The 72,089-nt window shown below is 44.5% G+C and overlaps 1 protein-coding gene across 2 annotated transcripts; it reads left to right on the top strand.

Moving 5' to 3' along the window:
* The first annotated feature begins 32,422 nt into the window (after nt 1–32,422).
* LOC145356529 (uncharacterized) lies at nt 32,423–58,200 on the top strand. 2 transcript variants are annotated; one of them, XR_013889163.1, is made up of 2 exons: nt 32,423–32,539; nt 57,857–58,200. XR_013889163.1 is itself a non-coding variant. In XM_080209273.1 (2 exons), the coding sequence occupies exons 1-2, from the start codon at nt 32,446–32,448 to the stop codon at nt 41,213–41,215; spliced, it is 384 nt and encodes a 127-aa protein (XP_080065399.1). In that variant the 5' UTR covers nt 32,423–32,445; the 3' UTR covers nt 41,216–45,264. The 2 variants fall into 2 exon arrangements, 1 of the variants encoding a protein (XP_080065399.1); XM_080209273.1 differs by lacking the exon at nt 57,857–58,200 and adding an exon at nt 40,926–45,264.
* Nucleotides 58,201–72,089: the final 13,889 nt, after the last annotated feature.

The raw sequence follows: 72,089 nt of genomic DNA, 5'->3' as shown, positions 1-72,089 counted from the left end.
AAGCCTATTCCTCCGCCCGCTCCACACTCCTCACGACTCACCCTCACCCTGCTCCACATCCTTCCGGCTGGATCTCCCTCTGTGCCATTGCCAGCACCGCCCCCCCCAGCTGTAAGCAGGTGGGCTGCCTGTGGAGGAACGGACAGCTCCAACGTATATTGCCAAGTCAAAATACCTTCCAAACATTGAGAGAAACGAGAATACCATCACGATCCACTCACAACTGATGTGAAAAGTCAACATGAGGCATTGAGTCTCAGGGATCGGTGGAAACTCACCAGCAGATCAAACCATCCTCATATAGTTTATTACAAAATTCAAGTGTAAACTTATGGTAATCAAATTATTATCTGAAATTTAATAGTCCCGTAGACTCTAAACCTAATAAACTTCAATAAAAAGTAATAAGAAACATTAATAAAACTTACAGGCAACAACAACTTGAATCAATTTAAATTCAATGGAATCCAGACTCAGCTGTGCTAGAACAAGGGAAGAAACATGTGGGAAATGGTTCCAGAACATCTAGAATGTGAAAGAAAATTCCAGAATGCGAAAGAACATTCCAGAATGTTAAAGAAGGTTCCAGAATGCGAAAGAACATTCCAGAAATTCTGGAAGGTTCCATTAACAAATAAAGACCCACTAGTCACGGTGCTGTCAGTTAAACGTTAATAAGATGCACGGCAGAGTGAGAATAAGAAATTGCAGAGGGAGATGAGACAGTGACTGAAGCTTCGTTCCCTCCCCTCCCACTGCACCACCCCCGTCCCCCATCCATACTGAGATGCGTGAGGTACTGTTAATTGGAACTGATTTATTCCTGGATGAGATTGGAGAGATTGGAGAGATGAGGATCGTTCTCCTCAGAGCAGAGAAGGTTAAGAGGGGGTTTAATTGAGGCATCCAAAATCATGGCGGGCTTTGACACTTGCAACAGGATCGGTAACCAGAGGGGCAGAGATTGAAGCGATGACAAAATACTGAGTGTGGGGGAGATGAGAAATGGGGGCCTCACAGCGCCAAGGACCCAGGTTCAATTCCAGCCTGACTGTCTGTGTGGAGTTTGCACATTCTCCCCGGGTCTGCGTGGGGTTTCCTCCAGGTGCTCTGGGTTCCTCCCACAGTCCAAAGATGTGCGGGTTAGGTTGATTGGCAATGGTAAATTGACCCTAGTGTTGGGGGATTAGCAGAGTAAAATGTGGGGTTACGGGGATGGAGCCTTGGTGGGATTGTGATTGGTGTAGACTCGATGGGCTGAATGGCCTCCTTCTGCACTGCAGAGATTCTATGAAATGTTTTTTAGACAGCGAGTTGTTGTGATGGGGAATGCGCTGCCTAAAAGTAGATTTAATAAATATCTTTCCAAAAAGACTGGATAAACACTGGAGAGGGAGAAAATGACGGGGTTATGGAGTGGGGCCAATTGGATAACTCTTTGAAGGAGCCGGCATTGGCACAATGGGCTGAATGGCCTCTTTCTGTGTCCTATCATTCCATAAGCCCATCTTTCAGAGTTGGCATTCTCCATAGTTGCTCCAGGGAATATCACTCTCTGGGATCTTACTGTGCACAAACCCTAGCCACTGCCATTGCAACCTTGCCCGCGCTCCAGCGAAGGCGACAAAGCATTTTGGGATGCCCCGAGCTCATGAAAGGTGCTATACAAATGCAGGCCCGTGATTTTTGCTGCTGTCTCACGTCACACTCCCTGTTGGTAATGTTTTACAGCGCACACGGGGCTCTCTGTTCTTTCAGACAGAAGCGTGATCTGCTCACAGACACTGCGTTATGGATGTTCCGGCAGCGAATAATGTCTCTGTAATTTACTCCGAGGGATCAGGTGACCGCCGTGAAAGCAGACAAAGGAGCCCGAGACGCTAATGGATATCCACAGACCCTGAGAATAAATTGCAGACTTGAACTCGCTCTGCAGCACCTATAATTTTTTTATAATACACTTACTACAGATTGAATAAAAAGCTCGTGAGAGTGGGAAGCAAACCTGAAATTATGTTGATTGAGACTCTGGGGGAATATTGTGAAATCTGAATCCTACTTCAGAAAAATACAGTCACATTAGTCAAAGCAAGTTAAAATAAGGGAATTATCATCAGTGAAAGAGAATTAAGGATGACCCTTTATTCATAAAGCATTCTGTGAAAGGAGACTCTGCGAGTTGGAGAGCTACAAACAGATTAAGCTTTCGCTATCTGAATTTTAAGAGTTGCCAACTATCCAGGCTGGCCGTGGAGTCACGACTGATCTCCTAAACACTGCTGCGGGCAACAAGTCAGACAAAAAAATTCACAGGGGCATTTCATAAAAACAAGTTCTGCTCTTTAATTCCATTTTATTTGAAGCCTTATTTAAATTGGTTAAATTGCCACAGACCCAGATGACCATAGGCTGACCCAGGGATGGCACAGTGGGTTAGCGCCGCTGCCTCACAGCGCCAGGGACCCAGGTTCGATCCCAGCCTCGGGTCACTGCCTGTGTGGAGTTTGCACCTTCTCCCCGTGTCTGCTCGGGTTTCCTCCGGGTGCTCCAGTTTCCTCCCACCGTCCAAAGATGTGCGGGTTAAGTTGATTGGCAATGCTAAATTGACCCTTAGTGTCAGGGGGATTAGTGAGATAAATACGTGGGGTTATGGGGATAGGACCTGGGTGGGACTGTGGTCAGTGCAGACTCAACGGGCCGAATGGCCTCCTTCTGCAAGAATTCTATCAATTTTATGGATTCTACGGACTGGTGGTGATTTAACCTGGAGTCGCCACATCTCAGGTGAGGGGCAAGGTTGAGAAGGCAGGGATGGAGTGTAACATAGCGAAATTTGCTGATGACATGAAACTAGCTGGGAAAGCAGACTGTGATGAGGAGATAAAAAGTTTACAAATGGATATTGACAGGCTAGGGGAATGGGCCAGAATCTGGCAGCTGGAGTTTAATGTGGATAAATGCAAGGTTATCCATTTTCACTGCAAAAATAAAAGGGCAAATTACTATTTAAATGGGAAACAGATTCAAAAGGCGTCTGTGCAGAGGGATCTGGGTGTCCTTGTGTATGAGTCTCAGAAAGTGGGAATGCAGGTGCAGAACGTTATAAGGCAGGCAAATGGAATCTTGGCACTTTTTGCAAAGGGACTGGATAAAAGTAGAGAAGTGTTACAATTGTATAAAGTATTGGTGAGATCACAATTGGAGTATTTTGTTCAGTTTTGGTCATCTTCCTTGAGGAAGGATGTGGTGGCACTGGAGGTGGTTCAGAAGAGGTTCACTAGATTGATTCCAGGTTTGAATGGGTTGTCGTATGGGGAGCGGCTGAGTAGCTTGGGCTTGTATTCGCTGGAGAACTGAAGAATGAAGGGGATTTGTTTGCGGTTTACAAAATACTCAATGGGATTGATGAAGGAAATGTTATTAAATGTTCTCCCTTCTAGAACAGTCCAGGACAAGAGTTCATAGTTGTTGAGTAAGAAGGGGGAGGTTCAAAACAGAGATAAGGAGAAGCTACTTCTCACAGAGGGTTGTGAATCTATGGAACTCACTGCCCCAGAGTGCAGTGGATGCAGAATCAATGGATTCAAGAAAGAGATAGATAAATATTTGATCAAAAGTGGGATAAAGGGCTGTGGGGAAAAGGCAGTGGAGTTAGGGCGAAATGGAGATCAATCACGATCATATAGAATGGCAGAAAGCCCTTTTGAAGGGCTGAATTGCCAACACTCGCTCCTAACTCCTCTGTTCCGATATTCCTATGAAAGTGGATGCATTATTGGGCTTTCTCAACGAAAGTAGCAGCATAACGCAACTAGGATGGGTTAAGAACTCTTGCTATATTTGCCCAATCTAGTAACAGTGTCTTTTGACCTTTTGTCAGAGCTAAGAGCAAAGAGAATCAGCAGAGATTTATATATTGAGGTGGAGGAGGTGAAATTGGACAATACTCCACTGACGAAGGGTCATAGAATTCCTACAGTGCAGAATGAGGCCATTCAGTCCATAGTGTCTACACTGGCCACAATCCCACCCAAGCCCTATCCCCATAACCCCATGCATTTACCCTAGCTAGTCCCGTTGGGGGTTAATTTAGCATGGCCAATTCACCGAACCAGCATCTCTTTTTGGACAGCGGGAGGAAACTGGAGCACCTACAGGAAACCCACGCAGACATGGGGAGAAAGTGCAAACTCTACATAGACAGTGACCCAAGCCGGGATTTGAACCCGGGTCCCTGGCACTGAGAGGCAGCAGTGCTAACCACTGGGCCACCATACTGCCCATCGGCCCAATATCTAGACTCGAAACATTGGCTCTATTCTCTCCCCACAGATATTTTCAGACCTGCTGAAATTTTCCAGAATTTTCTGTTTCAGATTCCAGCATCTGCTGTATTCTGCTTTTAGTGTAAATTAGAATGGTTGGTTCAATCTTAAATAATGTAATCAAGTTAGATGGCAAAATAAAGTCTGAGTTAAAAAGATGGGATTAAAAAAGAGAGATAAAAGTGGTAGAAAATATTTTAAAAGTATTGATTTTCAAACCACCAATCATTAAACCCTGCAGGAATGAAATTTTGTGCTTGTTACAGTATGTTTTCAGTGCCAGAGAGGTTGTTTTGCTATAATTAAGCTTTAACTCACCGTTACCTGGCTGTATCAGCACTAACTATTGTTGCTATCCAGTGGGTAACTTAGTGAGTCAGTACAGCAACTTCCTATTGTTTACCTGTTGGAATCCAGTCTCCAGGTGAGACACTGATCCAGCAATATCTCTGACGCTACTGGGTAAATCAGGGAGCAACTTTCTATTTTCACATTAAGCTGCAGGAGGTTTCTGCGCAATTTACTCCATTGCTGATTGCTAAACAGTCAGTTCTGCCATAAAACTGGGGCCATTAAGCTGGCAAAGAGCAGAAAAAGAATCAGAATTCTAAATGTTTGCACTGGGTTGGTGGGAAGGCTGATTAAACTTGTTAACAATTTGTTAGACAGCAGTGAAGAAATTCTTCAGATATTCAGAACTAGAGGAAGTAAAAAACCTGTGATAAGAAGCAGGAAACTGATTGGCCGGGGAGCTCTCACCCATAGCCTCACTCTGATTGGCTGGGGATCGCTGACCCATAGCCTCACTCTGATTGGCCGGGGAGCTCTGACCATAGCCTCACTCTGATTGGCCAGGGAGCTCTGACCATAGCCTCACTTTGATTGGCCGGGGAGCTCTGACCATAGCCTCACTCTGATTGGCCGGGGAGCTCTGACCATAGCCTCACTCTGATTGGCCGGGGAGCTCTGACCCATAGCCTCACTCTGATTGGCTGGGGATCGCTGACCCATAGCCTCATTCTGATTGGCTGGGGAATCTCTGACCCATAGCCTCACTCTGATTGGCTGGGGAAATCTCTGACCCATAGCCTCACTCTGGCTGGGTGTCTCTGACCCATAGCCTCACTCTGATTGGCTGGGTGGCTCTGACCCATAGTCTCACTCTGATTGGCCAGGGATCTCTGACCCATAGCCTCACTCTGATTGGCCGGGGATCTCTGACCCATAGCCTCACTCTGATTGGCCGGGGATCTCTGACCCGTAGCCTCACTCTGATTCTGTCTTGGTGGAGATCAAGGAGTGGGAGATCTGGAAGGACCAGGTGAATGAGCAGAGGAACTGGAGCCAGTACAAGCTCCACGTGGGAGTCAGGGTCAATTACAGTGAGTTCACACCAAGATCCAACATGTCTGTGATCAGGAGGTGCTCCAGCCTCCTCTCAATGCTATCACTTCTCCCGTACTTCCCAAGCCCAAAAACTGTCCCCATGGGTCACCACGTACATATTCCTCAATTCCTTCATCCCTGAGAGAGGACAATGAGTGGACACTGGGTGTGAGTGAACACAGGGTGGACACTGGGTGAGAGTGAACACAGGGTGAGAGTGGTCACTGGGTGGACACTGGGTGAGGGTGGACACTAGTAAGTGTGGACACAGGGTGGACACAAGGTGGGCACTGCGTGGACAATGGGTGAGATAGACACAGGGTGGACACTGCATGGACAATGGGTGAGATGGACACAAGGTGGACACTGGGTAAGAGTGGACATTGCGCAGATACTGGGTAAGAGTGGACACAGGGTGGACACAAGGTGGACACTGAGTGAGAGTGGACACTGGGTGGATATTGGGTGTGAATGGAGACTGGATAGAAAAGGGTGGGCACTTGATGGACATTAGGTGTGAGTCTCCCCGTCAGACTGATTTCTGACACACTGCTGTCTCTCTCACTCACACTGTTAGCTGACACACTGCTGTTCTCACATCCTCATTTCAGTAAGGCCTTTGACAAGGTCCCTCATGGCAGACTAGTGCAGAAGGTGAAGTCGGATCAGAAGAAGGTGAAGAACGGATCAGAGGTGAGCTGGCAAGATGGATACAGAACCAGCTCGGTCAGAGAAGACAGAGGGTAGCAGTGGAAGGGTGTGTTTCTGAATGGAGGGCTGTGACAAGTGGTGTTCCTCAGGGATTAGCGCTGGGACCTTTGCTGTTTGTAATATATATAAATGATTTGGAGGAAAATGTAACTGGTTTGATTTGTAAGTTTGTGGACGACACAAAGGTTGGTGGATTTGTGGAGAGTGATGAGGACCATCAGAGGATACAGCAGGATATAGATCAGTTGGAGACTTGGGCAGAGAGATGGCAGATGGAGTTTAATCCAGACAAATATGAGGTAATGCATTTTGGAAGATTTAATATAGGTGGGAAGTATACAGCAGAACCGTTTAGAGTATTGATAGGCAGAGGGATCTGGGTGTACAGGTACATAGATCACTGAAAGTGGCAACGGAGGTGGAGAAGGTAGTCCAAAAGGCACACGGCATGCTTGCCTTCATCGGCCAGGGCATCAGGTTTAAAAATTGGCAAGTCATGTTGCAGCTTTATAGAAGCTTAGTTAGGCCGCACTTGGAATATAGTGTTCAATTCTGGTCACCACACTACCAGAAGGATGTGGAAGCTTTGGAGAGGATACAGAAAAGATTTACCAGGATGTTGCCTGGTATGGAGGGCATTAGCTATGAGGAGAGGTTGGAGAAACTTGGTTTGTTCTCACTGGAACGATGGAAGTTAAGGGGCGACCTGATAGGAGTCTACAAGATTATAAGAGGCATGGACAGAGCGGATAGTCAGAAGCTTTTTCCCCAGGGTGGAAGAGTCAATTACTAGAGGACACAGGTTTAAGATGCGAGGGGCAAGGTTTAAAGGAGATGTACGAGGCAGATTTTTTACACAGAGAGTAACGGGTGCCTAAAACTCGCTGCCAGGGGAGGTAGGGGAAGCGGAATCGATAGTGACCTTTAAGGGGCATCTGGACAAATACGTGAATAGGATGGGAATAGAGGGATATGGTCCCTGGAAGTCGGGCAGCATGGTTGGTGCAGGCTTGGAGGGCCGAAGGGCCTGTCCCTGTGCTGTAATTTTCTTTGTTCTGTGTTCTTTGAGTAGACACTGGGTGAGAGTGGACACTGGGTATGAGTGGGCACTGAATGGAAACAGGGTGGACACTGGGTGTGAGTGGACATTGGGTGGACACTGGACATTGGCAATATCTTAGAAAACACATGTTGAAGACACAGCCATGTATGAGTGAAACAGAGCATGTTACTCTGGCTCCAAGCTGGGCCTGTATTTAAGCTGAACTGTCTGTTTAGAAACACAAACTCTATTTGTCCTTCAATCCCGCAGCCTGACTGGACTCCCGGATGAATTGTATTTGATTGGGATGTGTTGATTGGAACGTACCTGTCATGTTCAGATCCCAGCTCAGAAACACGCAGCCTGTACAGATCGATTTGCATCTGTGACAAGGTGTGAAATCGAGAGCCTGAGATTGGGGAAATGCTGAACGTTATTTTTTTTTGCTCTCTGATAGGTGTTAACTTTAATGGTTTTGAAATGGATTTTTATTTAAACAAAAAAAAAATCATTCCCAGCAATTCTTCTGAATATTCTAATCTGTGTCATTTCATAAAAAGCAATGTAAAGATTAACAATGCATGAAGATGTTATTTCTAATCATTTCCTTACTTCCACGACACCATGACTCACAATTTCTTTTACTCATAGCTCTTTTATATTCCAATCAGGATTTCTGCTACCTTATTTCACCCAAATAGAATGTTTTAAGGTCTGCCACTGTACAATGTGACCTGTCCTTTCCACGCCACATAAATACAATAATAAAAATTCATCGGATACTTTCAGACGAGTGCTCAGTGCTGACTGAAATAGCTCCCTGAACCGTATTAATATGTACATCCTATCACAACATCATCAATCACAGCTTCCACCTACAGCCCCTCTTCCACTGCATTTGCAAATATTGGGACATTATTGAATAAATCCTCTCACCTGGAGAAGGGAGCTTAGATATTTGTTAAATATTTATGGACAGGCTATCACTGATATTAAATTTCAAATTCATTTTTACCCATTCTGGAAGATGTTCTTTTAACGTGCAGCTCAACTTAATCTGTGTCCTTTGATCTTCCAACAGTACTCAGAGGGGTCAGAACAAATCACTGCAGGAATCTATTACCCGCTGCGGGAAAGGCGGATAAATATAGAGGGGGCAACAGAGAGAGAGAGTGAGGGACGGCCAAGGAAAGTGAGAAAAAAAATTAACAGATAGAAACACCATAAGAGAGAGAAGGAGTGAGAGAGAGGGAGAGAATAACAGACAGAATGTGAGGGAAAGACAGAGAGAGATAGAAATAAGAGAGAGAGAGAGTGAGAGAAAGAGAGAGATAAAGAGTAACTGACAGAGGGGAAGAGAGAGAGAACAAGAGATAGAATGTGCAAGATCGGCACGGTAGCACAGTGGTTAGCACAGCTGCCTCACAGCACCAGAGTCCCCGATTCAATTCCTGCCTCGGGTCACTCTCTGTGTGGAGTCTGCACATTCTCCCCATGTCTGCGTGGGTTTCCTCGCACAGTCCAAAGATACGCAGATTAGGTGGATTGGTCATGCTAAATGTGCAGGGTTATGGAGCTGATGGGGGAGGTGGGGGGTGATGTTGAGTAAGGTACTCTTCAGGAGAGTCCGTGCAGACTCGATGGGCCAAATGGCCACCTCCTGCCCTGGGGGAATTCTGTGAAGAGAGAAATCGAGAATGTGACAGACACGGTGAAGAAGACAGTGACGATCTTTATCGTTAATAAATAAGAGAAAGCCCAGGAATATGGAACTCTCTGGAGTTTATGGAGACCCTTCAGCCTCCCACTGCCAAGGTCAGGAGTTCAAAGCCAAATAGGGCTAAATGGTTGATAATGTTTGAAGGTTCCTTGGCCTGTTCGGGCAGGAAGCTAGCCCCTCTCTCTGCAGAAACCCCAGACAGGGTCAGCTGACCCTCTGAGATAGAAGGTAATGCTCAATATCCCCAAGCTGCCTTTTCAAAGTAAAGTGTCCACCTTCTGAATGAGGTTAGCAGGTATACGGCACATGACCATGACCATGGGGCCTAGTTACCGCACTGTCCTTGTCTTCTGATACACAATCGAAGGAGTGGGGCAATGTTGTTAACAATTTCACAACACGACTGAACTCCATTGCAAAAGGGCAACAGTTCGAACACACCCAGATACTCGCACCCACACCCAGATATCCGCACCCACACCCACACCCAGATATCCGCACCCAGGCCCAGTTTGGAGGGATGCAGGATTTCAAGTTCTGTGAACCCGACCTTTAAAAATAGTTACCCGCGGGTCAGCTTTTTATTTAAGGGGGTGGGGAAGAGGGGAGGGGGAGAAATGAGGTGGGTGCTGGATTGGGAGTCGAGCCTGCCATCCCTAGAATTATTACAGAGGCTGCCAGGTACAGAGGAGGACTGGACAGAAGGCCTGCTTATTTGCTCTGACATTGTACTGAAATAAATTAGAAAAGAATAAAACAAAAACAAAGTTCCAGCCCCTCACGCCCCAAATCACTCCGCGTACGTGCCAACCGCAACCAACTTAGATTCCCCTACAACTGCCCATGGTCCTCATACATTGTGTGCCAACCCATGCCCTATGGTCCTCACCCTTTGCACTGACCCACTCCATGCCAACTCACCTAGTATCCATTGACAGTTCCTTGACAGCTCCAATGAGTTTATATACTTTTTACGCACAATCATGTTTACTTTTAACACTCACAGTGGGTTAATTACCTTTCCCAAAAGGGGATGCTGTCTGTCCAAGCGAATCCACCAAGTTGAGCCCGGACCTTCCCTGCTCTGAGGTGCACTCTCTGGGATTCACACTCCTGGCCGGCCAAAATCCCACTTTGCTGGAGACAGCTGGTGATTTAAATGGCCAGAAACCTCCATGAACCCTGGCCCCGCCCCATGAGAACAGAACACGCATGGTTGGGGCAGGACTTTGAATGTTCTCCCATGTTCATCCAAAGGTAGATTGGAGAAGTTAGGACTGTTTTCCTTGGAGAAGGGAAGACTAAGAGGTGATCTCTTAATCTTCATGGTGGCACAGTGGTTAGAACTGCTGCCTCACAGTGCCAGGGTGTCGGATCACTGACTGTGCGGAGTCTGCATGTTCTCCCCATGTCTGCGTGGGTTTCCTCCGGGTGCTCCGGTTTCCTCCCACAGTCCAAATATAAGTTTGGTTGATTGGCCATTCTAAATTGCCCCTTATTGTCAGGGGGATTAGTGGTGCAGTTGTTGTGATCGGACCTGGGGAGGGGTATTAATGTTGGTGCAGGCTTGATGGGCTGAATGACCCCTTTGTGCACTGGAGGGATTCTATGATTTCTGGAGGTTTTGCCATGATGGAGAGTCTCTGTATTGTGGTGAAACCTCAGGCTGGCTGGGATTTGAAAGTTGGACCATGTGAATATTCAAAAGTTCATATCAGCTCCATGATTAATATTTTTGAATTGATTAACATTGCTGAAAACACACTTATATTTACAGCAGAGAAACACCTCATCTAGCCCACAGCACTGATCTTTCTGTTCCATACAAGCCTCCTCCCACCCCCTCTTCATCTCACACAATCAGTATATCCCTATATCCAACTTCCCCTCAGATATGGAATCCATACAATCCCCACCTTGCAGAAGGAGGCTATTTGGCCCATTGAGTCTGCTCAGACTTTCCAATGAGCATCTTATCCTGGCGCAACACTTGCCCTATCCCATTCATTTACCTTGGCCAATCCCCCTAACCTACATGTCTTTGGACACTAAGGGGGCAACTTAGCACAGCCAATCCAACTAACCTGCACATCTTTGGAGTGTGGGAGGAAAGCGGAGCACTCGGAAGAAACCCATACAGACGGGATAAATGTGCAAACCCCACACAGAGAGTGATCCAAGCCGGGAATCGAACCCGGGTCCTTGGCGCCGTGAGGCAGCAGTGCTGACCACTGTGCCACCAATGCTATTGGCCCCAGTCACCTCTCCATGTAGTGAATTGCACCTTCTCACTATCTGATTAAAGGAGTTTCTCCTGAATTCTCTATTAGGTTTGTTGGTGACTATCAGATATTTATGACCCTGAATTTTGATCTCCCTCCCCAACAAGTGTAGATACTTTTTTTCCTAAGATTATACTTACTTAACATTAGCAACTGTTTGTCCTCATTTTCTTGTTAAATCACCCACCTTATACTTCAAGAGTTATTAAAGCTCATCTATGCACTGAATTATTCCAATGGGTTGTGACCTTATCCTAGAATAACGGACACAGTCACAATGATTTGGAGGTGGAGCAGTGAGAAGTTGTTCACACAGATGGAGAAAGAGAATCTGGTGAACTGGTGCGGCAACAATAATCTCTCCCTCAATGTCAACAAAACGAAGGAGATTGTCATCGACTTCAGGAAGCATAGAGGAGAACATGCCCCTGTCAACAGGGGCAAAATAGAAAGGGTTGGGAGCTTCAAGATTTTAGGTGTCCGGATCACCAACAACCTGTCCTGGTCCCCCCATGCCAACACTATACTTAAGAAAGCCCACCAACGCCTCTACTTTCTCAAAAGATTAAGGAAATTTGGCATGTCAGCAACGACTCACCAACTTTTTCAGATGCACCATAGAAAGCCCAGTTTGTATCACAGTTTGGTATGTCCCCTGCTCTGCCCAAGACTGCAAGGAACTACAAAAGATTGTGAACGTAGCCCAGTCCATCACACAAATCAGTCTCCCATCCATTGGCTCTATCTACACTTCCTACTGTTTCGGCAAAGCAGCCAGCATTATTAAGGACCCCACACACCCCTGGACATTCTCTGTTCCACCTTCTTCCGTTGAGAAAAAGATACAAAAGTCTGAGGTCACGTACCAATCGACTCAAGAACAGCTTCTTCCCTGCTGCCATCAGACTTTTGAATGGACCTACCTCGCATTAAGTTGATCTTTCTCTGCACCCTAGCTATGATTGTAACACTACATTCTGCAGTCTGTCCTTCTCTATGAACGGTATGTTTTGTCTATATAGCACCTAAGTAACAATACTTTCCACTGTATCTTAATATATGTGACAATAATAAATCTAATCAAATCAAATCAAAAAATGCCTCAGCAACACACTGGACAGCGTCTACTGCCCACTGAGCCACCCAGGAAACTGAGGCCTTTCGACAGAACCACAGTAAGTGTAGCCTTGAAAATACCGTGTGGTTTTAATCTTTCTTTTGGTGATGCAGTGTGACGTTTGCCCATACTCATTTTTCTGTCACTTATTACTGAACAATAATCATACCTCTGACAGACTGAGGCAGCTTCCCCACTGCCACAGCAGGCAAACCTCATCTGTGCACACTCTGCGAACACGCGGTAATATCCTGAAGCTCATTCGATTGAATAATTGATAGCTAGGAGCCCGCTACATGGGTGATAATTCACTTGATAGATGTCTGTAAACCCCCTTCCTCACGCTCTGGATTAAATTACACACCGTAAATCACTCCCAGGACGCTATCTGTTATTTTACAGTAAGTTGTGGTTGTTTGAAAGGGGGTTTGGATTCTGTGAGGGTCACTGGATACAGCAGTTTGAAATGTTTGATAAGGAGTTTACTGCACAGGATTCTCCCCCATCAAGTATCCCCGTCTGGAATGGGATTCACTACCTCCTAGTGAGTCCCATTCCCCTCCATCCCATTGTGCTTACAGACCTGCGCTGGCTCCTGATCCAGCAATGATTGATGTTAAAATTCTCATCATCCTTTTTAAATCCCCCAGTGGCTCCACCTTCCTCTAATCCCCTCGTCCCTGCAACAATCAGATTTCTAATTCTGAATCCTTACACGCCCCCAATTTTAATTGCTCACCAACATTGGTTGTGTTTTCATTTGCCTTGGCCCCTAAGTTGTAGAATTCTCTCCATTTATCCCTCACTTTCTTTCCTTTAAGACATTCCTTAAAAACCAACTCCTTTGACCAGGAGTGTGGTTACCCGACCAAATGGGCGGAATTCTCCCAAAACAGTTGTAAGTGTCGAATTAGCGGGAAAACTGGAGTAATCACATTGTTTTTTTTCTCAGTGGGTGTTCACACTCGAATCTCCCACACTCTGTGCACTGCAGAGACCACAGTGTGAATATCATTAGATTTCGAGGGGGGAGGGAGTAATTCCCACTGGAGAGGGTGAAACCAGCGTCCCTCTGCACAGTGGCCCTGAACTTCCAGCCTCCTGTTTGCTGGCCAGCTCAATCACAGGCCAGCCTCAAAGCCTTCCCCTCCCAACCTGCTCTGATCTCCAGCACCACCGCCCCCCCCAACCCCCGCCTCAGCAGTGACGGTCACTCCCACAGGTGGACACCACTCCCCCTGCCCTGAGGGCTGAAATCTCTCTTTATATCATAGAATCAGAGAATTCCTACAGTGCAGAAGGAGGCCATTCAGCCCATCAGGTTTCCGACAGTGCATCCTACCAAGGTCCATCCCTGGCTTTATCCCTGTAACCGTACACATTTATTCCTCTAATCCCCCTAGCCGACACAGGCAGCATGGCGGCACGGTGGTTAGCACTGCTGCCTCACGTCGCCAGGGATCCTGGTTCAATTCCAGCCTCGGGTCACTCTCTGTGTGGAGGCTGCACGTTCTCCCCGTGTCTGTGTGGGTTTCCTCCAGGTGCTCCAGTTTCCTCCCACACTCCAAAGACGTGCAGGTTAGGTGGATTGACCATGCTAAAATTGCCCCTTAGTGTCAGATGAGCAGGGTAAATACATGGGGTTGGGTGATAGAGCCTGGGTGGGATTGTGGTCAGTGCAGGCTCGATGGGCTGAATGGCCTCTTTTTACACTGTGAGGATTCTATGATATCTTGGGACACTAACGGGCAATTTATCAAGGCCAATCCACCGAACCTGCACATAGAATCATAGAATCCCTACATTGCAGAAGGAGGCCATTTGGCCCGTTGAGTCTGCACCAAACACAATCCCATCCAGGTCCTATTCCTATAACCTCACAGATTTACCCTGCTAATCTCCCTGATACTAAAGTGCAATTTAGCACGGTCAATCAACCCTAATTCACACATTTTTGGACTGTGGAAGGAAACCGGAGCACCCGGAAGAAACCCATGCAGACATGGGGAGAACGTGCAAACTCCACACAGACAGTGACCGAAGGCTGGAATTGAACCCGAGTCCCTAGCGCCATAGGGTAGCAGTGCTAACCCTTGAGCCACCATGCCACCCACTGGCGGCACTTTGGAGTGTGAGAGGAAACTGGAGCACCCTGAGGAAACCTGCGCAGACACAGGGAGAATGTGCAAACTGCACGCAGATGTGCTCAAGTGAAATCCCAATTATTGCCCTTCCCCTCCATTTTGTTGAACATAGCTAGTATACAGCTAACATTGAGTGAATGACTTGAGGGGCCAAATTTCCCCTTCTTATCCTGACTTGGTGTGTTGGAAACAATCTCAGCATTCCAGAAAGTAATCTGTTGTGTGCCGGGCAGTGTGAGGTGTACCATTGGAATGATAAAATCTTACACAAGTGTAGCTTCTTCTCAAACACTCCAGTAACTAAATATTAAGCAGTGAGGGGCACAGAAAAGCAGAAAGGCAAATGCAAAAAAAACATTATTTCAGAATCCAACCACCTCTTCCCCATGATCAGGCATCCCGACATTAGCCTTGACACAATTGTTCTGTTTAAGCTCCTGTTGAACTTGTCTCCCAGTTCAGATTATATTATATATGAAAGAGTGCGAGAGAAAGCAAAGTTAAGGTTTGTGATTCAGGAAGATCTTTCTCCATTTAACATTGCATCAACTGGAATCAAACCCAATTATTGCCAAATGTCCACTGGCACTTTGAGCAGTCCTGGACATGGACTATACTAATTCAAAAAAATATATACCGGCTATGCAGAACTGTGAGTGTATGGTTAATTCCTTTTGATAAATTGGAAAGTTATCGAACTGGAACAGTTTCATAGCTCTCGGTGCCGATTTGGCCGCAATGTGCAGCCTATTTCATATTACAATTTTAGATTTATTAGGCTGTTTACGTTGGAGATTGTTCTTCTTAAAAAAAACGTATGCATTGATTAACGCACCACATGCTGAGACTGACATCCCTCGTCACAAACCTCTGCTTTGCTGGACTCGGTAACCTTGCCAACTGTTTGAAGGATTGCCCTGTTCATTGCTACTCCAGTGTGGTTTGAAGTGTCGTTTTTCACAGCATCGCAATGCATAAAACAATGTAACTGACAAATTAATGACTGTGTTGCTGGGAGCTTATGAATGTGTTTTTTTTAAGTCTATACATTAACAAGTCTGACTTATTAAGGGACAATATGTCAGCTGATTTTGTTATTTGTTGGACAGGGGCAAACATTTTGCCAATTCAACTCATTTAAAGAAAACACTTTATCCTCTGGCCATTTCGACACCCTTTCCTGTCCATCTTAACTTCACCGTGGGAATCAGTTCAATGGTGCTCCAGTTCCAGCGTGGTGGCACAGTGGTTAGCACTGCTGTCCCACAGTGTCAGGGAGGGGGAGGGGGCAGTGGGGGGGGGGGGTGGGGGTGGAGGGGTAATGAGATGGGGAGAGGTATGATTACCCTCTGCTGGGCTGAAACAACCTTTCCAAGATGAAATTACCAATCCGTTATCACTCCCTATCCAGCTGCTGCCATTTCAGAATCCTTGTGGAAATGACCTAAACCAGAACATCCGCTCACTTCAGGTGAGAACCTGCTCAGAACAGGCAACAGAGGAGCCACCCTGACTGTGGGAAGACCAATACAATATTCAGATGCCAGGGGGTACAGTCAGTAAGGAGACAGTGCAGTGTAGATATATCAAGATAATACTTGGGGTTAAAGGATTAAATGACTGGAAGAGATTACATACACAGTAGGGTTAAATTCATTGGAATTTACAATGTTAAAGAGTGATTTGATGGTGTGATGTAACGAAGGTGTAATGATGCACTTTCACAGATTTCATTGGAAACACGAAAGGTATTTATTAATAAGAGAAACTGTACACTGTGCAGCAGCTACCTGGAGACCCTAGTCCCTTACGAGCCTTCTGCCTAAGACAGGACTTCACCCCCCTGGAGTGATTACGCACTCTGAGTCCCAAATGGTCATCCACGAGGGGACATAGCTTTAAATTGAGGGGTGGTAATTATAGGACGGATGTCAGAGATAGGTTAATACATGTAACAATAATAAATCAAATCAAATCAAAATCAAATTACATTAGAAAATTAAGGGAAAGATAATGTAGATGGTGAGAGTTTGGGGAGTCTAGGACCCGGGGGACAGAGTCGAAAAATCAGAAACGGACCTTCCAGGGGTGAAATGAGGAAACAGTCACAAACTAATGCTGGAATCTTCTCCCCATTCAGGCCAGTGGGATCTTCACATCCCACTGTGGGGAACAGAGATTTGGCTGGCCACCAAATTCCCTCACCTCACTGCAGCGGGAGCGTGGCGTCAATGGTCGGTAAGATCACGCCCAAAGGATAAGAGGTAGTTTGGAACTGTTTTCCAGAAACAAAAATTGTTTCTGGAGCAACTGGAACTTTCTCCAATCTGAGATTGACAGATTTTGTTAATCTAACACATTCAGGGATACGGGGAGTGGTGATGTCTGGAGTTAGGTCACAGATCAGCTATGGTCTCAGTGAATTGGCAAAACATGCTCAAGGGGCTAAATGGCTCCTACTCCGATATTCCATTTCATTATTTGGACTTCAGTGGAATAACCAGTCCTTTTTCAAGGGAAAAAAAAGTAAACCATTAGCACTGATTCAGCACTCCTACCAAGTGCCATCATTCCGATATGATTCTGACCTCTCCGTTAGCTGTGATCGGTCATGTACCATGAGTTTTAAGTGAAAAATCTTCTCAACACCCAACCCAGCACATTCCCAACACTCCTCTCACTCACACCCCTTCTCTCCTCTCCTCTGCGCGCACACACATACACACACACACTCACTCACCATTGCTCCCCAGGCATGTCCATTGCCATGGTGCCCTGTCCTCTCACGGTCAGCTGGAAAGAGAACATTGCCTGATTGGGTGGTTTGTGTCTGCCCCTTTTGTCCCCGTTCACAATTTGATCAGCGGTGACCCAGCGTTCGATGAAAATGGAAGGAATCTGCTTTTAATGTCCCTCTCTGAATTTTCTCCCGGGGTTTGTTAACAGCAGAGGTTAATTTTTAATCCCTGGAGATTCCGCAGCAATGCTGGGGGTGGTGGGGGGGCAAGGGGGGGACGGTGGTCACACCAACTCTGACCTCTCACCTAATGTTCACTCAAAATGCAAATTTTCTCCACAGCCTGACTGTGCCGTGGATAAATTATCGACTCTTTGATCCAGTAACACCTCAATATTAAAATTCTCCCCTTTGTTTTAAGGTTCCCATCTCTTTCCTACTTTGTAACCTTCTTCAATTCTACAACGAGGTGTCACGGTGACCCAGTGATTAACACTGCTGCCTCACAACACCAGGGATGCAGGTGCTATTCCTGCCTTGGGTCACTGTCAGTGTGTGGAGTCTGCATGTTTGCCTCCGTGTCTGCATGGGTTTTATCCGGGTGCTCCGGTTTCCTCCACAGTCTGAAAGACATGCTGGTTAGGTGCACTGGCCATGTTAATTTGTCCCTTAATATCCAAAGATGTGTAGATCTGCCTTGGCAAACACACAGGGTTATGGTGACAGGATAGAGTGGTGTAGGTCTAGGTAAGATGCTTGTTCAGAGAGTCTATGCAGACTTGATGGGCCAGATGGTCTCCTTCTGCACCATAGGGATTCTATAATTCTCCAGGCTGGAGATTCCAAAACATTGAGTGTGTAAACCCTGGAAGATAGAAATAGAGACCCCTCAAACCTGCTCCACCATTCAATAAGATTATAGAACATAGAACATAGAACACTACAGCACAAACAGGCCCTTCGGCCCACGAGTTGCGCCGATCACAACACCTACCAATCTATAGACCTATCTATAACCCCCAATCCCATAAAACCCCATATACTCATCCAGAAGTCTTTTAAAAGACCCCAGCGAGTTCGCCTCCACCACCACTGACGGCAGCCGATTCCATTCACTCACCACCCTCTGAGTGAAAAACTTACCCCTAACATCACTTCTGTACTTTCCTCCCCGCACCTTAAATCTGTGTCCTCTCGTAGCGACCATTTCAACCCGGGGAAATAGCCTCTGAGAATCCACCCTATCTATTCCTCTCAACATTTTATAAACTTCTATCAGGTCGCCTCTCAACCTTCGTCTCTCCAGGGAAAAGAGACCCAGCTCCCTCAACCTAACTTCATAAGGCATGCCTCCCAGTCCAGGCAACATCCTTGTAAATCTCCTCTGTACCCTTTCAATAGCTTCTACGTCTTTCCTATGGCTGATCTGATTGTGACCTCAACCCCACATCCCTACCACCGGCCCATCACACTTGTCCATTAGAAATCTATCAAATTGAGCCTTGAATAAATTCTGTCACCCAGACCCCACCTCCTCTAGCCTTGCTTGAGACCGCTTGTGGTCTATTCAGTGGATTGAGAAGCCCTCTGCTTGGAGGGCACAGTCCGGTGAAGCAGGAGTGAGCCACGTCTCCGTGAAACAGAGTTCACAGCAGTCCCTCAGATCCCCACCTGTAGTGATGTGGTTCATTGCTGTGACGCCACAGAACCTGGCAGCGGGTGTCACCGCTGAGCTAGATATTAAATACCAATCACCACATTGATTACAAATCAAAACATCTTTATTTTTAATTTGGGACTGTTCAGGCACATTACTATTTTTCGTTGTATGCTGATAAGTCTGAATGGTTAGGGGGTCAAGCGTTCATTCTTGATAAATATGTAGATGCTGAATGGTCCTGAAGGAGGATCTTGCTTTATTAAAAGATGTTGACACTTCCTGTTCAGGTCAACTGTTTTTCCGAAGCAGATATTGTCCCATACCGACGAACGACTTACAGGACCTGGAACCTGTGGCTTCACCAGAGGAATTCCAGCCAGTAGCCACCCGGTTAGTCATCACAACTTGAGTGATATGGTGTCCCAAAATGTGTAGGTTAGGGCGATTAGTGGGGTAAATATGTGGGGGTTACAGGGGTTGGGCCTGGGTGGGATGCTCTGTCAGATAGTTGGTGCAGACTCAAATGGGTTGAATGGCCTCTCTCTACACTGTCGGGATTCTATGATTTTATGAACTAAATGGGGCATTGTGAAAGGACAAAGGAAAGACTTACATTAATACCCCAGCACCTCCCCTCATCAAGAGTGAAAAAACTTGTATTTATATTCCCCTTCTTCACAACCTCAAGTGCTTAACAACCAGTGGGGAGGAGGTGGTGTGGGGGGTATGCAGGTGGAGGGGGTGAGGGTGGAGGGGGAGGGGGGGGTCACACCAACACTGACCTCTCATCCAATGTTCACTCAAAATGCAAATTGGCTCCACAGCCTGACTGTGCCATGGATAAATGATCAACTCTGTGTTCCAGTAACACCTCGATATTAAAATTCTCACTTTCATTTTAAAATTCTCATGTGGCCTCACCTCTTCCCTACTCTGTAACCTTTTTCAGTTCTACAAAAGGCTGTCAGGATGGCACAGTGGTTAGCACTGCTGCTTCACAGCACCAGGGACTAGGGTTTGATTCCCATCTTGGGTCACTGGCTGTGTGGAGTCTGCATGTTCTCCCCATGTCTGCCTGGGTGTGCTCTGGTTTCCTCCCACAGTCTGAAAGATGTGCTGGTTAGAGTGCATTGGCTGTGCTAAATTCTCCCTCAATGTTCACAAACAGGTGCCAGAGTGCGACGAATAGGGGATTTTCACAGTGACTTCATTGCAGTGTTAATGTAAACCTACTTGTGACAATAATAAATAACCTATAAACTATCTAATACAGTTGTAACCATGCCCCATGAATTGCCTGTTTAACAAGTCTCACACTTGTAGCTATTTCTGTATGCGGAGGTTTGTGGACCAGGGGTGGTGTCTATGTCCAATATTCCTCACCATTAGCTACTACAAGCACACGCATACGCACACATACCATTAACTAGTGCGCACGCACACACGCATGCACACACAAGCACACTTGCATACATAAACACACTCATGCGCATGCATACATACACATACGCACACATACCATTAGCTACTGCACACACACATATGCATGCACACACATACACACTCACACATACACTCATGCACATGCGTACATGCACACACACATATGTACATGCGCACAGGCACACATATGTATGCACATGCGTATATACACACACACACACACACACAGTCAGCCTGAATAGAAGTCCTGGTGAGGTTGGTAATTAACCTGTCTGTCCAACTCAATCTGCACAGGTACAAGAACCAACTCAGTCTGCACAGGTACAAGAATCCAGAGAGAAAGAAACATTGGAAGGCAGGACTGATAGACTCAGGATTAAATCCCCGGAGCAGGAACAGCAACACTCCCTCGTACATTTCTAAACAGACTGACTGGCTGCAGCCAATGGGAAGGAGGTCAATGCAGCTCGAATGCTGAGGGTTTGTGATGTCAGGTTCTCCTGACTGAATAACACTGCCGTGTGTCACTCACACATTATTATCTACAATGTTTTGTTCCTTTAAATCTGTGAAAGCAATTTTAAAATAGCATTTCAGCTCATTTCTGAAACACTCACAATTATGCTGCCAAGGACATATTTGCCCAGAACCGGATTTCTATAAATGGCACATAAAACAGACAATTTAAAATCTTTGCAAGGTACTCGCTTAATCGTGGAATCAGCAACTCAATCTAAACAGAACAGGGTGTTCACTCTCACTGGGGTACATCTCAGCACACACTGGTCAGAATTTTGCCACCCCACCTGCCCACGGGAATCAGAGCAAGCGAGGAGTGGAACATGGGAAGGTCCATTGACCTCGAGCGGGATTTTATTGTTTCGGGGTGAATGAGGCCTTAAAATCCCACGCACTGACCCCCACTGGGGTACAGTTCCACGCACACTGACCCTCCCCAAGGTACGGATTCCACACACACTGACTCTCACTGGGGTACGGCTCCCACACACACGCTGACTCTCACTGGGGTACAGCTCCCACACACACTGACTCTCACTGGGGTACGGGTCTCACACACACTGACTGTCACTGGGGTACGGGTTCCACACACACTGACTCTCACTGGGATACAGGTTCCACACACACTGACTCTCACTGGGGTACGGCTCCCACACACACACACTGACTCTCACTGGGGTACGGCTCCCACACACACACTGACTCTCACTGGGGTACGGCTCCCACACACACTGACTCTCACCCATAAACTGCCTTTAGCGGGTAACAGATGATCACGCATCCACCAGATGCAAGTGTCAAGTTGGATATCAGCCTTGAGTTTTGAGTTGTTGTGCCTGTCTCCACTCTCCAGAAGGGGGTTACATGGATGATTGAGACGAAGTTGGAATGACACATCTGGGACCGTTATTTGGTGCATTCATGATTGAGAAGGTATGAGGTTATTTTGTGGAAAGAGAGGGAAGAGGTAATTAAGGGGAAAGGTGGCTTATTCAGAAGGTTTACACTGGCTGGGTGGCCTGTTCCTGTGTTGTACATTCAATGTCAAACGCTGCAGCTCTTTCACATCCAAATCAGGGGATCGTGGGTTTAAATCCCACTCCAGAGTCTGCAGGATAAATCCTAGACTGAGCCTGCGATGCAGCAGTGAGGATGTATTGAATGTGCCATCTTTTGGATGAGAAATTTAACCTGGCTCCTGCCTGCTGTCACTGTTAGATGTATGAGATCCCAAGGGATCATTCTGAAGGCATGCTGGGTTATTCTTCCCTTGCGCTTGACTAGATTTATTGAGTCAACGTTACTGAAACAGATGATTGCATTGTTACATTGCTGTCTGTGGGAGCTTGCTATGCACAAATTAGCTGTCGCGTTTCCTGTAACAGTGACTACATTTTACATAGAAAATAGGAGCAGGAGGAGGCCATTCGGCCCTTTGAGCCTGCTCCGCCATTCATCTCCATCATGGCTGATCATCCAACTCCATCATGGCTGATCATCCAACTCAGTAGCCTAATCCTGCTTTCTCCCCATCACCTTTGATCCCATTTGCCCCAAGTGCTATATCCAGCCGCCTCTTGAACACATCCAATGTTTTGGCATCAACTACTTCCTGTGGTAATGAATTCCACAGGCTCACCACTCTTTGGGTGAAGAAATATCTCCTCATCTCCGTCCTAAATGGTCTATCCTGAATCCTCAGTTCTGGATTCGCATCGGGAACATCCTCCCTGCATCTACCCTGTCTAGCCTGTTAGAATTTTTTAAGTCTTTTAGAATGGGTTCCTTGGCTGTAATACTATGGGATGCCCCTGGGGAAATGCAACTTCTTACATTGTGGTTGCTACTCACAGTCCAATGAGGTTATTGTACTGGCAGATCCTTCAAACTGCCCCAATTGCTAAGGACAGAAGAGAGTCAGGGAGAAGGGTGTGATTGATGAGGAGCAGTCATGGATCCTGACAACGTGTAAAGCAGGTGAACCAACACACACAACAGATCCTCTTCTGTCTAAAGGCAGCTCCTTGTCCATCATTTACCAAACTACAGCAAAGTATTTGTGAATTTTACACCGGGACCTGGGTCTACCGTAGCCCGAACCAGATTCAAATCCGGTAATGTTAGCATCAATCTGATCCATCTCATCAACTGAGCCAACTGCACCCTCCCTTCCCTACGTCCCTCCGCCTCCCCACAGCACAGAGAGAACAAGACAATGTAACAGCTGGAATGAATGGCGGTGACTAATAATGTTGTAACAGATAAGTCCTTTGGACAGTGTAAATCCTTCAATCTTCTCAAACATCATTCACAAAGGCCTTTCATAATGCTAACTCTTCACCCACTAAAAGAGAAGGAAATGCAAAAGGAGAAAGGTTTTCCACAGTGCCAACTCTTAAATAAAATGTCTCCACCTTATAGGTGATATTTTTGATTTCTCACACTAATTGATTGCAACAGTGTAGAGGGAGCTTTACTCTGTATCTAACCCCATGCTGTCCCTGTCCTGGGAGTGTTTGACGGGGGACTGTGTAGAGGGAGCTTTACTCTGTATCTGATGTGTAAGCATCTGGAGGCTGTAATGTCCTTCCACACCTGCCTGATGTTCTCTTTAGTAAGTAATGTGTAACATTAAAACCCATTCCCCAATTCCCTGGAGAGCTGGCTATGCTGGAGGGCATGGTTCTGGGGGCCGTTCATTCCCTCTAACCGACTCCTGCAATCAGTTGGAATATTGCTGATCTCTGTATTTATTCCATCTCCTGTAATTCCCTTTTTAACAGAATTATCTTAATCCCAGATTTGAAATTTTCGATTGACTATTGACCTCAGTAGTGTTGGGGGAGATGGCAGCTCTGAACTGGAGCCAGTACAATGATGAACATGAGTAGTGAACGGGTGGAAAAGCTCCGAACACAGGGATCAGCTTGGCTGCTTTGTGAGGTTGTGAAGTTGTATTGATCAGAAGCCTGTCTTTAGCCTGCTCGATTTCTTCGTGGAAGCATTAATCCATCAGCCACTCGCAGAGCAGGATGCTGTGAGTAAAATTAAATCCAGGAGTTCACTGTTGCCAAGGTTTCAGGATAAGGTTTTATATCACTTTTAAATCTTTCATTATTTCCTAACCTTGAGTGATTTGATTATTTGTGTGGAAGTGGAGTTTGGATGAGAATTGTAAATTTTACTGTGGCAAATTTTAACCTCATCAAACTTGTGGGAAATTCCTTTTGTTCGCGCAACGACATAGCAGCAACAGTAAGATGCATTTGTATTGGACTGCTAATTGGATGGCATGGTGGCATAGTGGTTAATACTGCTGCTTCACAGCACCAGGGACCCAGGTTCAATCCTGGCCTTTGGCAGCTGTCTGCACATTCTCCCTGTATCTATTTGGGTTTCCTCCTACAATTCAAAGATGTGCAGGTTAGCTGGATTGGCCACATTAATTGCGCAGGGTCACAGGGATAGAGCAGGGAGATAGGTCTGGTGAAGATGCTATTTCAGAAATCGGTTGCCTTTTCAGTCATCCGACTGAAATGAATAATCTCGCATTTAGCCACGTTAAATTCCATCTGCTGAATTTTGGCCCACTCACTAAGCTTATCCATATCCATTTGCTTGCCATCTATTTTAGTGCCATCTGCAAATTTGGCTACAGTATATCCCTGCCTTCAACTCATTAATTGTCAATAGTTGGAGCCTGAGGACTGAACCCTGTGGCACCCCAGTTACAGTTTGCTAACCCAAAAGAGACTAATTTACCCAAACTCTTTGCTTTCTGTTGGTTAGTTTCTGCTGAGGGAAGAGTCCTAACTAGATTCTTATTCTGAGACTGTGTCCTGGTGTGTTAGATTCCACATCAGGGGAAACAACCTCTCAGTGTCGATCCCCTTTGTAGGATCTAATCGTTCTTTCGAATAGACCACGGGCACTTGGTATGATTTTAAAGATGATTTATTAATATCATGTGAAATGTTAAAAATTGCAGAAAGCAGAAAAGAGAGAGAGAGAGCCCAGGCACTTGGGTCCGATTACAGAGTTGACTTCAAAAACTTTGCAGCATTTTACTGAGCGCAACAATTGGACTGGACTGGACTGCCAAACAGATATCTGTTACTAACAATATGTGAGTTTGGTTATCATTGTTCTGAAATTACCAGGTACAAGCAGTCTTCAACTCACATAAACAATTGGTAGCTGTGACCATGAAAGCTTCTGTTTATGAAAAGGACCATTTCTGCTTAACATTGCACTTTCAAATGTAGTCAATTTCTAAACTAAACCCAGAATTCCAAGCTGAGTTTTAAATTGTGGCCAAGTTAGCTTTAAAGCATTGCATAATTAGTTATATAGGCAGAAATACCTTAAAGTGAAGTCTTTCAATTAATGCAAACCACACAGAGGATCCCACACTCTCAAACATCTGTTTCAATGCAACCACCTCTTATTCTTTTAAAATGCAGAGAACATACTTTATTCAGTCTCTCAACAGTAACCCCTCCTTCTCAGCAACCAATTTAGTGAACCTTTGCTGAACTGCTTCCAAAACAAATAAATCCTTTCTGAAATATGGAGACCAAGGGTTGGTTTTGGGCAGCACAGTGGTTAGCACTACTGCTTCACAGCTCCAGAGTCCTGGGTTTGATTCCCGGCTTGGGTCACTGTCTGTGTGGAGTTTGCACATTCTCCTCGTGTCTGTGTGTGTTTCGTCCGGGTACTCTAATTTCCTCCCACAGTCCAAAGATGTACGGGTTAGGTTGATTGGCTATGCTAAGAAATTGCCCCATAGTGTCCAGGGATGCGTAGGTTAGAGGGATTAGTGGGTATTATATGTAGGGATATGGGGGTAGGGCTGGGTGGGATTGTGTTCAGTGCAGACTCGATGGGCCTCTTTCTGCACTGGAGGATTCTATGGATTTTACTAGCTGCTGTATAGTCCCCACACTGCACATTCTGCCAAGGGATGTGGGCATCAGTGGCAAGGAACATAACCACAGCATTTAGAGTCGGACGTAGGCCAGATCTAAAGGACATTCATCGACCAGATGGGTTTTTATGTCAATCAACCAAAGTTTCACCAGCTTTTTATCTCCAAATCCATCAGCTGCCATGTTGGGATTTGAACCCTCATTCCCCAGAGCATTAGGCTGGGCCTCCTGATTTCTAGACCAGTGACATTACAATGACTCCGCTATCTCCCCTGACAGGGTGGTGGTATGAGCAATCCGGCAGACCCCAGTGAGGGTGTGCTGTGATCGGGATTGAGGGGCCAGGAGGGGGAGTTAGGGGGGGAGGGTGATGTTTGATTTTGGAAGGGATGTCTCCAATGGGCACAGGGGCCCAGACGCAAGCCCAGCAAATAAAGACTGGCCTCTCCCTTTGGTGAAATAGTGGCAGGGGTTGGTAGGACAAGGGACTTAAATGGGTTTTAATTGGCCACTTAAAGGTCTCAATGGGCCCAAGGATGGGCCGGGCACTCGACACATCTGCCATTGTCCACAAAGTGGGAAGTGGGTTGCAGGAAGGTGGCACAAGGGCTACATACTGCATTTTGCAAGCGGTCTTGTCATCAAACCCACTGGCAGAGACTGTAAAATCAGTCCAATAACTGCACACAGTTGATGGGTCTGGTCTCCCCAAAATCTGTATAACTCTAGCAAGACTTCTACATTCCTGTACTCCAATCCCCTTGCAATAAAAGCCAACATGCCACTTACCTTCCTAATTTCTTTCTGTAGCTCCTTGCCAGAGAGAATTCCCCTGCCCTTCTTCCAATAGTGCCCAAACGGAGTGGGTACAGCACCTCTGACAGTGCAGCATTCCTTCAGTACTGACAAGAAGGCGGCCAACCTCAATTTATAGAATCCGTACAGTGCAGGAGGAGGCCATTTGGCCCATTGAGTCTGCACCAATACTAATCCCACCCAGGTCCTACCCCACTGAGCTATCATGCTAATCGCTCTAACTTAGCACATTCTGGAACATTAAGGGTTAATTTAGCATGTCCAATCAACCTAACCCACACATCTTTCAACTATGGGAGGAAACCGGAGCACCCAGAGGAAACCCATGCAAACATGGGGAGAATGTGCAAACTCTACACAGACAGTGACCCAAGCCAGGAATTGAACCCCGGTCCCTGGAGCTGTGAGGCAGCAGTGCTAACCACTGTGTCATCATGCTATCTTCTCTTATGCACATTTCTGCAGTGGGACGTGAACTGACCACAGTGTGATGAAGGGACAGCACTCCGAAAGTTTGTGCTATCAAATAAATCTGTTGGACTTTAACCTGGTGTTGTGAGACTTCTTACTGTGCCCACCCCAGTCCAATGTTGGCATCTCCAATCACAGTGACTCAGAGATAGGAATCCTACACACTGACCTCACCCTGACACTGTCGACACGAGGCCAGGTTTCCTGGTCAACACAAACAGCACGTACAGACATTGAACGAAATAACTTGGCTACAGAACACTTTTGGACCCAGAAGGAAAAGTAGCTCAGACCAGTACCTTGTTTCCCTGTATTACAGCTTTTCCTGATGTCCTGAAGAAGCAAAAGGTGCTAATTAAATGCAAGGTTTTTTCCCCTCTCTGAGCCCCTTTTTCAAATTAAATCAAGCCACAGTTTTCCAAACAGGTTGATAACTAGTGCCAGCTTTCCTGACTTATTATGTCACCTCCAACATTGTTCGAAAGCTGACAGCACTGATAAATTATTGAGAAAAAGATATCAGCATCTAACTAACTCTCGTGATGTATTGGGACAGAGAAATGGTTCACAGCTTCCCTCCATCCTGCACCATGGAGGGAAATAAACAAATTGTCGACCACTTAATTAATACTCATGATCAGCCAAGTGTCCAATTCTCTGCTTGAGAATCTCAAACACAATTACTGAGGAATCACATAAAGGGATGACATGGCCATACACTCTCCCTCGTAAAGACACTAATCCTACTTAGCTACAGCTGAGGAATTTAGGTGTTGATTGGCAGTAATTGTGATTTAGGGATGTAAAATCACTCAGCTTCCCTCCACAGCTCACTGGTGTAGCTAATACCATTGGTTAACAACAACAACAAGTTGTAATGTGATAGCACCGTTAAAACTAGAGCAGGAGGAGGCCATTTGGCCCTTCAAGCTTGCGCCACTGTTCATTTTGATTATGACTGATCATCAAATTCAATATCCTATTCCCCCTTTCCTTCCATATCCCTTGATCCCTTTAGCCCCAAGAGCTATACCTAATTTCTTCTTGAAATCAAACAACGTTTTGGCCTCAACTACATTCTATGCTAATGAATTCCACACATTCACCAACCTCTGGGTGAAGAAATTTCTCCTTACCTCAGTTCTAAAAGGTTTACCCTTTATCCTCAAACTGTGACCCCTAGTTCTGGACTCCCCCACCATTGGGAACATTCTTTCTGAATCTACCCTGTTAGAATTTTATAAGTTTTTATGAGATCCCCTCTCACTCTTCTAAACTCCAGTGAATATAATCCTAACCGATTTAGTCTCTCCTCATGTGACAGATCTGCCATCCCAAGAATCATTGTCACTAAGCTTTCCATTGTGCCTCAGTCCAAGGCAAATTTTAATACTGATTCGTACAGGGAGATATTAAATCACTTGATCAGTTTTAAGGAGTGTGTTAAGGGAAGAGAGAGAAGTGGAATGATTCAGGGAAGGAGTTCCAGAGCTTGGGGCTCAGGCAGCTGAAGACACAGCTAGAAAGCAGAGAAATGATTAAAACTGGGGATATTCAAGAGGACAACAACCTGCCAACACTATAGTTAAGAAAGCCCCACCAATGTCTCGACTTTCTCAGAAGACTAAGGAAATTTGGCACATCAGCTACAACTCCCACCAACTTTTACAGATGCACCATAGAAAGCATTCTTTCTGGTTGTATCACAGCTTGGTGTGGCTCCTGCCCAGTCCAAGACCGCAAAGGACTACAAAAGGGTCGTGAATGTAGCCCAATCCATCATGCAAACCAACCTTCCATCCATTAACTCTGTCTACACTTCCCATTGCCTCGGCAAAACAGCCGGCATAATTAAGGACCCCATGCATCCCGAACATTCTCTTTCCAACCTTCTTCCATCAGGAAAGAGAAACAAAAATCTGAGGTCACGTACCAACCGACACAAGAACCACTTCTTCCCCGCTGCTGAATGGACTTCCCTTGCATTAAGTTGCTCTTTCTCTACACCCTAGCTATGACTGTAACACTACATTCTACACTCTCTCCTTTCCTTCTGTACGAACGGTATGCTTTGTCTGTATAGCATGCAAGAAACAATACTTTTCACTGTATGTTAATACGTGACAACAGTAATTTCAAATCAAATCAAAATCAGAATTAGAGGACAGCAGAAATCTCAGAAGGTTGTTGGATTGAAGGAGATTATAAAGAAAGGGAGGGGTACTGGAGTACACCTGCACTGGAATTGTACAGATAAAAAAAATCGCAACTGGAGTACTGTGTGCAGTTTTGGTCCCCTTATTTGCAAAAGGATATATTGGCCTTGGAGGGAGTACAGAGCAGGTTCACCAGGCTGATACCGGAGATGAGGGTGTTAGCTTATGAGGAGAGATTAAATAGATTGGTCCTGTACTCATTGGAGTTTAGAAGGCTGAGGGGGGGATCTTATAGAGACTTACAAGATAATGAAGGGGCTAGATAGGGTAGAGGTAGAGAGATTCTTTCCGCCTAGAAAGGAAAACAGGACTAGAGGGCACAGCCTCAAAATAAGGGGGGGGTCAATTTAGAACAGAGTTGAGGAGGAACTTTTTCACTCAAAGGGTGATGAATCTCTGGAATTCTCTGCCCATTGAAGTGGTGGAGGCTACCTCAAAGAACATAGAACACGACAGCACAAACAGGCCCTTCGGCCCACAAGTTGCGCCGATCACATCTATACCTACCAAGCCATAGAACTATCTGTAACTCCCAATCCCATTAAATCCCATATACTCATCCAGAAGTCTTTTAAAATACCCCAGCGAGTTTGCCTCTACCACCACCGACGGCAGCCGATTCCACTCACTCACCACCCTCTGAGTGAAAAACTTACCCCTAACATCTCCTCTGTACTTGCTTCCCAGCACCTCGTTGAATATATTTAAGTCACGTGTAAATAAGTTTTTGATAGACAGGGGAATTAAGGGGTATTGGGAGAAAGCGGGAAAGTGGAACTGATCCACTTCAGATCAGCCATGGTCTTGTTGAATGGCGGGGCAGGCTCGAAGGGCTAGATGGCCTACTCCTGCTCCTATTTCTTATGTTCTTAAGGCACAGGGGGAGGGGGAGGGGGGGAGAGGGTGGGGGGGAGAGCTTTGAAAGCAGAATTTTAAAATTGAATTGTTGCTTACTTAGGAATCAAGTGAATATAAGGGTGACGGGGAAACAGGACTTGCTGCAGGTTAGCACAGGGCATGACCCGAAGCCTGTGGGGCTTAAAATATGGGAGACCAGCCACAAGTGTCTTGGGATAGTCAAGTTCAGAAGTGATGAGGTCGTAAATGAGGATTTCAGCAGCAGATGTGTTGAGGCAGGAGCGCACCAATCAAATAGAAGAATGCAAGGCCCCAGTCACAGTTCTACACTACCTATACAAGAATGAATCATACCATTAACTGGCAGAAGGACGTGCATTTATATAAAGCTTTTCACTTTCTCAAAAAACTTCAAGAGCAGCCATGAATTACTTTCTAATGTGCGACCAATACTTTGTCAAAGCCCCACAAAGTACAATGAGATAAATAATCAATCTGTGTAACATGGGACTGGTGTTAGTTCAGTGATAAATGTTCGAAGAGAAGCAATCTGGAGTCTGTTCTCTTGTGGAACAAAGAACAGTACAGCACACGAACAAGCCCTTCGGCCCACCAAGTCTGTGCTGACACAGATGCCTCTCTAATCTAAAAGCAAAATACTGTGGATGCTGGAATCTGAAACAAAAACAGAAAACGCTGGAAAATCTCAGCAGGTCTGGCAGCATCTGTGGGGAGAGAATAGAGCCAATGTTTTGAGTCTAGATAACCCAGGTGGCTCTGATGAAGGGTCATCTAGACTCAAAACGTTGGCTCTATTGTCTCCCAGACCTGCTGAGATTTTCCAGCATTTTCTATTTTTGCCTCTCTAATCTAATATTTTCTTGCCTCTCCGGGGACAATATCCCTCTATTCCCTGCCTATTCATGTATCGATCCAGATGCCTGTTCTATCCAGATATCCAGAACCGTGGAGTTGGGGGGAGGGGGGAAGCCGTTAAGCGAAGGTGCTACTGCTCTTTTATTTATCAAACAATTTACAAAATGCCATCTCACAATAATAAATTATAAAGATAACACTCGACACAACAGTATCAACAATAAACATGCCATTTTAAATATAGTAATACAAACAACATAGCACAAACAGCTAGCATGCATTGTGAGTTATCCACAACCAGCCTTCCAAGGTTGCAAACAACTCACAACAACAATAAACAAGCAAGTTATAACATAAACAGATAGCTAACACCGTCCTTGAACCAATGACAAACAACTCCCTTACAATAAGACAGAGCTTGTGGTGAGTTATCTTATTAAATACCCTCAATTGAGTTTGTACTTTTTAATTCATTCATTCATGGGGCATGGGTGTCGCTGGCTGGTCAGCATTTATTGTCCATCCCTAGTTGCCTGAGGGCAGTTGAGCGTCAACCCCATTGCTGTGGGTTCTGGAGTCACAAGTAGGCCAGACCAGGTAACGACGGCAGATTTCCTGCCCTAAAGGACATTAGTGAAGCAGATGGGTTTTTCCAACAATCGACAATGGTTTCATGGGCATCAATAGATTCTTAATCCCAGATATTTTTTATTGAATTCAAATTCCACCATCTGCCGTGGCGGGATTCAAACCAGGGTCCCCAGAACATTAACTGAGTTTCTAGATTAATAATCCAGTGATAAGAACACTAAGCCATTGCCTCCCCCAGGAAAGGTGCTATCTAAATGCAACTCTTCCTTTTCAACCTGATCACATTGAGCGGTTCTTGCAGAAAGTTTCATGAGAAATCACATCCCAGTCTGAACCCTGACAAATATTTACTGCTGATGAAGCTGATATTCTCATTATTTCAGGTAGGAAGCTGCTGGAAGGTTGTTTGAGGTGAGAATGGCCGTGCTGTCCCTGGACAGAGAGGCTGCACTCGGGGATTGTTCAGCCCGGAACCCGGAACCTCTGTGCGGGGCCGCACTGCCGCCCGGAGCCCGCGGGATGGAAGCGGTTACCGGGGAGACGTGGCCTAGTTGTCAGTCTGAGCCTCGGCGGCGGTGGCGGCGGGAGCGCAGCGGCTGAGGAATGGCGACGGGCGGTGAGCCGGAGCCCGGCCCGGAGGCGGGCGTGGAGCTCTCATTCGGGGAGCGGCAGCTGAAGCTGGACTCGGCGGCGGACGGTGAGCGATAGAAAGACAGACCACCCGCCCCCCTAAACATTCCCCCCCCCCTCAACAACCCCCCCCCCTCAACAACCCCCCCCCCCCCCCGCCTCCCCTCCTCCCCTCCTCAACAACCCCCCCCCCCGCCTGCCCCCCTCAACAACCCCCCCCCCGCCTCCCCCCCCAACAACCCCCCAACAACCCCCCCCCCGCCTCCCCCCCTCAACAACCCCCCCCCCGCCTCCCCCCCCCAACAACCCCCCCCTCAACAACCCCCCCCGCCTCCCCCCCTCAACAACCCCCCCCCCGCCTCCCCCCCCTCAACAACCCCCCCCCGCCTCCCCCCCTCAACAACCCCCCCCCGCCTCCCCCCCTCAACAACCCCCCCCGCCTCCCCCCCTCAACAACCCCCCCCCGCCTCCCCCCCTCAACAACACCCCCCTTTCCAAACCACACACCCAAATCCCTCCATCAAATACCAGCCTCCCACTACCCCCCCCATCTCCATCCCTTCCAACGCCGCCCCCCTCATCTCCATCCCTTCCAACGCCGCCCCCCTCATCTCCATCCCTTCCAACGCCGCCCCCCCCCATCTCCATCCCTTCCAACGCCGCCCCCCCATCTCCATCCCTTCCAACGCCGCCCCCCCCCCATCTCCATCCCTTCCAACGCCGCCCCCCTCATCTCCATCCCTTCCAACGCCGCCCCCCTCATCTCCATCCCTTCCAACGCCGCCCCCCTCATCTCCATCCCTTCCAACGCCGCCCCCCTCATCTCCATCCCTTCCAACGCCGCCCCCCTCATCTCCATCCCTTCCAACGCCGCCCCCCTCATCTCCATCCCTTCCAACGCCGCCCCCCTCATCTCCATCCCTTCCAACGCCGCCCCCCCCCCCCCCATAATCTCCATCCCTTCCAACGCCGCCCCCCCCCCCCCCCCATATCCATCCCTTCCAACCTCCTCCCCCCCCCCCCATCGCCCCTCTGTCCGTCCCCCCCCCCCCCCCCCAAACCGGTCGCCCCTCCATCCCCCCTCCGTCTCCAAGTCGTCCCTCTGAATCTCCCCCCCACTTTGCCCGTCTGTTTTCCCCCCCCCCATCGCCCTTCCGTCTCTGCCCTCCTCCTGTTTCCTGCTGAAACCGTATCCATTGTCACAAAGATCGAGAATCAGAAGGCACAGGTTTAAGGTGTCTTGGGGGGAAAACAAAGAAAACATGGGGAAAAACATTTTTACACTGCAAGTGTTTTGGATCTGGAATGCACTGCCAGAGAGTGTGATGGGAGCAAGTTCAATTGTGGCTTTCAAAAGGGAATCGGATAAACACCTGAAGAGAAAAGATTTCCATGGTTGTAGTGAAAGTGCTGGAATGTGAAACTAGTTGAGCTAGACAATCTTGCGGATGCTTGTACTGGCTCAGCAGACTGCATGGCCTCCCTTCTATGCTGTAACCATTCTACGATCTATAAAATTGATAAATTCAAATTATATAAAAAATAATAAACCAGTCTGGCCCAAGAACTGTTGATATTTGCTGATTTGATAAAAACTTACAATCAAATGATTACTCCTGTCTTAAATATTAACTACTGAATATTAAAACATTGTCCCTTTGAATTCCTTCTCTACACTTCTCCATCTCTCTCTCTCCTTTTCTATAAAACCTACCCTTTTGGCCAAGTTTTTGGCCCCCTGTCCTAGTATCTCCTTATGTGCTTCAGTGCCACATTTTTGATAACACATTTGTGCCTTGACATGTTTAACTGAGTCAAAGGCTCTATATGAATGCAACTTGTTGTTGTCCTCTGTCATCTTTAACTGGCTAATTTGTGTTTCTGGGACAGGCTCCTTCCGACAACGACTTTTTTCTTTCCAAGTGGCTATTGATGCTTCAGCCATCCTCCAACGCCTGGGATTTCGTTCTTAATTACCTTCATCAATAATTTAGCAGAAGAAAGAAAAGCAGAGTTATTTTAATCCATAGCAGCTAGATTTGTTGGCTCCAGGTTTGCTCCTGGCTTTGTACATTGATCTCTCTCTCTCCATGTTTAAATGTAGATGCCAGTGCCTTTCTTTCATTTATATTATTAATGTTGTGAGGGGCTGCATCCTGAAACATGCTGCATGCTTAAAGTGACAGTTGTTTCAGCAGCTTGTGCTGCTGGACAACTTTGACTCTCTCAGCTGAGTGTTATAGCAGAGGAGAGATGGTTTATTTAATTACTGGTGCAGTTATTACCTTGCACTGGGCTAGTAATCCAGAGAATGCAAGTTTGCAATCACACCATGGACTATTTGAGAACTTGAATTAACTTTTCCCCCTAAAAACTGGAATTAAAAATGCTGGTCTCAGTAAAAAAAAAACCATAAAACTGTTGAGTTGTGTTAAAATCCCACTTCGTCCTGTGGGGAACGAAACTCCTCATTCTTACCCAGTCTAGCCTACGTGTGACATCAGTCCCACATCAATGTTGTTGATTCTTAGCCATCCACTGAAGTTACCTAGCATAGCGACTCAATTATATCAAACAATTTAATGGCAGGTTTTTTATGGGGTGGGAAGCAGAATTCCAGACTGTTTCTGAGTCTTGAATAACCTCTGTCTTGAAGCAGTTATTAGCCTGGATTTTCATTGGATACCTTCTTAATTGGCCTGCAGTTGAGCTTGGTGGTCACTTAGCAGCAGTAGTGGTGGGGTCATAAAGGGAGGTGGGACTGTGAATGGCCTGGAACGTACAGCAGGGCAATTCATTGATTCATAGCAGCAGACCTGGAGGTTGCCCGCAGTCCATGAGGTAGAGGAGGGAGATCATCATCTGTGGAAAATAGGATGAGGCTACCCACACAGATCAAGGAGCCCTGAATGGACATAGCTGCAATAGACAGCAAATGGTATTTGGACCCATTGTTCGAAGAAGTGCAGTGAACAGATACACTCTGGCAAGGTGAGTGCAACCCTCCCCTCAGGATAGGACTCTGGGTATTCACTGCCTAGCAGCTGGGGAACTTCAGCATGTTATTGCTGAATGTGGAGAGGTATGTGCTGAGATCACTTTCTGACCCTGCTGAATGGCTCAAAGCCAGAGTGCTGCTTGAGGCACCACCAGCTCTGAAACATGCAGCTACTAACGAATAGAAGCGGCCGTCCATAGAGCAGTGCCTTGTGTTTTTCCCCCTCTCGCTCTCTGTCCTTGAGGAGAAATGGGCTCATAATGCCTGAGACTGGGCTCAGACTGATGAGGGTGCCTGACCCTCCCTGCCATGGCATGTTATCACTGCTAGGGATGCCATGGGCATTGCAAACCCCAAGGAGAGATTGGCAACCTTGGTGGGGCCCAGTGATGGAGGCTGCCCCTGCAATAACACAGGTATGCAGCCTGTGGAGGAGTCTTCATGGGGGTAATGAAGATGACTACCATCTGCATCTCTGCTGTTGGTAGAGTTTGAGCAGGCTGTCTCCACTTCCATTGAGAACGCAAAGGGTGCATCATGTAAAGGTGGCTGAGCAGAGAGGCTGCCATGTTGGGAAGAGTTCTGAGTGAGTCACTAGGGTGTTTCTTGCTGTATGCAATATATTTGTGCACCCTGCAAATACTGACACATGAACCACCAACTTTTATTAATGGCAAGAAGGAAAAAGTGTCATGACGTGGTGCAGGCAGACAGGAATCTGTCAATAATGGGCAGATGGTCATCGTTCATTGCCAGAAAGAGATTACATGTTTCAGGCTGCATTTTCAGTCCAAATGGCTCAGAGTTTGTTCCAGAACATGCCGTTCTTCTCGGGTTGAAAGGCATCACTTAAGCTTGAATGAGATAATCCCCACCATCAACAGTTTCCTGACGAGTCCCTTGAGCCCCTTGTTGACCCCAGCCACCTCTCTGTGCAGCCTGAGAACCTCCTGTGTTCTCTACCGTCCCACTCTGCATGCTGTTCCTTTTTCACGTCCTCCTCCTCCAATGAGCAGTGTGCTTCCAGAGTCTCATGTTCTTCACGATTCTGGAGGGTTACGTTATGGAGAGTGCAGCACTGAGTGAGATTCCTGTCGGGGGGTACTGCAGGGTGATATCCAATCAGTTCAGTCACTAGAACCTGCATCTCCTGAAGGTCAATGACTAGTTGCCCAAGTGAGCAATTGTATCGCTTCTGTGCCTCTTTTGGGTTCTCGCATAGGGTTGAAAAGCATCTCTTCAAGCAGTTTCCATTGTCCATGACAATCAATCCAAGATGTTTGTAAGGGTTGAATAAAGAGATGCAGTATCCTCCAGAAGGTGAAAGAGTTGGAGCAGTCGCTAGGAAACCAAGTGCATACAAGCAGAGAACTATTGTGATTGGAGATCAGATGAAGGTTGAGTGAATGGAAGCCCTTCCTCTTGATAGACTTCATTGGGTGCCTTCATGGCCACATGGATGCAGCTAATGATATCACATACCTGGGGAAATTCAGCAATGGAGGTGAATACCAATGTTGTCTGTCTCTATAAGGCCTCATCTGTCTGGATTTGAATTGTTTTCCAGCTCTCACAACCAGGGCTTCAGTGACCTGCATGGTGCAGTGACGTGTATTTGCAAAATGCCACCGATGTTTGGAGCTGGTCCTTCGAAGGGGAGAGGTTCAAAGCCACAGTAATAGCTCTCTGCAGCACATGGCAAGCAACGCTGCAAGTGTGAGCTCTTCAGCAACAAGGGCACAGATTGGAGAGTTGCAGTCCATTGCAACACCTGTATATGGTCATCTCAAAGTTGCTCCTACTTTGTGTGTAGATACTATGCTGAGGATATGGTCTTTGTGCCCAAAAGAGAAAATGCTACAAAATCTCATCAGGTCTGGCAGCATCTGTAAGGAGAGAAAAGAGCTGACGTTAATAAGAACATAAGAAATAGGAGCAGGAGTAGGCCATCTAGCCCTTCGAGCCTGCCCCGCCATTCAACAAAATCATGGCTGATGTGAAGTGGATCAGTTCCACTTTCCCGCTTTCTCCCCATAACCCTTAATTCCCTTGTCTGTCAAAAACCTATCTACTCATGACTTTTAAATATATTTAGCAAGGTAGCCTCCACCTGTCCTTTCTGAGCAGGAAAAATCTCTCTACCTCTACCCTATCCATCCCTTTCATTATCTCATATGTCTCTATAAGATCCCCTCTCATCCTTCTAAACTCCAACGAGTACAGACCCAGTCTATTTAGTCTCTCTTCATAGTCTAACCCCCTCATCTCCGGTATCAGCTTAGTGAACCTCCTCTGCACACCCTCCAAGGCCAAAATATCCTTGCGCAAGTGTGGCGACCAAAACTGCACACAGTACTCCAGCTGCGGCCTCACCAGTGCCCTGTACAGTTGCAGCAAGACCTCCCTGCTTTTATATTCTATCCCCCTCGCTATAAAAGCCAGCATCCCATTCGCCTTCTTGATCACCTGCAGACTGGGTTTTTGCGACTCATGCACAAGGACCCCCAGGTCCCTCTGCGCCATAGCATGCTGCAGCTTTTTGCCCTTTAAATATTAATCCCTCCCACTATTATTTCTGCCAAAGTGGATAACCTCACACTTGCTAACATTGCACTCCATCTGCCAGGTCCTCGCCCACTCGCTCAGCCTATCTAGATCCTGCTGCAGACTTTCCACACCCTCTGCACAATTTGCTTTTCCACTCATCTTTGTGTCATCAGCAAATTTCGTTACCCCACACTCAGCCCCCTCCTCCAGATCATCTATATAAATGGTAAATAGCTCAGGCCCCACCACCGATCCCTGCGGCACTCCACTAGTCACCAATCAGAATAGCACCCATTGATACCAACTCTCTGCCTCCTATTAGACAACCAATCCTCTATCCACGCTAACACCTTACCTCCAACTCCATGCCCCCTAACCTTCTGAAGCAACCTTTTGTGCGGCACCTTATCAAACACCTTTTGAAAATCGAGAAACACCACATCCACCGGTTCCCCTCTGTCTACCGCACTAGTCACATCCTCATAGAAATCCAATAAATTCGTCAAACATGACTTCCCCTTAACGAATCCATGCTGCGTCTGCTCTATCAAACCATTCTTTTCTACGTGCCTCGCTATTTCTTCTTTGATGACGGATTCAAGCATTTTTCCCACAACAGACGTTATACTAACCGGCCTATGATTCCCTGCCTTTTGCCTGCTACCTTTTTTAAACAGCAGCGTAACATTAGCTGTTTTCCAATCTTCCAGCGCTTCCCCTGAATCCAGTGAAGTTTGGTAAATAATCACTAAGGCATCTACTATCACCTCTGCCATTTCCTTCAGAACCCTGGGATGCGTTCCATCCAGTCCTGGGGACTTGTCCACCATCAGTCCCATTAGTCTATCAAGCACTACCTCTCTAGTGACAGTAATCGCATTCAGGCCCTCAACTCCTTCTATCTTTAATATCCAGCAAACTATTCGCATCCTCCTCCGTGAAGACCAAGGCAAAAAACGTATTTAAGGCCTCAGCCATTTCCTCATCTCCCACCACTAAATCCCCCCTCTCATCCTGGCAACATTCACTCTTGCCAGCCTCCTCCTCTTTATATATTTGTAAAAACTCTTACTGTCCTCTTTTATATTTAGTGCTAGTTTAGCTTCATAGTCTATCTACGTTTCGAGTCCAGATGATCCTTTGTCAAAGCTAAAAGGCACAGAAAGTGGGAGATATTTATACTGCGGGGAGAGGGAATGAAAGATGAGTCATAGCCCGAAAACAAGGGCCAATGTCCAGAACACGCATTCCAGGTTAAGCAGCATTTCACTTGTACGTCTTCCAATTTGGTGTATTGCATTCGCTTCTCCCAATGTAGTCTCCTCTATATAGGAGAGACCAAGTGTACGCTGGGTGATCGCTTTGCTGAGCACCTTCAGTCTATGCGTAATCAGGACCTGACCTTCCGGTTGCTTGCCATTTTAACACATGATCCTGCTCCCATGCCCATGTGTCTGTCTTTCGCTTGCTGCAATGTTCCAATGAAGCTCAACGCCAACTGGAGGAACAGCATCTCATCTTCCGGCTTGGCACTTTACAGCCTTCTGGCCTCAACATTGGATTCAACAACTTCAGATGATTTGCTCTGACCCATCTTAACCCCTTTGTTTTTGTTTTATTTAATTTTTAACTGTTCTGTACCTTTTATTTCTTTATTGTCTTTCTTTATTTCCCCCACTCTTTTCCCCTATTGTATTCCTTCTTTGTTTCCCCTTTCTCCCTTTTTCTCAATTTTACCTCTTCCGCCACCCATCTTCATCTTGTCACAGTTTACCCTCTGATTACAGCTTCTCTGCCATTTGGCCATTTGCACCCTTTATTCTCTCAGTGGACTACCATTAGCAGTCTTTCCCCTTGTTTATGGGCTATGACTCACCTTTCATTCCTTCACCCTAGAGTATAAATATCTCCCACTGTCTATGCCTCTGACAAAGGGTCATCTGAACTCAAACCATCAGCTCTTTTCTCTCCTTACAGATGCTGCCAGACCTGAGATTTTCCAGCATTTTCTCTTTTGGTTTCAGGTTCCAGCATCTGCAGTAATTTGCTCGTCCCTGCTATGTTTTCTTAATCAGATGAGATTTATACTCTGAGGGTAGGGTTGCTGTAATTGGACAAAGGAATTGTAAATGACCTTTGTTCTCCTATTCACACATTCTGCTACATTATCTTTATGCCACCATCAGTGCCATCTTCAGTCCATATCACCATCATTAACACTCCCTTTATTTTGTGTCCATAACATTTTTGTGCAATCTCTCCTGAGCTTCCACTTATCACTGACATTCTCAGCCTTCAATACTGTTATTCCAATGAAACACATCTCCAAAGTCTGTGGCCTGCGCCTCGGCACCTCCCTCTGCGACTGGATCCTGAACTTCCGAACTGACAGATCACTGTCAGTAAGGATAGGTAACAACAACACCTTCACAACCATCCTCAACACTGGTGCTCCACAAAGCTGTGTTTGCAGCCCCCTACTATACCCCTTGCACACCTATGACTGTGGCCAAATTCTCCTCCAATTCGATTTTCACGTTTGCTAATGACACCACTATAGTGGGTCAGATCTCAAACAATGACAAGACAGAGTACAGGAATGAGATAGAGAATTGGTGTAGCAACAATACTCTTTCCTTCAATGTCAACAAAACAAAGGAAATTGTCATCAACTTCAGGAAGTGTAAAGGAGAACGTGCCCCTGTCTACATCAACAGGGATGAAGTAAAAAGGTCGAGAGCTTCAAATCTTTTGGTGTCCAGACTACCCCATGCCAACATTATAGAGGCATTGGTGGGCTTTCTTAACTACTTTCTCAGGAGACTAAGGAAATTTGGCATGTCAGCTACGACTCCCACCAACTTTTACAGATGCATCATTGAAACCATTCTTTCTGGTTGTATTACAGGTTGGTATGGCTCCTGCTCTTCCCAAGACCATGAGGAACTACAAAAGGTCGTGAATGTAGACCAATCCATCACACAAACCAGCCTCCCATCCATTAACTCTGTCTACACTTCCTGCTGCCTCGGCAAAGCAGCCAGCACAATTAAGGACCACACGCACCCCGGACATTCTCTCTTCCACCTTCTTCCGTTGGAAAAAAGATACAAAAGTCTGAGGTCATGTCCCAATCAACTCAAGAAAGGCTTCTTCCCTGCTGCCGTCAGACTTTTGAATGCACTCACCTTACATTAAGTTGATCTTTCCCTACATCTTAGCTTTGACTGTAACACTACATTCTGCACTCTCTCTTGTTTCCTTCTCTATGAACAGTATATTTTGTCTGAATAAAGTGCCAGAAATAATACTTTTCACTATGTTAACACGTGGTAATAATAAATTAAATCAAATTCTGTTTTGCACACCTGCTGCAATTATATAATCCACTACATTTTTACCCTGCTTCAGCTCTGAAGAAGAGTCATATGGAATCCAAACATTAACTCTGTTCCTTTCTCCTCAGATGCTGCCACCATTGTTGAGTTTATCCAGAATTTGCTGTTTTCCAGCGTAACCTTCCTGCTCTTATAATCTAGAATGTGACCAACAAAGTAAAGTATCCTAATTGCATTTTTGACCACCTGGCCAATTTACCTGCATTTCTACCTTAAGGGATTTGTAGAGACACACTGCAAGGTGTCCCTGAAAAGTGTGATTGTCTGTAGACCAACAGTGATTTCACTTGGAAAGTAATTAATTAACTGTAAAGGGCTTTGAGTCATTCTGAGTATCTAAACAGTGCTATATTAATGCAAATTATTTGCCTTATTTTCTCCACTTTCAACAGTTGAAGTCCTGGAGTGGACCTTAAAATCACAACCTTCAGTTGTTTTCGAAATGAACTTTGGGAATTACGAAATCTCATTACTTTTCCTTTCCTAATTAACCACTATATTTGGATTGCTAACCCACTTTCAAATGAAGCTCAGGATGCAATGTTAAACAGAATTACACCATTGGTGGCATGGTGGCACAGTGGATAGCACTGCTGCCTCACAGCTGTAGGGACTGGGTTTGATTCCTGGCCTGAATCATCATCTGTGTGAAGTTTGCATGTTCTCCCCGTGTCGCCGTGGGTTTCCTCCAGGTGCTCCAGTTTCCTCCCACCGTCCCAAGATGTGCAGGTTAGGTGCACTGGCCATGGTAAATTGCCCCTTAGTGTCCTGGTTAGAGGGATTAGCGGGGTAAATATATGGAGTTATGGGGATAGGACATGGGTGGGATTGTGGTTGGTGTAAACTTGATAAGCCAAATGCCTCCTTTTGAACTGTAGTGATTCTGCAAAAAGCAAAATACTGCTGATGCTGGAAATCTGAAACAAAAACAGAAGATGCTGGAGGTAATCAGGCCAGGAGACATCTTGGGAGAGGGGAACAGGGTTAACACTTTGGGTTGATGACATTTCAGTGGACTGGGAAAAGCTCGAATTGTAATCGGTGTTAAACAAATGAAAGGGGAGAGGTGGCGGAAGGGAGGATAAAAGAACAAAAGGGAAGATCTCTGGTCAGGTGGAAGATGGAGATGAAATTACCTTCCGTTTGGCTTTGCACCACTCACTCTTCTATCATTGCCTATTGTTTGTCCCTCACCCTTTCACTGACTAGGTTAAACAGTCTCATTATAAACTATATTCTAGCCTGAATTTTGATGTGCATTCAAAGGTATGCAAATTGCCACCATTCCATTGCAGCTATCACAGTCTCCAAGCTTGAATCTTCTGGAGTGAAGAAGGTGAGAAATGAGGGCAGAAATGTTTGGGGTTTAGCTGTCTTGTATCTCTGAGAAGATTTCATGTGATTCATGAATGTAACATTCAAAGAGTGAGTGAGTCTCATTGCACAGTCCTCGAGGGAGAGAGAGAGACAGACAGAGAAATGTCGACACTGTCCACATAGCATTTAAATTGCTTCATACTTGGAGAGCTGTGGATTCCAAGCTCACAGTGACGAAGTAATTTGACATTTCCGTTTCGAAAACGTTTAGTATAAAAAAAAGGAATTGAGAAGTTAAAGTTGATTTATTAGTCACAAGTAAGGCTTACATTAACACTGCAATGAAGTTACTGTGAAAATTCTCTAGTCGTCGCAGTGCAGCGCCTGTTCGGGTCAATGCACCTAACCAGCGCATCTTTCAGAATGTGGGAGGAAACCGGAGCATCCGGAGGAAACCCACACAGTCGCAGGGAGAACGTGCAGATTCCACACAGACAGTGACCCAAGCTGAGAATCGAACCCGGGTCTCTGGAGCTGAGAAGCGGCGGTGCTAATCACTCTGCTGCTGTGCCACCCCACCAGCTGCAGTGTATGGCAGTGGAGGAATGATGTAGCGTGTATAATTTTAACCAGTGAACATTTTGTGCATGTCTCCCATGGAAATGAAGCAGTGGACCAATGATATGAACATAAGAACATAAGTAGTAGGAGCAGGAGTAGGCCATCTAGCCCTTCGAGCCTGCCCCGCCGTTCAATAAGATCATGGCTGATCTGAGCTAAAACCAAAATTGGAATAGAGCAGAGTGGCAGAGAAATGAAGCCTGGTCATGTGGTGCAGTCCACAATGGTTGAAAACATTCACTTACCATGATCCTCCAGCAGCACGGCTATTGTGTAAACCCACTGAAATTTTAATTAGTGGGAATTGGCAGCTCTACTGACCTGGTTTCAAATTTCAATCTATAAGCCAATCTTTTAACATCTATGTGCCCTCTGTGACAACACCAACTAATGGTCTCTTTTTACTCTCGCTGATTGCAAATCCTGGCAAATATTCATGGCTGGTTTGTTCTGATTTGGTCTGGGTAGGTGCGTGAGCAATGCTTGGCCGTTCTGACCTGCATGTCCCATCAGCAGAGAGTGGCGCCTTTATCCTGCTGAGCTGTAGAGTTGCGTGATTTCATTTGGGAAATTATTTTGGGATGGCTGTAGTTTGGATGTGTCTTTTGAGCAAAGGCCCTTTCTACTGCTTCAGAGGGACATGAAAGGTCCCATAGCACTGTTTTGAAGAAGGGCAGGGAAAATCCCCCCCACAACCCCCCTCACCCAAGACAAATGATCCCTCATCCCTCTCACTGCTATTTCTGCAAATTTGCAGTGCCCAAATTATTTGCCACACATCTGATTTACAGCAGCAACTACAGTTTGGAAATACTTAAGTGTTTGTAAAGCACTAGTCACATCGCAACGCAAGTCTTTCTATTCTCACCACTCTGGATAAAGAAGTTTCACCTGAAGTCCCAACTGGATTTATTATTGACCAGCTTGTATTCATTGTTACTGGTTTTGTTCTCACGCCTGAGCAGAAAATATCATTGAAAAGAAAAATTGTAGAGTTGTGGGGATAGAACAAAAGCATGCAACCAACTGGATAGCTCTTTATAAGAGCTGGCACAGACACGATGGGCTGAATTACCATCTTGTACGATGCAGAGTTCTTTAATGAGGCAATTGAACCTCTAGCCTGCCTGCGATTACTGCCGATCGGTAGGAAAGGGATGGTATTGATTGAGGGTGGCTCCCTTCTGATTTTCCTGTTCAGTGAAGGGAAATGCCAAACATCTGCTCAGCACCTGTCCAGACAGCATGATGGTAGCAATGAAAATATACCACACCAGGAGCTACACAGCATATTGAAACCAGCATGTTGATAAAGTATTAAGTCAATGTGCAAGGGCAGAAGGACAGCCTGGTAATAGATCTACTGCTTTTCTGGCAGATCGGAGAATAAAAACAAGCCACTTCATGCAAAACCTGCAGCTGCTATTGTGAAAGAGGTGTGCAGTGTTCCTTGCCTGTTCAGTTATAAACATTGCATGTTTCATTAACACCCTGTGCTACCATGTGATATTTAAAGAAGCCATCTGTAATTACTTTGAATAAAATCATTTTTTTTGTGCACGTCTGTTCAACTAGGACTAACTAATTTCATGGAAACAACTGGTTGACTTCTAATACACAAAAATTGCACCTTTTCACTAGACAGCTTTCTTTATAAAATTACAACCTACACCGCCTACAGCAATGCAGAGTTCAGAAGACGCCTTGGCAAGACCAGAGGGAGATGATGAAACCATAAGCAACCCTAAACTCAGTGGAATATAGCAGCAACAAGCAGTGCTGAATAATACATTAACTTGAGGCATATAATCATCTGTGACTTCAGTTCATCCAAAAAAAGTTATTTCTTGTATGCTGAATGGTGGTCTAAAATATAATTCTCACTGTATCGCTCTCCTTTAAGAAGCGTATTAAAAACAATTTATTTAACCAGGCCCTGTTCTTGTATCTCTTTTGGCTCGCGTTCAAATCCTGTTTGGTAATTGCTCCTGTGAAGAAACCTGAGACACATTATTATCTTGGAGACCTATATAAACGTGTGTTGTTATCGTTATTATTTACAGGAGCAATAAGCATTCAGTTGGATGGCTGGCAGTAGAAAACTTACATTTATAAAATGTCTTTTGTAACCTTGCAATGAGGCAAAGTGCTTTGCAATCATTTAAGTATTTCTAAAGTGTAGATACTGTTATGTCTGGTGGGATATGTCTGGTGGGAGCCAATTTGGGCACAGCAAGTTTGCAGAAATAGCAATGAGATAAATTACTAGATCCATTTGTTTTGGCTGTGGGATGAATCTTGGCCAGGACATTTCCTTGCTGTTCTTCACGTCAGTGCCCTGGGATTTTTTACACCCTTCTGGGTGAGTAGAGGCAGACAGACCCTTAGTCAAAGAATATGTCCAAAAGAAGGCTACTGCTGTTCGCCCAAGAATAACTTCCTGTAACAGAATTCTGCAGTGCAGAAGAGACCCTTCGGTTCATTGATAACAAATCCAGCTGCGTGCAGTTCCGCAGGATGAGAGGGTGTGGTTGAGATGAGTAGTACTGTTGCATTCAAGGGAAATGGTAAACACGTGAGGGAGAAAGGAACAGGTGGATATGTTGCAAGGGTTAAGATGAAGAAGGGTGGGATGTGGTTTGTTTGGAGCATAAGCAGTGTTAAGGACAAGTCTGGATGACCTGTTTCTGGACTGTGTGCACTTGGTGGACCCAGAAGCAGGGGCAAAATGTGCTTGTGGCAATAAGTGTCCCAGGAATGTGATTTTGTGTTGGTCGCTCCATTAGTGAGCAGCCAGCGTGAATTGAGTGCTGGGAAAGGCTCCGCCCTGCCTGCGAGGGTGGGAAGAGCGTGGTCACAGAGAAAAGGGAGGGAGCTTCTAATGTGCTCCCTCAACCATTACAAAGCTGTCTCAGGGAGCTGCACACCTATAAAAAGATAATGATGGTAAAACACTGCAAAGGGTATCTAGGCAGCACATTCAATCATAAACCTCAGTCCCCAGACCCCTTTTAAAATGTTATTTCGGACGTAACATTTCATCCCGCCCTGGCCTGAAGTTGCAGTGGAAACCTAAAGGCCACCTTGCCAGTTGACCCACTCGCCAACTGTAAAAGCAGACAGGCCTTGTAAAATTCAGGTCAGTTGGTCCCATAATGGACTAAACTGCCAGCTTGATTATCAGCGGGTGCATTTCTGACTCACGTGCATGCCGACCAAACTGTGCACTGATGCCAGGATGCGCAGCTGGACTCTGAGCTCTGGCACATGCCTGCCCAAGCAACGTAAAATTCTAGCCTCTGTATATCCCAGTTCCCATTGAAAGTGACAATCTACTGAAGCTGCTGTCACCACTTTTTCAGGCATTGCATTCCAAAGCATAACAGCTTCCCTCATTAAAAAATTCCCTAATCTCCCCTCTTTGTCCTTTGGATTAGGGAATATTGCACAGCATAATCCCAGGAGAAAGCGGGGGTGATGTGGAAAGAGCATTTAAAATTTCTGGGAAATATAAGAAGAAGAACTTACTTTTATAATGTAAACAAATTCTTAACCTTTTCTTTATAAAACCACTTCAAGGAGCTAATGCCTTTATGGGGTTTCAGTCTATCAGTACAGAGCAAACTATAGTTTTAATAGTTCATTGTGAACTTACTATTTTTGTATCCCATTTATATTAACGTTCCAATCTTATATCCCCAAAAATAATAGACGGAGAAGATAAATTATGAAGATTAAAAAAGCAAGTAATACAAAAACAGACAATGAGAGCTTCTTTAAATGTATGAAATGGAAGTTAGAGGGCAAAGGGAACATAGACGTCTTAGAGAATGAGATTAAAGAAATAATAATCCGGACCTAGGAAATGGCAGAGTTAAAGAAATACTTTGCACCAGTCTTCATAGGCCCTGGCAGTAGTTCTGTGGCTTCACCCTAATCCGAGCTGTTCCAGTACAGCTACGACGCTGGCAACTATCCAGCATTGTGGAAAATTGCCCAGGTACATCCTGTACTGAAAAAAACAACAAATTCAATCCAGCTGATTACTGTCCCATCAATCCAGAATCATAGGCCATAATTTTACTGGCCCACCCACCACTGGAATTGGAGTGGGCAAGGGGCTGAGCATAGGAAGGTCAGTTGACTCGGGCAGGATTTTATGGCTTTGGGATGAGTGAGGCTGTAAAATCCTACCCAAAAGGCAGAAAAGGCCTTTTGACCCATTGAGTCAATATCTACCACTAAAGCCACACTGATCTCATTTTCCTGCACTTGTCCCATATCCTTGAATTTTATGATATTTCAAGTGTTCACCCAAATATTTTTTAAAGGCTGTAAGGTTTTTGATCTTGACTATCTTCTCAGACAGTGTATTTCAGATTCTTACAACCCATGGAGTGAAAATGTTTGTTTTTCAAATCCCCTCTGAATCTCCTGCCCCTCAACCTAAAACTATGTCCTCTTATTATTGACCCCCCAAACAAGGAAAACAGATATTCACCCTGTCAATACCCCTCAGAATCTTATACACCTCAATCATGTCCCCCCTCAGTCTTCTTCGCTCTAAAGAAAACAATCTAAGCTTATCTGTCTCTCCTTACAGCTCAAATGCTCTATCCCAGGCAACGGCCTGGTGAATCTGCTCTGTACGCCCTCTATGCTATCATATCCTTCCTATAGTGAGGTGACCAGAACTGCACACAGTACTCCAGCCATGGCCTAATCAACACTCTGTACAACTCCAACATTACCTTCTTGCTCTTATACTCTATACCATTACTGATGAAAGCAAGTGTCCCATGTGCCTTCTTAACTATACTGTTCATGAGCTCCGCTAACTTCAGGGATCTGTGATTATTTACTCTAAGGTCCCTCTGTTCCTCTGAGCTTCCCAGTGTCCTACCATTCATTAAATACTCCTTCGTCTTGTTTCATCCAAAATGCATCACCTCACACTTATCAGCGTTAAATATTATCTGCCACTACTCTGCCCATCTGACCAACCCAGATGTATCTTCCTGTGATCTACAACCATCTTCTATATTAACTACCACACCAATCTTGAAGTTGTCTGCAAACTTGATTATCATTCCCCTGCATTTTCATCTATATCATTTATGCATATAACAAACAATAAGGGTCTCAGCACTGATCCTTATGATATACTGCTGGACACCAGTCTCCAGAGAATCGAATAAGCTTCTACCACTACTCTTTGAGCCAATTTCTGACCTATTTTGCTAAGTTTCCCTGAATTCCATGTGCTTTCACTTTCTCAATCAGCCTCCCATGTGGGACTTTGTCAAAAGCTTTGCTAAAATCCATATAAACTACATCAACTGAACTTCCCTCATCCACATACTTGATCACATTCTTGAAAAATTCTAACAAATTTGTAAGCCATGCTGACTATTCCTAATTAACGATGCCTTTCCACGTGGATATTAATCTTCCCCTTCAGAATTTTTTCCAATAGTTACCTTACCACTGACGTGAGACTCATAGGTCTATAATTTCCTGGTCCATCTCTACTACCCTTCTTGACAAGTGGAACCACGTTAGCCAATCTCCAGTCCTGTAGCACTTTCCCCTTGGACAGAGAGGAATTAAACATTTGTGTCAGAGCTCTTGCAATTTCTTGTCTTGCCTCCCACAGCAGCCTAGGATGCAGCTCTTCCGGGCCAGGGGATTTGTACATTTTTAAGCCTGTCAGAGCCTCCAATTCCCCCACATCTCCAGTGTCAAATTGTGCCAGTTCCTCACAGTCTCTTTTCCTGAAAACCATACGTACGTTCTCCTTTTCCTGAGTGAAGACCAAAGGTAAGTATTTATTTAACACCTGTGGCTTCACACACAGATTGCCTCCGTTGGTTTCTAATGGCCTTTACTCTTTCCTTGGTTGACCTTTTCCCTTTAATATATTTAAAAATATCTTAGAGTTCTCCCTAATCCTATTTGCATAACTTCTTTCGTACCCCCTTTTTGCTCTTCTAATTTCTTAACTTCCTTCTTGCACTTCCCATATTCCTCTATGGCCACAACTGAATTACCCCCTTTGGAATTGCTTTTCTCTTCTTCCACATTCAGCCCTGAATTGTTCCAGACATCCAGAGATCCCTGAACTTATTGCTCCTACATTTCCCCCATAGGGTATACATTGGACCTATACTCTCCCCAGCTCCTTTTTGAATGCCGCCCACTCCTGTACTGTAGACCTACCTACAAGGAGCTGTTTCCAGTCAACTTTGGCCAGATCCTGTCTTATTTGAATAAAATCTGCCTTTCCCCAATCCAAAGCTGTCTTTTGCAGGCCATTTTTCTCCTTGTCTGTAATAAATTTGAACTGTACCACATTGTGGTTGCTTAAACCCACAACATTATGACTATCCCAGTTTATGTTGGGAAAATTGAAATCCCCCCGTATGGTTACCCAGTTATTACTCTTACACATCTCTGTGAACTCTTTATCATCAATAAAGTGAAGGAAGGAGTTATCAAAAGTGCTATCAAGTGGCACTTACTCAGCAATTAACTGCTCACTGATGTTCAGTTTGCGTTCGACCACGGTCACTTAGTTTCCTGACCTCATTCCAGCCTTGGTTCAAACGTAGACAAAAGAGGTGAGAACTCTAGAGGTGAGGTGAGAGTGACTGCCTTTGACATCCAGACGGCATTTGACTGAGAGTGGCATCAAGAATCCCTGGCAAAACTGGAGTCAATGGAAATCAGGGAAATCTCTCCACTGGTTGCAGTCATACCTGGCACAAAGGAATGTGGTTGTGATGGTTGGAGATCAATCATCTCAGCCACAGAGCATCACTGCAGGAGTTCCTCAGGATGGTGACCTAGGCCCAACCCCCTTCATATCAAATAAAGACAAAATTGTGTGGATGCTGGAATCTGAAACAAAAGCAGAAAATGCTGGAAAATCTCAGTAGATTTGATGGCATCTATGTAGATAAAATAGAGCCAACATTTCGAGTCTGGAGAATCCTTCGTCAGAGCCACCCAACCACCTTCAATTGTTTCATAGTGACCTTCCTTCCAACATAAGGTCAGAAGTGGTCATGTTCACTAATGAGAGCAAAATGTTCAGCATCATTTGCAACTTCTTGTTGAAGTCCATGTCCAAATGCAGCAAGACCTGGACAGTATCTAGTTTTGGACTGGCAATCAGCAAGTAACATTCATGCCACACAAGTGCCAGACAATGACCAGACAAAAGAGGCTCTTCTCCATCTAACCCATTACCCCATGACATTTAATGACATTACCATCATTGAATCCCCCACTATCAAGATACTGGGGATTACCATTGACTGAATTGAACTTCACACATAAACACAGTGGCTACAAGAGAAGGTCAGAGGCTAGGAATACTGTGGCAAGTAACTCAGTTCCTGACTCTCCAAAGCCAGTCCACTATCTACAAGGGCACAAGTCAGGAGTGTGCTGGAATACTCCCCACTTGCCTGGATGAGTGCAGTTCCAACATTCAAGAAGCTTCACACCATCCAGGACAAAATAGCCCGCTTGATTGGCACCTTTTCCACAAACATTCACTCCCTCCACCACTGACAAACAGTGGCAACCTTGGGTAGTATAAACAAGATACACTTATCAAAGGTTCCTTAGCACCTTCCAAACCCACAACCCCACTACCACCTAGAAGGACAAGGGCAGCAGATGCCTGGAACACCACCACCTGCAAGTTTCCCACCAATTCACCATTCTGACTTGGAAATATATAGCCTTGCTTCACTGTCACTGGATCAAAATCCTGGAAATCTCTCCCTAACAGTACCATGAGTATACCTACAGTTCAGGGGCTGCAGTGGTGCAAGAAGGCAGGTCTCCACCACTTTCAGAAGGGCACGGAAGGATGGGCAACAAATAGTGGCATTGCCAGTGATGCCCCCATCCTGTAAATAAATAATAAATAATACACTAATAGCATTCCAAAAATTCTAAATAAGGGGTTGAAGGGGACGAGGAAATAAATGCAATAATTATCACAAGAGAAACTTACTGGAAAAACTAATGGGGTTAAAGGCCAATAAGTCTCTGGACCTGATGGGTTGCATTCTAGGTTAATAAATGAAGTAGCTACAGAGATAGTGGATGCATTCAAGAGTCCTTAACTTCTGGAAAAGTCCCAGTGTGTTGGAAAACAGCCAATGTAAACAGCCTTATTCAAAAAGGGAGACAAAAGAGAGGTAACTATAGGTTGGTTAGCTTAACATCTGTCATTGAGAAAATGTTGGACTAGTTTATAAAGGATGTAATAGAGCATTTAGAAATGCATTATATAATCAAGCAGCATCATCATGGCTTCAGGAAGGGGGAGTCATGGCTGATAAATTTATTAGAATTATTTGAGGTGCTAACGAGTAGGATAGACTATGGGAACTTTGATGTAATGTGCTTGGATTTCCCAAAAGCATTCAATAAAGTACTGCATAAAAGGCTACTTAATAAGATAAGAGCCCTTGGTATTGGGGGTCGTATATTAGCATGGATAGAGGATTTGTGAACTAACAAAAGTTGTGATAACGGGCATTTTCAGGACTGCAACTTGTACACTAGTGGAGTGCCACAGGGATCAGTGCTGGGACCACAATTATTTCCAATATATATTAATGTCTTGGATGAGGGAAGTGAATATATTATTGCCTAGTTTGTGGATGACACAAAAATAGAAGGGAAGACAAGTGATGAGGATGATCCGAGTAGTTTCCAGAGGCATATAGATAGGTTCGGTGAGTGGGCAAAAACTTGATGGATGGAATATAATGCAGGAAAATGTGAAGTTATGTATTTTGGTAGGAAGAATTAAGGAACTGAATATTATTTAAATGGAGAAAGACTGCAGACCACAAAAAGCGACTGGCACAAAATGGGGACCTGGACGAACATTCAGACCCTGCGTGGATCAGCTAGTGGGGGTGATCGCAGACATCTTCATCCTCTCTTTACAACAATCTGAGGTCCCTATTTGCTTCAAGATGACCATCATCCCGGTACCAAAGAAAAGTCAAGCAGCGTACCTTAATGATTATCGGCTGGTGGCTCTGACGTTCATCATTATGAAGTGCTTCAAAAGCTAATAATGACACAAATCAATTCCAGCCTCCCCGATTGCCAGGATCCACTACAGTTCACCTACCTTTGCAATAGGTCCACAGCAGACACCATCTCCCTGGACCTGCACTCAACCCTGGAACATCTTGATAACAAGGACAGTGATGTCAGCCTCCTATTTATTGACTACAGCTCAGCCTTCAACACCATTATTCCTATGAAACTCATAGAACGCTACAGCACAGAAACAGGCCTTTTGGCCCTTCTTGGCTGTGCCGAACCATTTTTTTGCCTAGTCCCACTGACCTGCACCCGGACCATATCCCTCCAAACCCCTCTCATCCATGTACCTGTCCAAGTTTTTCTTAAATGTTAAAAGTGAGCCCGCATTTACCACTTCATCTGGCAGCTCATTCCACACTCCCACTCTCTGTGTGAAGAGCACCCCCCCCATATTCCCTTTAAACTTTTCCCCCTTCACCCTTAACCCATGTCCTCTATTTTTTTTTCTCCGCTAGCCTCAGTGGAAAAAAGCCTGCTTGCGTTCACTCTATCTAAACCCATCATAATTTTATACAACTCTATCAAATCTTCCCTCATTCTTCTATGCTCCAGGGAATAAAGTCCTAACCTATTCAACCTTCCTCTGTAACTCAGTTTCTCAAGTCCCACAACATCCTTGTAAACCTTCTCTGCACTCTTTCAAACTTACAAATATCCTTCCTGTAATTAAGTGACCAAAACTGCACACAATACTCTAAATTCAGCCTCACCAATGTCTTATACAACCTACCATAACATTCCAACTCTTACACTCAATACTTTGATTTATAAAGGCCAGTGTACCAAAAGCACTCTTTACGACCTTATCTACTTTTAGGGAATTGTATATCTGTATTCCCAGATCTCTCTGTTCAACTGCACTCTTCAGTGTTCTACCATTTACCTTGTATGTTCTACCTTGGTTTGTCCTTCCAAAGTGCAATACCTCACACTTGTCTGCATTAAACTCCATCTGCCATTTTTCAGCCCATTTTTCTAGCTGGTTCAAATCCCTCTGCAAGCTTTGGAAACCTTCCTCACTGTCCACTACACCTCCAATCTTTGTATCATCAGCAAATTTGCTGATCCAATTTACCATATTATCATCCAGATCATTGATATAGATGACAAACAACAATGGACCCAACACCAATCCCTGCGGCATTTCACTAGTCACAGGCCTCCACTCAGAGAAGCAATCCTCCACAACCACTCTCTGGCTTCTTCCATTGAGCCAATGTCTGATCCAATTTACTACCTCCCCATGTATACCTAGCGACTGAACCTTCCTAACTAACCTCTTATGAGGGACCTTATCAAAGGCCTTGCTAAAATCCAGGTAGACAACATCCACCGCCTTCCCTTCATCCACTTTCCTGGTAACCTCCTCGAAAAACTCTAATAGATTGGTCAAACATGACAACCACGCACAAAGCCATGTTGACTCTCCCTGATAAGTCCCTGTCCATCCAAATATTTGTAGATCCTATCTCTTAGTATTCCTTCCAATAATTTATCTACTACTGACGTCAAACTTACCAGCCTATAATTTCTTGGATTACGTTTTGATCCTTTTTTAAACAACGGAACAACAGGACTATTACTTACGGGACGAAAAACTGCAGCAGGCGACGGTGCAGAGGGACCTTGGGGTCCTTGTGCATGAGTCGCAAAAACCCAGCTTGCAGGTGCAGCAGGTGGTCAGGAAGGCTAATGGGATGCTGGCCTTCATAGCGAGGGGGATTGAATATAAAAGTAGGGAGGTCTTGCTGCGGCTGTATAGGGCATTGGTGAGGCCGCAGCTGGAGTACTGTGTGCAGTTTTGGTCGCCGTACTTACGCAAGGATATTTTGGCCTTGGAGGGAGTGCAGAGGAGGTTTACTAGGCTGATACCGGAGTTGAGGGGGTTGAGCTATGAGGAGAGGCTGAATAAACTAGGCTTGTACTCGTTAGAGTTTAGAAGAATGAGGGGAGATCTCATTGAGACGTATAAGATGATGAATGGGATGGATAGGATAGAGGTGGAGAGGCTCTTCCCGCTCAGAAAGGACAGTAGGACTAGGGGGCACAGCCTCAAGATAAAGGGGGGGTGGTTTAGAACAGAGTTGAGGAGGAACTTCTTCACTCAAAGGGTGGTGAATCTCTGGAATTCTCTGCCCGTTGAGGTGGTGGAGGCTGCCTCGCTAAATATTTTTAAGACGCGGGTTGATGGGTTTTTGATAAGCGAGGGGATTAAGGGTTATGGGGAGACAGCGGGAATGTGGAACTGAACAGCGACAGATCAGCCATGATCTTATTGAATGGCAGGGCTGGCTCGAAGGGCTGGATGGCCTACTCCTGCTCCTATTCCTTATGATCTTATGATCTTATGAACTATCCTCCAATCATCTGGCATCTCACCCGTGGATACCGACATTTTAAATATATCTGTCAGGACCCCTGCAATTTCATTATTTTTTTTGCTTTACTGAGTTCCTTTATTTGTATTAAAAGACATCTCCAAACTCCATAGCCTGGGCCTCCTCCCTCTGCAATTGGATCCTGAACTTCCTAAATCGTAGACCATAATCAATAAGGATAGGCAACAATACCTCCTCCATGATCATCCTCAACACCGGTGCCCCACAAGCTTGTGTTCTCAGCCAGCTACTATACTCCTTATATACCTACGACTGTGTGGCCAAATTCCCCTCCAACTCAATTTTCAAGTTTGCTGATGTTACCACAGTAGTGGGTCGGATCTCAAACAATGACCAGACAGAGTATAGCAATGAGATAGAGAATCTGGTGAACTGATGCAGCTACATAATCTCTCCCTCAATGTTAGCAAAACGAAGGGGATTGTCATTGACTTCAGGAAGCGTAGTGGAGACCATGCCCCTGTCTACATCAATGGGGACAAAGTAGAAATGTTCGAGAGCTTCAGGTTTTTAGGTTCCAGATCACCAACATCCTGTACTGGTCCCCCCATGCTGACACTATAGTTAAGAAAGCCCACCAATTCCTCTACTTTTCCAGAAGACTAAGGAAATTTTGTATGTCAGCTACGACTCTCACCAACTTTACCACCATATGCACCATAGAAAGCATTCTTTCTGACTGTGTCAAGCTTGGTACAGCTCTTGCTCTGTCCAAGACTACAAGAAACTACAAACAGTTGTGAACGAAGCCCAGTCCATCACTCAAACCAGCCTCCCATTAATTGACTCTGTCTACACTTCCCGCAGATTCGGAAAGCAGACAACATAATCAAGGACCCCACGCACCTCTGACATTCTCTCTTCCACCTTCTTCCTTCTGGGAAAAGATATAAAAGTCTGAGGTCATGTACCAACTGACTCAAGAACAGCTTCTTCCTTGCTGCCATCAGACTTTTGAATGGACCTACCTCGCACTAAGTTAATCTTTCTCTACACCCTAGCTATGATTGTAACGCTACATTCTGCCCTCTCTCCTTTCCTTCTCTATGAACGGTACGCTTTGCCTGTATAATGCAGAAGAAACAATATTTTTCATTGTGCACTAATACATGTCACAATAATAAATCACATCAAAATCTGCAGCACTGAGGGATTTGGGGATCCTCATGCATAAATCATAAAGAGCAAGCATGCAGATTCAGCAGGTAATGGGGAGGCAAATGGAACTTATTTTAAAGAGTACAGAGTATAAAAATAGGGAAGTCATACTAAAAATATGCAACGCAGTAGTTAGACCACGCCTGGGATACTATGAACAGTTTTGGTCCTCTTATCTAAGGAAGATACGCTGGCATTAGAGGTAGTCAGAGAAGGTTCACTAGGTTGATCCCAGGTATGAAAGGATGTTCTTATGAGGAAGGGTTGAGTAGGTTGGGCCTGTACTTATTTAGAAGAATGCGAGTTGGCCTTATTGAGAAATATATGGTTCTCAGAGGGATTGACAGGGTAGATGTTGAAAGGTTGTTTTCCCCTGTGGGAGAGTCTAGGAACAGAGGTAAGAGGTTGCCTATCTAAGATAGAGATGAGATAGAATTGCTTCTCTCAGAGAGTGGTGAATCTGTAGAATTCTTTACCGCAGAGGGCTGTAGGGGCTGGGTCATTAAGTGTGCTCAAGACTGAGATAAGACAGGATTTTTAATCAGTAAAGGAATCAAGGGTTATCAGAAATAAGGTGGGAAAGTGGAATTGAGGATTATCATGTTAGTTCAACCATGATCTCATTGAATTGCAGAACTGACTTGATGGGCCAAATGGCCTACTTCCGCCCCTATGTTAGAGTTTCATGGTCTTATTTATCTACTGAATTTGGTGGGGCAGTCGTTAATCGATGCCCTATATTTCAGTCTTTAAGCATGGCAATGTGACTGAGGAAGCATAAAATTTGATGTATGTGTCCTTGCACTAAGGTTTTTTCTCCCAGTGTTGAGGAAAGATCTATATAGCATAGCAACACAAAAATACATACCTGATGGGCAAGCAGTCTGAGTTTTCAGCTCAAATTACCCAGTTAGTTGAATGATACCTCCAGCTCTGAGGGCAGCATGTTACCTCTGTGTCCAGAGACATTGTGTTGTCTGATTCCAGAGATATTAAGACCTTCTTAAGCAGCCATTGGATTGATTAAAGCTGACTTTCTGAATGGCCAAAGGAATGCTTCCTGCCTGGCAAAGAGAAGTTCGCTGTGGCCAATAGATACCAACGACAAGGATTTGAAATGGAGGGATAAATTTTTTTTTGCTCTTTTGCATTATAATGTTTATCATGCTGCTAACTACATTAACACAAGAACATAAGAACTAGGAGCAGGAGTAGGCCATCTGGCCGCTCGAGCCTGCTCTGATATTCAATAAGATCATGGCTGATCTTTTTGTGGACTCAGCTCCACTTACCCGTCCACTCACCATAACTCTTAATTCCTTTACTGTTCAAAAATTTATCTATCCTTGCCTTATCTCATTCTTGCACTGTCAAATGAGATTTCCCCACTCCTGCCCTGTTGGTTCATTGTTCATGTGAATTTCCAGAACAGCTGGCAATGTGGTCCATCATGCCGGTCTGTGACATTGGAATTTAAGATTGTGCAGTTGAAAGGCTGAAGATTTTGTTGAAAATTATGAGTTGAGGCATCCTCTTAAGTGGGTGTGGAGATAATTTTATGATTTATCAACGAAGGATAGAGAGTAAGGATTCAAAGGCATATGATTGTGTAATGGGTGGTTCAGAATTTGAGGAATATTTTGAATTGGGATTTGATTTTAATTGTATGCCAGTTAAAACACACCAGTACCTCAGTAACTTTTTATTTCTCAGAAGACTAAGGAAATTTGGCATGTCAGCTATGATTCCCACCAACTTTTACAGATGCATCATAGAAACCATTCTTTCTGGTTGCATTACAGCTTGGTGTGGCTCCTGCACTGCCCAAGACTGCAAGGAACTACAAAAGGTCATGAATGTAGCCCAACCCATCACGCAAACCAGCCTCCCATCCATTGATTCTGTCTACACTTCCTGCTACCTCGGCAAAGCAGCCAGCATAATTAAGAACTCCACGCACCCTGGACATTCTCTCTTCCGCCTTCTTCCGTCAGGAAAAAGATACAAAAGTCTGAGGTCATGTACTAATTGACTCAAGAACAGCTTCTTTCCTGCTGCTGTCAGACTTTTGAATGGACTTACCTTGCATTAAGTTGATCTTTCTCTACACCTTAGGTATGACTGTAACACTACATTCTACACTCTCTCATTTCCTTCTCTATGAATGTTATATTTTATATGTATAACACGCAAGAAACAATACTTTTCACTGTAGGTTAATACATGTGACAATAATAAATCGAATCAAATTTGAATTTGGAACATCATGGAATTTTATTGTACAGAACTGGAAGAAGACAGTCAGCTCACCTGCTTTAATTTCATGTTGCTTGCTACTCAAACTGTTTCCTTTTTCCCTTTTCCACCTTTCTACTTCCCTCTATCCTGGCTCTCTATCTCTGCTGCAATTATATATATGAGAAAGTGAAATGGCATTGGCACAAAGGCCCCTGATCACACAAGTGACATTCTTTTATTCGTTCATGGGACATGGGCATCGCTGGCTGGAGCAGCATTTATTGCCCATCCCTGAGGGCAATTAAGAATCAACCACATTGCCATGGGTCTGGAGTCACATATAGGCCAGACCTGGTAAAGATGGGAGATTTCCTTCCCTAAAGGACATTAGTGAACCAGATGGGTTTTTATGACAATGGACAATGGCTTCATGGTCATCATTTGACTTTTAATTTCAGATTTTTGTTGAATTCAAATTTCACCATCTGCTGTGGTGGGATTTGAATTCATGTCCTCAGAGCATTACCTGTGGTCTTTGGATTACTAGTCCAGTGATAATACCACTACACCACTGCAAATAAATAAAAATAATTTAAATATACAATTCAGTATGACCTTTGCTATTCTTCAAGAATCTATTAACATACCTTTAAAAATTTCCCTATTTGAAGAAATATCATTTTGAAGTATGAAACTAGATAAGTTATATGATATAATAATACAGCTGAAGTCTCGGTATGTTTGTATTGTCATTGCTTGCAAGGTAGATTGTGAATTGGCTTGGTTGACCTGCTGACTAGCAGGTGTTTCATATTTTTAAAGGTTTTTTTAAAGCATCAGAGTCCCTCAGAACATCAGCTTCTAACTGTTCTTGCTCGAGATTTGAGTCACTTGTGGAAGCAGCAGTACTAAACGCCAGGGATTAAAAACTGAGTCATGCTGTAGATCATCTGCAGTAGTATGTGTGCATTATGCTCCAATGAAAATGTAAAAATTTCCAGAACTGGCCTTGTCCCTTCTAGTGAAGGATTGATTTTATGTTGTCAAGGGCTCAGTGTTGTGGTGAATTTTAATTGTGTTTGGTGTTGGGGAGTATTCTACCTGCACTTTACATTCTGATAATTGCCTCAATCATGGGTTCGGTGTGCCTGGATCTTTGGAATAATGTCTAAGAGTGTTTATTAATTCATTATTAAATTTTTTGGCAATCTGCTCTCCAGAGAAAGGAGATCTAATGAAAAGTGTTTGTTGTGCACAAGTAAATCACTGCATCTGTTCTTCCTTCTGATAAAATTGTGTAATAATCTTGCTGTTGCTCCTTTTACGTAATTACTTAACCCTCTTCTACAGTTGCTCTTGCTGATATATGTTTCTATGGTTTCAGGCCTACATACAATCCCAGAATTAGAAGTTGGCTGCTTAAGACTAAGATGAGAATTTTCTTCTTTCAAAGAATTGTAAACCTTTTAAATTATGTGTCCCAAAAAGTTGTGGATGTCCTGTCCTTGAATATATTGAAGGATCAGAGAATTATATATTTTTGGATACTAAAGGAGTTAATGGCTCTTTGAATAATGTGGAAAGATGTAGTTGAGGTGGAGGATCAACCATATTGAATGATGGAACAGACACGAGGGGCTAAATGGCCTATCACTGCTTCTTTTTCTTATGTTCTTACAGTAATACTTTTCGAAAGGGGTTATCATTTATCTTTGGCACAGCTAATGACCAAACTTTTAAAAATTCATTTGTGGGACATGGACATCTCTGGCTGGCCAGCATTTATTGCCCATCCCTAGTTGAGAGTCAACTACATTGTTGTAGCTCTGGAGTCACATGTAGGCCAGACCAGGTAATGTCCCTAAAGGACATTACATAGAAACATAGAAACATAGAACAGTACAACACAGTACAGGCCCTTCGGCCCTCAATGTTGTGCTGAGCTATGTCTGAACCCAAGATCAAGCTATCCCACTCCTGATCATTCTGGTGTGTTCCATGTGCCTATCCAATAACCGCTTGAAAGTTCCTAAAGTGTCCGACTCCACTATCACAGCAGACAGTGCAATCCACACCCCAACCACTCCCTGAGTAAAGAATCTACCTCGGACATCCTTCCTATATCTCCCACTATGAACCTTGTAGCTATGCCACCTAGTAACAGCTACATCCACCCAAGGAAATAGTCTCTGAACATCCACTCTATCTATCCCCCTCAGCATCTTATAAACTTCTATTAAGTCACCTCTCATCCTTCTCTGCTCTAAAGAGAAAAGCCCCAGCTCCATCAACCTTTTCTCATAAGACCTACCCTCCAAACTAGGCAGCATCCTGGTAAATCTCCTCTGCACTCTCTCCAATGCTTCCACATCCTTCTTGTAATGAGGTGACTAGAACTGCACACAATATTCCAAATGTGGTCTCACCAAGGTCCTGTATAGTTGCAGCATAACCCCATGACTCTTAAACTCAAACCCCCTGTTAATAAGCGCCAACATACTATAAGCCTTCTTCACAGCTCTATCCACTTGAATGGCAACCTTCAGAGATCTGTGGATATGAACCCCAAGATCTCTCTGTTCCTCCACATTCCTCAGAACTCTGCCATTGACCCTGTAATCCGCATTCAAATTTGTCCTACCAAAATGAATCTCCTCGCACTGATCAGTGTTAAACTCCATTTGCCACTTTTCGGCCCAGCTCTGCATCTTATCAATGTCTCTTTGCAGCCTACAAGAGCGCTCCACCTCATCCACTATTTCACCAATCTTGGTATCATCAGCAAATTTACTAACCCACCCTTCAGCCCCCTCTTCCAAGTCATTGATAAAAATCACAAATAGCAGAGGACCCAGCACTGATCTCTGTGGTACACCACTGGTAACTGGCCTCCACTCTGAAAAATTTCCCTCCACCACCACCCTTTGTCTTCTATGAGATAGCCAGTTACTTATCCAATTGGCCAAATTTCCTTCTATCCCACACTTCCTTACTTTTTTCATGAGTCTACCATGGGGAACCTTATCAAATGCTTTACTAAAATCCATGTATAAGACGTCAACTGCTCTACCTTTGTTTACATACTTAGTTACCTATTAGTGAACCAATTGCAGGAGTGGGGCCATAATGACTGAACCACATTGTCTGTCAATCATGAAACATTCCCTTGAAGGTTCACTGGGTAATGATGAAGAGCACTGGCCTCCACTTCCTAACCCAATCTTGACATTGGTTGCTGTCCTGGAGTTGAACCTCAGCATGGATATGGAGTTGTGAACTGAAGACCTTTTGGAATATATCCTTCTTTTATTCCTTATCCAAGTCACGCTGGGCTAATCAACTTCTCCTGTTGACAGGAAGGATTTTAAATGTTTCAGTGTTTGCCCGTACAACTCTTTAGCCAAATCATGAGCAAATGCACTATGCTAGTTCATAGAAATAGAAAGAGGCCATTCAGCCCCATCAACCTGTTCTGCCATTCAGTTAGAATTAGCCTGATCTGTAGCTTAATTTCATCCACCCACTTTGGTTCTGTAGCCCTTATTTACCACCCTCAGTTTTTAAATTTTCAATTAGCTATATCCTCAGTAGCTTTTTGAGGGCATGTTCCTAACAAGCAGTGTTTCATAAGGTTCAGTGCTGGGGTCTCCGTTGTTTGTAATATATATAAATGATTTGGAGGAAAGTGTAGATGGTCTGATTAGTAAATTTGCAGATGATACAAAAATTGGGGGAGTAGCAGATAGTGAAGAGGATTGTCGTAGGATGCAGCAGGATATAAATTGGCTGGAGATCTGAGCCAAAAGATGGCAGATGAAATTTAACCCGGACAAATGTGAGGTGATGCGATTTGGAAGGTCTACTGCAGAAGGAAAGTACACAGTAAATGGTAGAGCCCTTAAAAATATTAGCATACAGTGGGATCTAGGTGTGCAGATGCATAATTCCCTGAAGGTGGCAACTCAGGTGGACAAGATGGTCAAGAAGATGTATGGCATGCTCGCCTTCATCAGTTGATGCATTGAGTATAGGAATTGGAAAATTATGTTGCAGCTGTATAAGACTTTGGTTAAGGCATATTTGGTGTACAATTCTGGCACCACACTACCGGAAAGATGGTGACACATTGAAAAGGTTGCAGAACAGATTTACCAGAATGTTGCCGGTTTTGGAGTATATGGGCTATGAAGTAAGATTGATCAAACTTGGATTGTTTTCATTGGAGCATCAGAGGATGAGGGGTGGACCTGATGGAGGTTTACAAGACTATGACAGGCTTGAATAGAGTGGATAGTCACAGTCTTTTTCCCAGGGTCAGGGGCCAAGTACTCGGGAGAAAAGATTGAAAGTGAGAGGAGGAAAGTTTAAAAGAAATGTAAGGGGCAAGTTTTTCATACAGAGAGTGGTGAATGCCTGGAACGCACTGCTGGAGGAGGTGATGGAAGTAGATTCTATAACAATGTTCAAGAGGCATCTGGATAGATACATGAACAGGCAGGGAATAGAGAGAGATGGACCATGTAGAGGCAAGAAAATATTGGATTGGAGAGGCACCTGTGTCGATATAGATTTGGTGGGCCGAAAGGCCTGTTCCTGTTCCTGTTCTTTGTTCTATTTCCATGACTCTTCCTGTATGAATATGTGCTTCCTGTCATCACACTGAACTGCTGAGCTTTAATTTTAAGGTCATGTCCCCTTCTTCTGGATTCCCCCCTCCATTGCCCTACACTCAACAAGTGGAAATAGTTTGTCTCTCGCTATCCTATCAATTCTTTCAATTGTAAAGAACGCAATTAGATCATCCCTTTTCAACTTCTCATAATTTTAACTCTTTTCAATCCAGCATCATTCCAGTAAATCTATACTGCAACCCCTTGAAGGCCAATATATCCTTCTGAAGGTGTTGTGCCCAAATTGAATGATTAGAACAGCCCATTCCTGTAAATTGTATTGAACCTCGAGTGGTACCTGTAATAACATTTCGGATATTTCCTTTCTCTTTCTCCAGGCAAGATACCTGAAGTGCTTTTTACACCATAGGATGCAAAAAGCTCTGTGTGTGTGGGAGACTCTTACAAATATTGCCTTTCTTGCGACTTTGTCTGAGCAAGTGTCAACTGCTATCACCAAGACTGTGTTTTTTTTAAATGAGTATGCCTCAACAGAAGTAATGTGTGAGGAAGATGACAAGTACAGAAGTCGGATGAAACCATTGGAAATTTGTTGTTATGATTTGCTTGAATGGTCTTGCAGTTCTGGGAAACGCGTGTTAGTGGTGTCTTTTTGTTCATTGACCCCTTTAATACTATGGCGAGTAGAGTGACAAATATCTATAGAACAAGTGAGGCTGACTGGATGATTATGATGGATTACAGTCATTCTCATCAGTAATAATACTCACTGGGCCATGCTGGTCATGATCCAGAAAGACATGTAGCATCTTAGGTTACCCGAGTGCCCCATTGTATTTTAATGTCAATAGATTACTTCTGTATATAGACAAAAACAGCCAGATCCTGCAAACAGCAAGTGAATCTTCTCATCGAATTTTTTCAACAGAGGAAAATCAAATATATTTATTTTTGCAACATCAGAATATTGATTGAAGCAGGTTTGTTAAATCTCCAGTGCTTGCACTAAGATTTTATACTGTATTTACAAACGTGGGGCACAAGTTTACCATCATGTCAACGTGGCATTGATTCAGAAACCACACAAAGTTTCAATCCAGCATCTCAGAATCCAGGCCATATTGCCACCTTAAGTGGAGCTATAGGAATTGGAAACTGGTAGCCAGGTGTTTACAGGCTGGTTTTACTGACATTCTTAAACTAGAGCTATCAGATCATCCAATCCCGACAGCGCAGAAGGAGTCATTCAGCCCATCGATTCTGCACCAACTTTCTGACAGAGCATCCCACACAGGCCCTATCCCTGTACCCCCACGTATCTGGCCTGCTAATCCCCCTCACCTGCACATCTTGGGATATTTAAGGGGCAATTTAGTATGCCCAAACACATAAGCTGCACAACTTTGGAGTATGGAAGGAAACTGGAGCACTTGATGGAAACACACGCAGAAACAGAGAGAATGTACAAACTCCACACAGACAGTGACCTAAGAAAGGAATCAAACTCAGGACCCTGGTGCCGTGAGGCAGCAGTGCTTACCATTGTGCCACATTGCAACCCCAAAATAGTTGGACTATTTTTTGTCTGCATATGTGTCCTGTCCCCAATAAGAATATCATATCAAACTTACAGGATACAAATTTCACTCAGTGTGGACTTTTGAAAATTTGCTTTCAGAAGTGGTCAAGTACTGCTCAAGATGGTTGCCAGGGTCAGGTAACTACTGTTTGTAATTTCCGCACAAAGATTTATATCATGCCTGAATCTGCTTCTGGGAAGCTCTCAAAAGGAAATGGGTTTCCCAGGTGAAAATTGACCATCCTTACAAACTCAGTGGAAAAGATTTAACAGACAAATGGCTGTCTGACTTGTCAATCTTTTTGACTAAACAAATAAACTAAATCAAATTAACTGAGGGACAAATTAAAAAGGCAACCCCCAAAAAGAAGAGAACTGCCCAAAACTAAAAACAAATTAGAAAGTAAACTTAAAACATCGAACCAAAATGTAGTTGAAGAAGTCCATAATACACCCCAGCACCTGTGGTGTCCCACAAGCACAGAAGGCCTCAACAGTGCCCTCAGGCACCGCATGCTGTCTCTCCAGAGACACCCACAAATGTAGCCATGGTAGAGAGGCAGACAGTTGGGCCGGACAATGCCCTCAGTCGCTCACTGCTTGGACCTGTTTATGGCAAGTTTGGCCAGACTCAGGATCAGGTTCACGAGAAGATCCTCTGCCTTCCCGCCTCCCTCTGCACCGGGTGGCTATCAGACTTGTCAGAGTTGTGAGGCTGGACGTCCTGCAATGAGTTAATTGTAGATGTTATGATGATAAATCATAGAGTCATAGAGGATTACAGCATGGAAACAGGCCCTTCGGCCCAGCTTTACCATGGCACCCCTTTTGTAATCATTAAGTTAGTCCCAATTGCCCACATTTGGCCCATATCCCTCTCTACCCATCTTAGTCAAGAAACTTTCTAAATGCTTTTTAAAAGACAAAATTGTACCCATCTCCACTACTGCCTCTGGCAGCTTGTTTCAGACACTCACCATCCTCTGTGTGAAAAAAATTGTCCCTCTGGACCCTTTTGTATCTCTCCCCTCTCACTTTAAACCTATGCCTTCTAGTTTTAAACTCCCCTACCTTTGGGAAAAGACATTGATTATTTGATTTGTGCCTGTCATTATCTTATAGACCTCTACAAGATATCCCCTCAGCCTTCTATGCTCCAGAGAAAAAAGTCCCAGTCTATCCAGCCTCTCCTGATAGCTTAAACCATCAAGTCCTGATAGCATCCTAGTAAATCTTTTTTGCCCCTATCTAGTTTAATAATATCCTTTCTATAATAGGGTGACCAGAACTGTACACAGTATTCCTGGTGTGGCCTTACCAATGTCTTGTACAACTTCAGCAAGATACTCCAAATCCTGTATGAGAACAAATTACTGCAAAAGCTGGAATCTGAAACCAAAAAAGAAAATGATGGAAAATCTCAGCAGATCTGGCAACACCTGTAAGGAAGAAAAGAGCTGATGTTTTGAGTCAAAACTTTACCCTTTAGAATGTTACACTCTACCTTCTTGGTTTATTGAGTGTCAATCGCTCCCTCCCATTGTGTATCAATCACCCTGGCTCCAGTCTATTACATGGACAATGGGAGACACTGAAACTTGTCGTCACATGAATGGAACTGGCTGGATGGGAGTCAAGACCTTATTAATTTACAAGACAACCCAGCAAGGCAGTGTGAAACCAATGAGACAAGAGGAACAATCCCTCCAGCCAGGGAAACAGAATAAAACCAAAATATAGTAGGTGCTGGAATCTGATACAAAAAAGTGAAAATGCTGGAAAAATACAGTAGATTTGGCAGCATCTGTGGAGAGAAAAAACAGAGTTAATGTTTTGAGTCTGTATGACTCTTTTTCGGAACTAAAAGAAGAACAGTAAAACAGAATCCTGCCTAAAGACCAGTCAACCCCCAGGCAGTGTAAGGGAAATAATTCATTTTCACTGGCAAGACTTTGCATGTACAGAATGTTGCAGGTACTTGGCTATAACCTTTTCTGGAAATCCAGAGTAACAACTTCTACTTATCTCCAAAGAATGAAAAAAGTAAACCCATTCAGAAACACAAGAGCTTCCCAAAGTAATGTTGTCTCTAGAATCCATCTTTACTTGTGTGTACATGAGAGAGTAGTGTCTCTTGTTGCATCTACATTTTGAGGTGTGAATAAACTATTCTTTCTTGTGACTGACTTGCTGGAAAGCCTGCATTATGTTTATTATTGAAAATCACAACACTCAACATGTTCAAACATTCCCTCTGAAACATAGCTTATTGCAGACAAAGGAAAATGAGGAGAAAGCGGAAAAGTTATCCTACTATCTCTCCCCATCCGTAACAATATGCCCAATGTTACTGAGTTTTGATGGAGACATTAGCAATCAGTGAAATACTGGCTGCTGCGTGAAAACTATATTAATGTCCTTGACTTGTTGATCAGTTAGTTTAAAAAATAACATGTAACATAATGGTGGAGTGGTTTATTGATTAAATTACATTTAATGGAAGTCCAATGTATTCCATATTTAAGCTATGGATCTTTTGAGCAGGCTATTTGTGGCAAGGTTTTGCTACACTCCGACACAATGTGCCTACACATTGGGCTCATTGGACTCAATGGATGTGAGTGCTATTTTCATGGTAGAACAGAGAGGAATGTTGTGTGCGGAGATGTACTAGCCCAGGGAAAATATTGGTGTTTCTGTCAGGTCATTCAGATTCATGCCCCAGTTCTAGTGCAGATCCTTTGCACCGCTCTGACACAAAACCTGCAGCATAATTCTGTTTCTCTGGCCTTATAACAGCGATTGGTGCTTAGAGCACTATTGACAAAAGTGGCCTTGTACTGTCACTTTGTGCAGTTGCCATTCAGGAGGGATTATTTATTATAAAATGCTGCTTTGTTTTGTTTGTTACTGCTTTTACACTTCTAATGATTGAAAAGAATTGCCCATCCCACAAACTCTCCATTCGTTAGTCCTTTGTAAAACCATCCTCAGCTGCTTCATCAATTACTTTCCCCATTTCTGACCTTCCAATGACGGGATGTTTACTGACAATTGCACAATGTTCAGAAACATATGTGCCTCCTCAGATACTGAAAAGCCCATGTCCAAATGCAGTAAGACCTAGACAACATCCAGGCTTGGGCTGGCAAGTGGCAAGTAACATTTGTGCCACCCCAGTGCAAGGCAATGATCACATCCAACAAGAGAGAATCTAACCATCGCCTATTGACATTTATTGGTGCTATCATTGTTGAATCCCCCAGTATCAACATCTTGGGGATTACCATTGACCAGAACCTGAATTGGACTAGCCATATAAATACTGTGGCTACAAGAGCACTAATAACTCAATTGACTCCCCAAAGTCTGTCTACTACCTGCAGGACACAAGCCAGAAGTGCAGTGGGATACTGTCCGCTTGCCTGGACGAGTGCGGCTCCAACAACAGTCAAGAAGCTTGAAACCATCCAGGGCAAAGCACACTGCTTGATTGGCACCCTTTCTGTGAACATTCATTCCCTTTACCATGGACAAACAGTGGCAGCTGTGTGTACCACTGTAAGATGCACTGCAGGAACTCACCAAGGCTCCTTGGGCAGCACCTTCCAAACCCGTGACTGCTAGCATCTAGAAGGACAAAGGCAGCAGACACATTATAACACAACCACCACCAACAAGTTCCTCTCTAAATCACTCACCGTCCTGACTTGGAACTATTTGTTTCTTTCCTATCATTGGATCAAAATCCTGGAAGGCCTGCCCTAACAGCTGTGAGTGTACTTACTCTCATGCTACTATATGGAGTATAGTGGTTCAAGAAGGCAACTCACTGCCACCTCTTCAAGGCAATGAATGCTAGCATTCCCAGCGATACACCATCCCGCAAATTAATTGTAAAAAATTCACCCGAGATTAGTGTTCAGGGCACAGCTGACGATAAATGCTCAGCTGTTCAAATCTCAGAAGGGAAACTTGAAACAGCTGCCCTCACATTTATGCTTGCAATTTGTATAGTATGAGGAGAGGTTTAGAAATCCTGAAATGATACCCCCAATGACTTACACTGATCTTATAGGAAAGGAAATGGTTATTAAGGAATAAGAAAGCAATTAACTAAAATAGAAGGACAGTTAAATAAGACACTGTTTCACACAGTACCAATATTTTAAACAGTTTCAAACAACCTTAATTTAACTACCTTCAGAGCTAACCTTCCCCAATCTCTTCAGCAACACCTTATTGATTTTAAGATCTGTAAAAGTCCATTAACATTTACACACAGTGCCTTTAAAACCCTTGAGGTTTTGCAGCAGTTGGCTTTTCTGCTCTGACTTTGTTCATATTGCTTGCTCAGAGTCTGATCAGAGATATTTCTGCTGCAATCAAAAATGGCTCCCTTCATAAGTTTCAGTATCTCCTTAAATGCATTCTTTCCCTTTGATCTTTCCATTGTCTCACCCAATTTCTTTAGAACTGCTCTGTCCCAGAGCTGATCAACTTCATCTTGCTATTTTAACTTCTAAAATAAAAAAGTCCTTTTATCCACACTTTCTTTTACATTCTGCATATTTATTCAATGAATCACAACAACCCATTCAAATCTATTCCTGTCCTACAAACATCCTTACAAATTACCTTGGGTAAACAGATGATTGCAGTATTACTAAACTCAGTAACATAGTTTTCATTTCACAGTCACTCTGTCCCTTTGCTTTAATTACCACTCACACACTCCAACAGTTTAAAAAGATGACCAGAATATTATCAATAGAAAAGTATTCCAACTTCTTGGAAAATTTGACAGGTATTCTTGACACTAAAGAGAAGGCTGTTGTCTATCCTATTGATTATTGGATGGACACTTGGCTTGCAAAGTTGCAAGGGTAGAGTGGGAGAATGGGGCTGGCTGAATTGCTGTATGGAGAGCCAGCTTGGACTTGATGGACCAAATGGTCACCTCCTGTTTCATAATGACTCTGACTAGAAATGAAGGCTTTTGCTGTTCCACTCAGCAGCACCGTTGTTGGTTGTGACTGTCATCATGCGTTGAACTGAATGCACCATTTATACACCATTTGGTGCCATATAAATTTGCAATGGGACTCACAACTACATCTTTAAACTACCTCATATTTATCTCAGTGCTCTTCAAAACCAGGACAACAATCAGATTACAAACACATCGTTGCATCAATGCACTAACTTTCCATTTTGTATTTAACATTCACAATATGAACTACTGCTGTAAAGGGCTCAAAGGCTTGATTATGACTGGACAACCTGTCAAATTAGGGATGTTTGTTAATAATTGTTCCTTTTTTTTCATTTTTTCTTAATAACTAGCAGGCACCTGATGTTCTAAAGCATCCTGTTATAGTGAACCCATGCACAATGCAGAAATAATTGTGATGGGCACTCTGTGAAGGATGGCAGTGATGCCAATCTCTCACCCCAGTACAATTAAATTTTCACAAGCTATATCAGCTACACTCCTCCTCTGTCTATCTCTCCCTCTGCGTAATGCAGGAGCTCAGAGTTCACCCTTGTCATAAATAACTGTGCCAAGGTAAAAATAATTAACTGTACTTGTTGCTTTTCATTAAAATGCCAGAGAGAGAGAGACTGCAGTAATATGGTAATAAGGTAAACAGTCAAAAATACATCCTTCTGCTGCTTGTGCAAGGGAGTTGGGCAATTAGAAATTTCAATGGACTCAAAATCACTAGAAATGATAGGATACCTGTTTTAACAGTTTAACTCACACACCTATGCGGTTTTCGACGTGTGTTTCTGAATGTTTTTATCAAAATTCAGGCAATGTAACTCCTTGTCTCCAGACAGTGCTTCCATACACCTCGCTCAGCTACCCACCTAAGGCTTTGTGTTTTGCTAATAGATGTCTCATCCTTTTATTTCCTCCATGCCTGCTGTGTAAGGATGTCAGCCCATTGGAACTAAGCCAGATACATGAATTGCAAATAGATACAAAAACACTCTCTTATTTACATACTCATTTATTTTGCTAAATTCTCCCAGGTTTTTAATCATTTAATCTGTCATAAAATAATTCTATACACACATTACACCTCAGCTGGGTTGGGACGTGCAGCTGATCTACTTGTAAGCTTCTCACAATCTGTGTCCAATTATTTTAATCTTGGCTGAGGTGGTAGTAGGAGTGCCGCAGGGGAGCAAAGTGTCCTTGGATCAAGGAAGGGAAGAGGTTAGCCAGGCATGCTGCTGTCCATCATTGTCTAGTGTGGAGTTGCCAACTCTGGATATATTCTTGACATGATCTGCTGCCTCCATTCATTCAGCTCCCACCTCCTGCTATTTGCTGCTGAACATGTTCATCTTCATGATGTCTGCATGTCCACACAATTGGAAAGCAAGCAGATATTTCTGACCAAATGGACTTTGACAGTCACACTTCCCCTGCCATCCTACTACTAACATCTTTAGAACTAATAAACAAAAGTGTCTCTTTTTTAATGCTCCAATGACCTTTCGTCGGATGTTGCTTAGGTATATCCCAAAGATTAATCTTCAGTTTATGGATGATCCTGAAGCGTGGCAGCCAAGATATTCCTCTCAATGTTCATGTGCATTAGTATCAGATGAAAAGAGCTCTGTGCTTCTGGGCCTGTTCACTGTCAAGTTTCACACACAAAGAATGTCCGCTTTGGAAAAATGAATATAAAGAACAGGGAGACCTGGGGGTTCATAGCTCCAGTAGTACAGTTACATGTAGATAAAGCCTTAAAGGCCAACAACATCCCCATGTCTTCCTGTATTTCGTCCTGGTGCTCTGGTTTCCTTCTATAGTCCAAAGATGTGCATGTTAGGTGGATTGGCCATGCTAAATTAACCCTTAGTGTCCAAAGATATGTGGGTAAGGAGGATTAACCTTGCTAAATGTATGGAGTTACGGGAATAGGATAGGGGAGTGAGCCTGGGTAAGTTGCTCTTTCAGGGATTTGGTGCAGTCTTGATGGGCTGAATAGCTTTCCTCCGCACAGTAGCGTTTTTTGGTTTCAACATTTAGTGTTTTCATAGTCAAGGACTTGAGGATTGCTGTAAAAAGAGACATGTCAAAGCTTTTCATCTTGCACTCCTCCGGACACTTCATAAAATCCCAATATAAGGGACAAACAGCAATATTTATCCTATGGGAAGAAAATGCGATTGGTTGGCAAGTAGACTCTTATTGGTAGAGCCATTGCCAAGGGGAATGCACCCAGCTGACAGATATATAACTACCAAGCATTGTTTGAAATTTAAACCAGGCAGTTTGACCTTGATTGGCCAAAACGTTGCCCTGATGAGGAACGGGTGCAATATGTATACCTGTTCTTTCTGTCTGCAATCAACAGGGCCCTATGTATAAATATATTGATCCTCCAGTGCATGCAAATGTGTCCCACTGGAAGCCCTACTGACAATTTTAAACCGATTGTCAGTGTAATTCTTAGCACACCAAGGATTATTTAGCAAAAGTTGCCCAAACACAGTTGGGCGCTGTGTTGTAGGGTTTTGCATGGGCAGAGGCAGACTTGCAATGAAACATATTGTGCCTAGGGACAG

Source organism: Carcharhinus amblyrhynchos, chromosome 21 (assembly GCF_965287045.1).
Source record: "Carcharhinus amblyrhynchos chromosome 21, sCarAmb.v2.hapA, whole genome shotgun sequence".
Taxonomy (NCBI): domain Eukaryota; kingdom Metazoa; phylum Chordata; class Chondrichthyes; order Carcharhiniformes; family Carcharhinidae; genus Carcharhinus; species Carcharhinus amblyrhynchos.
Note: the sequence above shows the minus strand (reverse complement) of the source record. Positions and strands in the feature narration are given on the sequence as shown.

What these genes read in the sequence shown, in the direction of transcription:
- LOC145356529 (XM_080209273.1), top strand. Translation starts at nt 32,446, where the DNA reads ATGGCGACGGGCGGTGAGCCGGAGCCCGGCCCGGAGGCGGGCGTGGAG. An exon ending in GCTGGACTCGGCGGCGGACG is followed by an intron (nt 32,540 to 40,925) that starts GTGAGCGATAGA and finishes GTTGTATTACAG; the next exon opens with GTTGGTATGGCTCCTGCTCT.